Here is a 72,089-nt window from a genome sequence, read left to right on the forward strand (position 1 = left end):
CAATACTGACTTGAACTAGATATACCCCGTTTGTGTAGGAAGCACAGTTCTTTTGTTCTGAGCTAGCTCACTTACGGGCACTATAGGAAACACAGTAGAGGGAAAGAATGCTGTTTTCTCTAAAACAGAGTGTTTTTCTTGCATGGCACACTAGGGTTCAATTAAACTTCCTACACGGAGTTGAAACACGTTGAGATTCAAGTTCTAGCAGCAAGTGTTCATTCAGGCTAAGAACAGCACACTTGTGCTATTCTGGCCATATACAGTGGAAATAGCATTCGCGTCTGTTCCCAGCCAGTGCAGTGTATTGGACTGAAGAGAAGCTCCTGTTTTACTCAGTTTCCAATACTGAGTTGAACTAGATATGCCCCGTTTGTGTTGGAAGCACAGTTCTTTTGTTCTGAGCTAGCTCACATACGGCCCTATAGGAAACACAGTAGAGTGAAAGAATGCTGTTTTCTCTAAAACAGAGTGTTTTTCTTTCATGGCACACTAGGGTTCAATTAAACTTCCTAAACGGAGTTGAAACACATTGAGATTCAAGTTCTAGCAGCAAGTGTGCATTCAGGCTAAGAACAGCACACTTGTGCTATTCTGGCCATATACAGTGCAAATAGCATTCGCGTCTGTTCCCAGCCAGTACAGTGTATTGGACTGATGAGAAGCTCCTGTTTTACTCAGTTTACAATACTGAGTTGAACTAGATATGCCCCGTTTGTGTAGGAAGCACAGTTCTTTTGTTCTGAGCTAGCTCACATACGGGCCCTATAGGAAACACAGTAGAGGGAAAGAATATTGTTTTCTCTAAAACAGAGTGTTTTACTTGCATGGCACACTAGGGTTCAATTAAACTTCCTAAACGGAGTTGAAACACGTTGAGATTAAAGTTCTAGCAGCAAGTGTTCATTCAGGCTAAGAACAGCACACTTGTGCTATTCTGGCCATATACAGTGCAAATAGCATTCGCGTCTGTTCCCAGCCAGTACAGTGTATTGGACTGATGAGAAGCTCCTGTTTTACTCAGTTTCCAATACTGAGAGAAACTAGATATGCCCCGTTTGTGTAGGAAGCACAGTTCTTTTGTTCTGAGCTAGCTCACTTAAGGGCCCTATAGGAAACACAGTAGAGGGAAAGAATGCTGTTTTCTCTAAAACAGAGTGTTTTTCTTTCATGGCACACTAGGGTTCAATTAAACTTCCTAAACGGAGTTGAATCACGTTGAGATTCAAGTTCTAGCAGCAAGTGTTCATTCAGGCTAAGATCAGCACACTTGTGCTTTTCTGGCCAAATACAGTGCAAATAGCTTTCGCGTCTGTTTCCAGCCAGTACAGTGTATTGGACTGAAGAGAAGCTCCTGTTTTACTCAGTTTCCAATACTGAGTTGAACTAGATATGCCCCGTTTGTGTAGGAAGCACAGTTCTTTTGTTCTGATCTAGCTCACTTACGGGCCCTATAGGAAACACAGTAGAGGGAAAGAATTCTGTTTTCTCTAAAACAGAGTGTTTTTCTTGCATGGCCACTAGGGTTAAATTAAACTTCCTAAACGGAGTTGAATCACGTTGAGATTCAAGTTCTAGCAGCAAGTGTTCATTCAGGCTAAGAACAGCACACTTGTGCTATTCTGGCCATATACAGTGCAAATAGCATTCGCGTCTGTTCCCAGCCAGTACAGTGTATTGGACTGAAGAGAAGCTCCTGTTTTACTCAGTTTCCAATACTGAGTTGAACTAGATATGCCCCGTTTGTGTAGGAAGCACACTTCTTTTGTTCTGAGCTAGCTCACTTACGGGCCCTATAGGAAACACAGTAGAGTGAAAGAATGCTGTTTTCTCTAAAACAGAGTGTTTTTCTTTCATGGCACACTAGGGTTCAATTAAACTTCCTAAACGGAGTTGAAACACGTTGAGATTCAAGTTCTAGCAGCAAGTGTGCATTCAGGCTAAAAACAGCACACTTGTGCAATTCTGGCCATATACAGTGCAAATAGCATTCGTGTCTGTTCCCAGCCAGTACAGTGTATTGGACTGAAGAGAAGATCTGTTTTACTCAGTTTCCAATACTGAGTTGAACTAGATATGCCCCGTTTGGTTCGGAAGCACAGTTCTTTTGTTCTGAGCTAGCTCACTGTACATGCCCTATAGGAAACACAGTAGAGTGAATGAATGCTGTTTTCTCTAAACCAGAGTGTTTTTCTTGCATGGCACACTGGGGTTCAATTAAACTTCCTAAACGGAGTTGAATTACGTTGAGATTCAAGTTCTAGCAGCAAGTGTGTATTCAGGCTAAGAACAGAACACTTGTGCTTTTCTTGCCAAATACAGTGCAAATAGCATTCGCGTCTGTTTCCAGCCAGTACAGTGTATTGGACTGAAGAGAAGCTCCTGTTTTACTCAGTTTCCAATACTGAGTTGAACTAGATATGCCCCGTTTGTGTAGGAAGCACAGTTCTTTTGTTCTGAGCTATCTCAATTACGGGCCCTATAGGAAACACAGTAGAGGGAAAGAATGCTGTTTTCTCTAAAACAGAGTGTTTTTCTTGCATGGCACACTAGGGTTCAATTAAACTTCCTAAACGGAGTTGAAAAACGTTGAGATTCAAGTTCTAGCAGCAAGTGTGCATTCAGGCTATGAACAGCACACTTGTGCTATTCTGGCCATATACAGTGCAAATAGCATTCGCGTCTGTTCCCAGGCAGTACAGTGTATTGGACTGATGAGAAGCTCCTGTTTTACTCAGTTTCCAATACTGAGTTGAACTAGATATGCCCCGTTTGTGTAGGAAGCACAGTTCTTATTTCTGAGCAAGCTCACTTACGGGCCCTATAGGAAACACAGTAGAGGGAAAGAATGCTGTTTTCTCTAAAACAGAGTGTTTTTCTTGCATGGCACACTAGGGTTCAATTAAACTTCCTAAACGGAGTTGAAACACGTTGAGATTCAAGTTCTAGCAGCAAGTGTTCATTCAGGCTAAGAACAGCACACTTGTGCTATTCTGGCCATATACAGTGCAAATAGCATTCGCGTCTGTTCCCAGCCAGTACAGTGTATTGGACTGAAGAGAAGCTCCTGTTTTACTCAGTTTCCAATACTGAGTTGAACTAGATATGCCCCGTTTGTGTAGGAAGCACAGTTCTTTGTTCTGAGCTAGCTCACATACGGGCCCTATAGGAAACACAGTAGAGTGAAAGAATATTGTTTTCTCTAAAACAGAGTGTTTTTCTTGCATGGCACACTAGGGTTCAATTAAACTTCCTAAATGGAGTTGAAACACGTTGAGATTCAAGTTCTTGCAGCAAGTGTTCATTCAGGCTAAGAACAGCACACTTGTGCTATTCTGGCCATATACAGTGCAAATAGCATTCGCGTCTGTTCCCAGGCAGTACAGTTTATTGGACTGATGAGAAGCTCCTGTTTTACTCAGTTTCCAATACTGAGTTGAACTAGATATGCCCCGTTTGTGTAGAAAGCACAGTTCTTTTGTTCTGAGCTAGCTCACTGTACGTGCCCTATAGAAACACAGTAGAGTGAAAGAATGCTGTTTTCTCTAAAACAGAGTGTTTTTCTTGCATGGCACAGTAGGGTTCAATTAAACTTCCTAAACGGAGTTGAATCACGTTGAGACAAGTTCTAGCAGCAAGGGTTCATTCAGGCTAAGACCAGCACACTTGTGCTATTCTGGCCATATACAGTGCAAATAGCATTCGCGTCTGTTCCCAGCCAGTACAGTGTATTGGACTGATGAGAAGCTCCTGTTTTACTCAGTTTCCAATACTGAGTTGAACTAGATATGCCCCGTTTGTGTAGGAAGCACAGTTCTTTTGTTGTGAGCTAGCTCACTGTACGTGCCATATAGGAAACACAGTAGAGGGAAAGAATGCTGTTTTCTCTAAAACAGAGTGTTTTTCTTGCATGGCACACTAGGGTTCGATTAAACTTCCTAAACGGAGTTGAAACACGTTGAGGTTCAAGTTCTAGCAGCAAGTGTGCATTCAGGCTAAGAACAGCACACTTGTGCTATTCTGGCCCTAAACAGTGCAAATAGCATTCGCGTCTGTTCCCAGCCAGTACAGTGTATTGGACTGATGAGAAGCTCCTGTTTTACTCAGTTTCCAATACTGAGTTGAACTAGATATGCCCCGTTTGTGTAGGAAGCACAGTTCTTTTGTTCTGAGCTAGCTCACTTAGGGGCCTATAGGAAACACAGCAGAGTGAAAGAATGCTGTTTTCTCTAAAACAGAGTGTTTTTCTTGCAGGGCACACTAGGGTTCAATTAAACTTCCTAAACGGAGTTGAATCACGTTGAGATTCAAGTTCTAGCAGCAAGTGTTCATTCAGGCTAAGAACAGCACACTTGTGCTTCTCTGGCCATATACAGTGCAAATAGCTTTCGCGTCTGTTCCCAGCCAGTACAGTGTATTGGACTGAAGAGAAGCTCCTGTTTTACTCAGTTTCCAATACTGAGTTGAACTAGATATGCCCCGTTTGTGTAGGAAGCACACTTCTTTTGTTCTGAGCTAGCTCACATACGGGCCCTATAGGAAACACAGTAGAGTGAAAGAATGCTGTTTTCTCTAAAACAGAGTGTTTTTCTTTCATGGCACACTAGGGTTCAATTAAACTTCCTAAACGGAGTTGAAACACGTTGAGATTCAAGTTCTAGCAGCAAGTGTGCATTCAGGCTAAGAACAGCACACTTGTGCTATTCTGGCCATATACAGTGCAAATAGCATTCGCGTCTGTTCCCAGCCAGTACAGTGTATTGGACTGAATAGAAGCTCCTGTTTTACTCAGTTTCCAATACTGAGTTGAACTAGATATGCCCCGTTTGTGTAGGAAGCACAGTTCTTTTGTTCTGATCTAGCTCACTTACGGGCCCTATAGGAAACACAGTAGAGGGAAAGAATTCTGTTTTCTCTAAAACAGAGTGTTTTTCTTGCATGGCACACTAGGGTTCAATTAAACTTCCTAAACGGAGTTGAATCACGTTGAGATTCAAGTTCTAGCAGCAAGTGTTCATTCAGGCTAAGAACAGGACACCTGTGCTATTCTGGCCATATACAGTGCAAATAGCATTCGCGTCTGTTGCCAGCCAGTACAGTGTATTGGACTGATGAGAAGCTCCTGTTTTACTCAGTTTCCAATACTGAGTTGAACTAGATATGCCCCGTTTGTGTAGGAAGCACAGTTCTTTTGTTCTGAGCTAGGTCACTTACGGGCCCTATAGGAAACACAGTAGAGGGAAAGAATTCTGTTTTCTCTAAAACAGAGTGTTTTTCTTGCATGGCACACTAGGGTTCAATTAAACTTCCTAAACGGAGTTGAATCACGTTGAGATTCAAGTTCTAGCAGCAAGTGTTCATTCAGGCTAAGAACAGCACACTTGTGCTATTCTGGCCATATACAGTGCAAATAGCATTTGCGTCTGTTCCCAGCCAGTACAGTGTATTGGACTGATGAGAAGCTCCTGTTTTACTCAGTTTCCAATACTGAGTTGAACTAGATATGCCCCGTTTGTGTAGGAAGCACAGTTCTTTTGTTCTGAGCTAGCTCACTTACGGGCCCTATAGGAAACACAGTAGAGGGAAAGAATGCTGTTTTCTCTAAAACAGAGTGTTTTTCTTGCATGGCACACTAGGGTTCAATTAAACTTCCTAAACGGAGTTGAATCACGTTGAGATTCAAGTTCTAGCAGCAAGTGTTCATTCAGGCTAAGAACAGCACACTTGTGCTATTCTGGCCATATACAGTGCAAATAGCATTCGCGTCTGTTCCCAGCCAGTACAGTGTATTGGACTGATGAGAAGCTCCTGTTTTACTCAGTTTCCAATACTGAGTTGAACTAGATATGCCCTGTTTGTGTAGGAAGCACAGTTCTTTTGTTCTGAGCTAGCTCACTTACGGGCCCTATAGGAAACACAGTAGAGGGAAAGAATGCTGTTTTCTCTAAAACAGAGTGTTTTTCTTGCATGGCACACTAGGGTTCAATTAAACTTCCTAAACGGAGTTTAATCACGTTGAGATTCAAGTTCTAGCAGCAAGTGTTCATTCAGGCTAAGAACAGCACACTTGTGCTATTCTGGCCATATACAGTGCAAATAGCATTCGCGTCTGTTCCCAGCCAGTACAGTGTATTGGACTGAAGAGAAGCTCCTGTTTTACTCAGTTTCCAATACTGAGTTGAACTAGATATGCCCCGTTTGTGTAGGAAGCACAGTTCTTTTGTTCTGAGCTAGCTCACTTACGGGCCCTATAGGAAACACAGTAGAGTGAAAGAATGCTGTTTTCTCTAAAACAGAGTGTTTTTCTTTCATGGCACACTAGGGTTCAATTAAACATCCTAAAAGGAGTTGAAAAACATTGAGATTCAAGTTCTAGCAGCAAGTGTGCATTCCGGCTAAGAACAGAACACTTGTGCTATTCTGGCCATATACAGTGCAAATAGCATTCGCATCTGTTCCCAGCCAGTACAGTGTATTGGACTGATGAGAAGCTCCTGTTTTATTCAGTTTCCAATACTGAGTTGAACTAGATATGCCCCGTTTGTGTAGGAAGCACAGTTCTTTTGTTCTGAGCTAGCTCACTTAAGGGCCCTATAGGAAACACAGTAGAGTGAAAGAATGCTGTTTTCTCTAAAACAGAGTGTTTTTCTTGCATGGCACACTAGGGTTCAATTAAACTTCCTAAACGGAGTTGAAACACGTTGAGATTCAAGTTCTAGCAGCAAGTGTTCATTCAGGCTAAGAACAGCACACTTGTGCTATTCTGGCCATATACAGTGCAAATAGCATTCGCGTCTGTTCCCAGCCAGTACAGTGTATTGGACTGAAGAGAAGCTCCTGTTTTACTCAGTTCCAATACTGAGTTGAACTAGATATGCCCCGTTTGTGTAGGAAGCACAGTTCTTTTGTTCTGAGCTAGCTCACTTACGGGCCCTATAGGAAACACAGTAGAGTGAAAGAATGCTGTTTTCTCTAAAACAGAGTGTTTTTCTTTCATGGCACACTAGGGTTCAATTAAACTTCCTAAACGGAGTTGAAACACATTGAGATTCAAGTTCTAGCAGCAAGTGTGCATTCCGGGTAAGAACAGCACACTTGTGCTATTCTGGCCATATACAGTGCAAATAGCATTCGCGTCTGTTCCCAGCCAGTACAGTGTATTGGACTGATGAGAAGCTCCTGTTTTACTCAGTTTCCAATACTGAGTTGAACTAGATATGCCCCGTTTGTGTAGGAAGCACAGTTCTTTTGTTCTGAGCTAGCTCACTGTACGTGCCCTATAGGAAACACAGTAGAGGGAAAGAATGCTGTTTTCTGTAAAACAGAGTGTTTTTCTTTCATGGCACACTAGGGTTCAATTAAACTTCCTAAACGGAGTTGAATCACGTTGAGATTCAAGTTCTAGCAGTAAGTGTTCATTCAGGCTAAGAACAGCACACTTGTGCTTTTCTGGCCAAATACAGTGCAAATAGCATTCGCGTCTGTTTCCAGCCAGTACAGTGTATTGGACTGAAGAGAAGCTCCTGTTTTACTCAGTTTCCAATACTGAGTTGAACTAGATATGCCCCGTTTGTGTAATTAGCACAGTTCATTTGTTCTGATCTAGCTCACTTACGGGCCCTATAGGAAACACAGTAGAGGGAAAGAATTCTGTTTTCTCTAAAACAGAGTGTTTTTCTTGCATGGCACACTAGGGTTCAATTAAACTTCCTAAACGGAGTTGAATCACGTTGAGATTCAAGTTCTAGCAGCAAGTGTTCATTCAGGCTAAGAACAGCACACTTGTGCTATTCTGGCCATATACAGTGCAAATAGCATTCGCGTCTGTTCCCAGCCAGTACAGTGTATTGGACTGAAGAGAAGCTCCTGTTTTACTCAGTTTCCAATACTGAGTTGAACTAGATATGCCCCGTTTGTGTAGGAAGCACAGTTCTTTTGTTCTGAGCTATCTCACTTACGGGCCCTATAGGAAACACAGTAGAGGGAAAGAATGCTGTTTTCTCTAAAACAGAGTGTTTTTCTTGCATGGCACACTAGGGTTCAATTAAACTTCCTAAACGGAGTTGAAACACGTTGAGATTCAAGTTCTAGCAGCAAGTGTGCATTCAGGCTAAAAACAGCACACTTGTGCTATTCTGGCCATATACAGTGCAAATAGCATTCGCGTCTGTTCCCAGCCAGTACAGTGTATTGGACTGATGAGAAGCTCCTGTTTTACTCAGTTTCCAATACTGAGTTGAACTAGATATGCCCCGTTTGTGTAGGAAGCACAGTTCTTTTGTTCTGAGCTAGCTCACATACGGGCCCTATAGGAAACACAGTAGAGGGAAAGAATGCTGTTTTCTCTAAAACACAGTGTTTTTCTTGCATGGCACACTAGGGTTCAATTAAACTTCCTAAACGGAGTTGAAACACGTTGAGATTCAAGTTCTAGCAGCAAGTGTTCATTCAGGCTAAGAACAGCACACTTGTGCTATTCTGGCCATATACAGTGCAAATAGCATTCGCGTCTGTTCCCAGCCAGTACAGTGTATTGGACTGATGAGAAGCTCCTGTTTTACTCAGTTTCCAATACTGAGTTGAACTAGATATGCCCCGTTTGTGTAGGAAGCACAGTTCTTTTGTTCTGAGCTAGCTCACTTAAGGGCCCTATAGGAAACACAGTAGAGTGAAAGAATGCTGTTTTCTCTAAAACAGAGTGTTTTTCTTGCAGGGCACACTAGGGTTCAATTAAACTTCCTAAACGGAGTTGAAACACGTTGAGATTCAAGTTCTAGCAGCAAGTGTTCATTCAGGCTAAGAACAGCACACTTGTGCTATTCTGGCCATATACAGTGCAAATAGCATTCGCGTCTGTTCCCAGCCAGTACAGTGTATTGGACTGAAGAGAAGCTCCTGTTTTACTCAGTTTCCAATACTGAGTTGAACTAGATATGCCCCGTTTGTGTAGGAAGCACAGTTCTTTTGTTCTGAGCTAGCTCACTTACGGGCCCTATAGGAAACACAGTAGAGTGAAAGAATGCTGTTTTCTCTAAAACAGAGTGTTTTTCTTGCATGGCACAGTAGGGTTCAATTAAACTTCCTAAACGGAGTTGAAACACATTGAGATTCAAGTTCTAGCAGCAAGTGTGCATTCAGGCTAAGAACAGCACACTTGTGCTATTCTGGCCATATACAGTGCAAATAGCATTCGCGTCTGTTCCCAGCCAGTACAGTGTATTGGACTGATGAGAAGCTCCTGTTTTACTCAGTTTCCAATACTGAGTTGAACTAGATATGCCCCGTTTGTGTAGGAAGCACAGTTCTTTTGTTCTGAGCTAGCTCACTGTACGTGCCCTATAGGAAACACAGTAGAGGGAAAGAATGCTGTTTTCTGTAAAACAGAGTGTTTTTCTTTCATGGCACACTAGGGTTCAATTAAACTTCCTAAACGGAGTTGAATCACGTTGAGATTCAAGTTCTAGCAGCAAGTGTTCATTCAGGCTAAGAACAGCACACTTGTGCTTTTCTGGCCAAATACAGTGCAAATAGCATTCGCGTCTGTTTCCAGCCAGTACAGTGTATTGGACTGAAGAGAAGCTCCTGTTTTACTCAGTTTCCAATACTGAGTTGAACTAGATATGCCCCGTTTGTGTAATTAGCACAGTTCATTTGTTCTGATCTAGCTCACTTACGGGCCCTATAGGGAACACAGTAGAGGGAAAGAATTCTGTTTTCTCTAAAACAGAGTGTTTTTCTTGCATGGCACACTAGGGTTCAATTAAACTTCCTAAACGGAGTTGAATCACGTTGAGATTCAAGTTCTAGCAGCAAGTGTTCATTCAGGCTAAGAACAGCACACTTGTGCTATTCTGGCCATATACAGTGCAAATAGCATTCGCGTCTGTTCCCAGCCAGTACAGTGTATTGGACTGAAGAGAAGCTCCTGTTTTACTCAGTTTCCAATACTGAGTTGAACTAGATATGCCCCGTTTGTGTAGGAAGCACAGTTCTTTTGTTCTGAGCTATCTCACTTACGGGCCCTATAGGAAACACAGTAGAGGGAAAGAATGCTGTTTTCTCTAAAACAGAGTGTTTTTCTTGCATGGCACACTAGGGTTCAATTAAACTTCCTAAACGGAGTTGAAACACGTTGAGATTCAAGTTCTAGCAGCAAGTGTGCATTCAGGCTAAAAACAGCACACTTGTGCTATTCTGGCCATATACAGTGCAAATAGCATTCGCGTCTGTTCCCAGCCAGTACAGTGTATTGGACTGATGAGAAGCTCCTGTTTTACTCAGTTTCCAATACTGAGTTGAACTAGATATGCCCCGTTTGTGTAGGAAGCACAGTTCTTTTGTTCTGAGCTTGCTCACATACGGGCCCTATAGGAAACACAGTAGAGGGAAAGAATGCTGTTTTCTCTAAAACACAGTGTTTTTCTTGCATGGCACACTAGGGTTCAATTAAACTTCCTAAACGGAGTTGAAACACGTTGAGATTCAAGTTCTAGCAGCAAGTGTTCATTCAGGCTAAGAACAGCACACTTGTGCTATTCTGGCCATATACAGTGCAAATAGCATTCGCGTCTGTTCCCAGCCAGTACAGTGTATTGGACTGATGAGAAGCTCCTGTTTTACTCAGTTTCCAATACTGAGTTGAACTAGATATGCCCCGTTTGTGTAGGAAGCACAGTTCTTTTGTTCTGAGCTAGCTCACTTAAGGGCCCTATAGGAAACACAGTAGAGTGAAAGAATGCTGTTTTCTCTAAAACAGAGTGTTTTTCTTGCAGGGCACACTAGGGTTCAATTAAACTTCCTAAACGGAGTTGAAACACGTTGAGATTCAAGTTCTAGCAGCAAGTGTTCATTCAGGCTAAGAACAGCACACTTGTGCTATTCTGGCCATATACAGTGCAAATAGCATTCGCGTCTGTTCCCAGCCAGTACAGTGTATTGGACTGAAGAGAAGCTCCTGTTTTACTCAGTTTCCAATACTGAGTTGAACTAGATATGCCCCGTTTGTGTAGGAAGCACAGTTCTTTTGTTCTGAGCTAGCTCACTTACGGGCCCTATAGGAAACACAGTAGAGGGAAAGAATGCTGTTTTCTCTAAAACACAGTGTTTTTCTTGCATGGCACACTAGGGTTCAATTAAACTTCCTAAACGGAGTTGAAACACATTGAGATTCAAGTTCTAGCAGCAAGTGTGCATTCCGGGTAAGAACAGCACACTTGTGCTATTCTGGCCATATACAGTGCAAATAGCATTCGCGTCTGTTCCCAGCCAGTACAGTGTATTGGACTGATGAGAAGCTCCTGTTTTACTCAGTTTCCAATACTGAGTTGAACTAGATATGCCCCGTTTGTGTAGGAAGCACAGTTCTTTTGTTCTGAGCTAGCTCACTGTACGTGCCCTATAGGAAACACAGTAGAGGGAAAGAATGCTGTTTTCTGTAAAACAGAGTGTTTTTCTTTCATGGCACACTAGGGTTCAATTAAACTTCCTAAACGGAGTTGAATCACGTTGAGATTCAAGTTCTAGCAGCAAGTGTTCATTCAGGCTAAGAACAGCACACTTGTGCTTTTCTGGCCAAATACAGTGCAAATAGCATTCGCGTCTGTTTCCAGCCAGTACAGTGTATTGGACTGAAGAGAAGCTCCTGTTTTACTCAGTTTCCAATACTGAGTTGAACTAGATATGCCCCGTTTGTGTAATTAGCACAGTTCATTTGTTCTGATCTAGCTCACTTACGGGCCCTATAGGAAACACAGTAGAGGGAAAGAATTCTGTTTTCTCTAAAACAGAGTGTTTTTCTTGCATGGCACACTAGGGTTCAATTAAACTTCCTAAACGGAGTTGAATCACGTTGAGATTCAAGTTCTAGCAGCAAGTGTTCATTCAGGCTAAGAACAGCACACTTGTGCTATTCTGGCCATATACAGTGCAAATAGCATTCGCGTCTGTTCCCAGCCAGTACAGTGTATTGGACTGAAGAGAAGCTCCTGTTTTACTCAGTTTCCAATACTGAGTTGAACTAGATATGCCCCGTTTGTGTAGGAAGCACAGTTCTTTTGTTCTGAGCTATCTCACTTACGGGCCCTATAGGAAACACAGTAGAGGGAAAGAATGCTGTTTTCTCTAAAACAGAGTGTTTTTCTTGCATGGCACACTAGGGTTCAATTAAACTTCCTAAACGGAGTTGAAACACGTTGAGATTCAAGTTCTAGCAGCAAGTGTGCATTCAGGCTAAAAACAGCACACTTGTGCTATTCTGGCCATATACAGTGCAAATAGCATTCGCGTCTGTTCCCAGCCAGTACAGTGTATTGGACTGATGAGAAGCTCCTGTTTTACTCAGTTTCCAATACTGAGTTGAACTAGATATGCCCCGTTTGTGTAGGAAGCACAGTTCTTTTGTTCTGAGCTAGCTCACATACGGGCCCTATAGGAAACACAGTAGAGGGAAAGAATGCTGTTTTCTCTAAAACACAGTGTTTTTCTTGCATGGCACACTAGCGTTCAATTAAACTTCCTAAACGGAGTTGAAACACGTTGAGATTCAAGTTCTAGCAGCAAGTGTTCATTCAGGCTAAGAACAGCACACTTGTGCTATTCTGGCCATATACAGTGCAAATAGCATTCGCGTCTGTTCCCAGCCAGTACAGTGTATTGGACTGAAGAGAAGCTCCTGTTTTACTCAGTTTCCAATACTGAGTTGAACTAGATATGCCCCGTTTGTGTAGGAAGCACAGTTCTTTGTTCTGAGCTAGCTCACATACGGGCCCTATAGGAAACACAGTAGAGTGAAAGAATATTGTTTTCTCTAAAACAGAGTGTTTTTCTTGCATGGCACACTAGGGTTCAATTAAACTTCCTAAATGGAGTTGAAACACGTTGAGATTCAAGTTATAGCAGCATGTGTTCATTCAGGCTAAGAACAGCACACTTGTGCTATTCTGGCCATATACATTGCAAATAGCATTCGCGTCTGTTCCCAGCCAGTACAGTGTATTGGACTGATGAGAAGCTCCTGTTTTACTCAGTTTCCAATACTGAGTTGAACTAGATATGCCCCGTTTGTGTAGGAAGCACAGTTCTTTTGTTCTGAGCTAGCTCACTGTACGTGCCCTATAGAAACACAGTAGAGTGAAAGAATGCTGTTTTCTCTAAAACAGAGTGTTTTTCTTGCATGGCACAGTAGGGTTCAATTAAACTTCCTAAACGGAGTTGAATCACGTTGAGACAAGTTCTAGCAGCAAGGGTTCATTCAGGCTAAGACCAGCACACTTGTGCTATTCTGGCCATATACAGTGCAAATAGCATTCGCGTCTGTTCCCAGCCAGTACAGTGTATTGGACTGATGAGAAGCTCCTGTTTTACTCAGTTTCCAATACTGAGTTGAACTAGATATGCCCCGTTTGTGTAGGAAGCACAGTTCTTTTGTTCTGAGCTAGCTCACTTAAGGGCCCTATAGGAAACACAGTAGAGTGAAAGAATATTGTTTTCTCTAAAACAGAGTGTTTTTCTTGCATGGCACACTAGGGTTCAATTAAACTTCCTAAACGGAGTTGAATCACTTTGAGACAAGTTCTAGCAGCAAGGGTTCATTCAGGCTAAGACCAGCACACTTGTGCTATTCTGGCCATATACAGTGCAAATAGCATTCGCGTCTGTTCCCAGCCAGTACAGTGTATTGGACTGATGAGAAGCTCCTGTTTTACTCAGTTTCCAATACTGAGTTGAACTAGATATGCCCCGTTTGTGTAGGAAGCACAGTTCTTTTGTTCTGAGCTAGCTCACTTAAGGGCCCTATAGGAAACACAGTAGAGTGAAAGAATGCTGTTTTCTCTAAAACAGAGTGTTTTTCTTGCAGGGCACACTAGGGTTCAATTAAACTTCCTAAACGGAGTTGAAACACGTTGAGATTCAAGTTCTAGCAGCAAGTGTTCATTCAGGCTAAGAACAGCACACTTGTGTTATTCTGGCCATATACAGTGCAAATAGCATTCGCGTCTGTTCCCAGCCAGTACAGTGTATTGGACTGAAGCGTAGCTCCTGTTTTACTCAGATTCCAATACTGAGTTGAACTAGATATGCCCCGTTTGTTTAGTTAGCACAGTTCTTTTTTCTGATCTAGCTCACTTACGGGCCCTATAGGAAACACAGTAGAGGGAAAGAATTCTGTTTTCTCTAAAACAGAGTGTTTTTCTTGCATGGCACACTAGGGTTCAATTAAACTTCCTAAACGGAGTTGAATCACGTTGAGATTCAAGTTCTAGCAGCAAGTGTTCATTCAGGCTAAGAACAGCACACTTGTGCTATTCTGGCCATATACAGTGCAAATAGCATTCGCGTCTGTTCCCAGCCAGTACAGTGTATTGGACTGAAGAGAAGCTCCTGTTTTACTCAGTTTCCAATACTGAGTTGAACTAGATATGCCCCGTTTGTGTAGGAAGCACAGTTCTTTTGTTCTGAGCTAGCTCACTTATGGGCCCTATAGGAAACACAGTAGAGGGAAAGAATGCTGTTTTCTCTAAAACAGAGTGTTTTTCTTTCATGGCACACTAGGGTTCAATTAAACTTCCTAAACGGAGTTGAAACACGTTGAGATTCAAGTTCTAGCAGCAAGTGTGCATTCAGGATAAAAACAGCACACTTGTGCTATTCTGGCCATATACAGTGCAAATAGCATTCGCGTCTGTTCCCAGCCAGTACAGTGTATTGGACTCATGAGAAGCTCCTGTTTTACTCAGTTTCCAATACTGAGTTGAACTAGATATGCCCCGTTTGTGTAGGAAGCACAGTTGTTTTGTTCTGAGCTAGCTCACATACGGGCCCTATAGGAAACACAGTAGAGTGAAAGAATATTGTTTTCTCTAAAACAGAGTGTTTTTCTTGCATGGCACACTAGGGTTCAATTAAACTTCCTAAACGGAGTTGAATCACGTTGAGATTCAAGTTCTAGCAGCAAGTGTTCATTCAGGCTAAGAACAGCACACTTGTGCAATTCTGGCCATATACAGTGCAAATAGCATTCGCGTCTGTTCCCAGCCAGTACAGTGTATTGGACTGAAGAGAAGCTCCTGTTTTACTCAGTTTCCAATACTGAGTTGAACTAGATATGCCCCGTTTGTGTAGGAAGCACAGTTCTTTGTTCTGAGCTAGCTCACTGTACGTGCCCTATAGAAACACAGTAGAGTGAAAGAATGCTGTTTTCTCTAAAACAGAGTTTTTTTCTTGCATGGCACACTAGGGTTCAATTAAACTTCCTAAACGGAGTTGAATCACGTTGAGATTCAAGTTCTAGCAGCAAGTGTTCATTCAGGCTAAGAACAGCACACTTGTGCTATTCTGGCCATATACAGTGCAAATAGCATTCACGTCTGTTCCCAGCCAGTACAGTGTATTGGACTGATGAGAAGCTCCTGTTTTACTCAGTTTCCAATACTGAGTTGAACTAGATATGCCCCATTTGTGTAGGAAGCACAGTTCTTTTTTTCTGAGCTAGCTCACTTATGGGCCCTATAGGAAACACAGTAGAGGGAAAGAATGCTGTTTTCTCTAAAACAGAGTGTTTTTCTTGCATGGCACACTAGGGTTCAATTAAACTTCCTAAACGGAGTTGAAACACGTTGAGATTCAAGTTCTAGCAGCAAGTGTTCATTCAGGCTAAGCACAGCACACTTGTGCAATTCTGGCCATATACAGTGCAAATAGCATTCGCGTCTGTTCCCAGCCAGTACAGTGTATTGGACTGAAGAGAAGATTTGTTTTACTCAGTTTCCAATACTGAGTTGAACTAGATAAGCCCCGTTTGGTTCGGAAGCACAGTTCTTTTGTTCTGAGCTAGCTCACTGTAACGTGCCCTATAGGAAACACAGTAGAGTAAATGAATGCTGTTTCTCTAAAACAGAGTGTTTTTCTTTCATGGCACACTAGGGTTCAATTAAACTTCCTAAACGGAGTTGAATCACGTTGAGATTCAAGTTCTAGCAGCAAGTGTGCATTCAGGCTAAGAACAGCACACTTGTGCTTTTCTGGCCAAATACAGTGCAAATAGCATTCGCGTCTGTTTCCAGCCAGTACAGTGTATTGGACTGAAGAGAAGCTCCTGTTTTACTCAGTTTCCAATACTCAGTTGAACTAGATATGCCCCGTTTGTGTAGGAAGCACAGTTCTTTTGTTTGAGCTAGCTCAATTACGGGCCCTATAGGAAACACAGTAGAGGGAAAGAATGCTGTTTTCTCTAAAACAGAGTGTTTTTCTTGCATGGCACACTAGGGTTCAATTAAACTTCCTAAACGGAGTTGAAAATGTTGAGATTCAAGTTCTAGCAGCAAGTGTGCATTCAGGCTAAGAACAGCACACTTGTGCTATTCTGGCCATATACAGTGGAAATAGCATTCGCGTCTGTTCCCAGCCAGTACAGTGTATTGGACTCATGAGAAGCTCCTGTTTTACTCAGTTTCCAATACTGAGTTGAACTAGATATGCCCCGTTTGTGTAGGAAGCACAGTTCTTTTGTTCTGAGCAAGCTCACTTACGGGCCCTATAGGAAACACAGTAGAAGGAAAGAATGCTGTTTTCTCTAAAACAGAGTGTTTTTCTTGCATGGCACACTAGGGTTCAATTAAACTTCCTAAACGGAGTTGAATCACGTTGAGATTCAAGTTCTAGCAGCAAGTGTTCATTCAGGCTAAGAACAGCACACTTGTGCTATTCTGGCCATATACAGTGCAAATAGCATTCGCGTCTGTTCCCAGCCAGTACAGTGTATTGGACGGAAGAGAAGCTCCTGTTTTACTCAGTTTCCAATACTGAGTTGAACTAGATATGCCCCGTTTGTGTAGGAAGCACAGTTCTTTGTTCTGAGCTAGCTCACTGTACGTGCCCTATAGAAACACAGTAGAGTGAAAGAATGCTGTTTTCTCTAAAACAGAGTGTTTTTCTTGCATGGCACACTAGGGTTCAATTAAACTTCCTAAACGGAGTTGAATCACGTTGAGATTCAAGTTCTAGCAGCAAGTGTTCATTCAGGCTAAGAACAGCACACTTGTGCTATTCTGGCCATATACAGTGCAAATAGCATTCGCGTCTGTTCCCAGCCAGTACAGTGTATTGGACTGATGAGAAGCTCCTGTTTTACTCAGTTTCCAATACTGAGTTGAACTGGATATGCCCCGTTTGTGTAGGAAGCACAGTTCTTTGTTCTGAGCTAGCTCACATACGGGCCCTATAGGAAACACAGTAGAGTGAAAGAATATTGTTTTCTCTAAAACAGAGTGTTTTTCTTGCATGGCACACTAGGGTTCAATTAAACTTCCTAAATGGAGTTGAAACACGTTGAGATTCAAGTTCTAGCAGCAAGTGTTCATTCAGGCTAAGAACAGCACACTTGTGCTATTCTGACCATATACAGTGCAAATAGCATTCGCGTCTGTTCCCAGCCAGTACAGTGTATTGGACTGAAGAGAAGCTCCTGTTTTACTCAGTTTCCAATACTGAGTTGAACTAGATATGCCCCGTTTGTGTAGGAAGCACAGTTCTTTGTTCTGAGCTAGCTCACTGTACGTGCCCTATAGAAACACAGTAGAGTGAAAGAATGCTGTTTTCTCTAAAACAGAGTTTTTTTCTTGCATGGCACACTAGGGTTCAATTAAACTTCCTAAACGGAGTTGAATCACGTTGAGATTCAAGTTCTAGCAGCAAGTGTTCATTCAGGCTAAGAACAGCACACTTGTGCTATTCTGGCCATATACAGTGCAAATAGCATTCACGTCTGTTCCCAGCCAGTACAGTGTATTGGACTGATGAGAAGCTCCTGTTTTACTCAGTTTCCAATACTGAGTTGAACTAGATATGCCCCATTTGTGTAGGAAGCACAGTTCTTTTTTTCTGAGCTAGCTCACTTATGGGCCCTATAGGAAACACAGTAGAGGGAAAGAATGCTGTTTTCTCTAAAACAGAGTGTTTTTCTTGCATGGCACACTAGGGTTCAATTAAACTTCCTAAACGGAGTTGAAACACGTTGAGATTCAAGTTCTAGCAGCAAGTGTTCATTCAGGCTAAGCACAGCACACTTGTGCAATTCTGGCCATATACAGTGCAAATAGCATTCGCGTCTGTTCCCAGCCAGTACAGTGTATTGGACTGAAGAGAAGATTTGTTTTACTCAGTTTCCAATACTGAGTTGAACTAGATATGCCCCGTTTGGTTCGGAAGCACAGTTCTTTTGTTCTGAGCTAGCTCACTGTAACGTGCCCTATAGGAAACACAGTAGAGTAAATGAATGCTGTTTCTCTAAAACAGAGTGTTTTTCTTTCATGGCACACTAGGGTTCAATTAAACTTCCTAAACGGAGTTGAATCACGTTGAGATTCAAGTTCTAGCAGCAAGTGTGCATTCAGGCTAAGAACAGCACACTTGTGCTTTTCTGGCCAAATACAGTGCAAATAGCATTCGCGTCTGTTTCCAGCCAGTACAGTGTATTGGACTGAAGAGAAGCTCCTGTTTTACTCAGTTTCCAATACTCAGTTGAACTAGATATGCCCCGTTTGTGTAGGAAGCACAGTTCTTTTGTTTGAGCTAGCTCAATTACGGGCCTTATAGGAAACACAGTAGAGGGAAAGAATGCTGTTTTCTCTAAAACAGAGTGTTTTTCTTGCATGGCACACTAGTGTTCAATTAAACTTCCTAAACGGAGTAGAAACACGTTGAGATTCAAGTTCTAGCAGCAAGTGTTCATTCAGGCTAAGAACAGCACTCTTGTGCTATTCTGGCCATATACAGTGCAAATAGCATTCGCGTCTGTTCCCACCCAGTACAGTGTATTGGACTGAAGAGAAGCTCCTGTTTTACTCAGTTTCCAATACTGAGTTGAACTAGATATGCCCCGTTTGTGTAGGAAGCACAGTTCTTTTGTTCTGAGCTAGCTCACTGTACGTGCCCTATAGAAACACAGTAGAGTGAAAGAATGCTGTTTTCTCTAAAACAGAGTGTTTTTCTTTCATGGCACACTAGGGTTCAATTAAACTTCCTAAACGGAGTTGAAACACGTTGAGATTCAAGTTCTAGCAGCAAGTGTGCATTCAGGATAAAAACAGCACACTTGTGCTATTCTGGCCATATACAGTGCAAATAGCATTCGCGTCTGTTCCCAGCCAGTACAGTGTATTGGACTGATGAGAAGCTCCTGTTTTACTCAGTTTCCAATACTGAGTTGAACTAGATATGCCCCGTTTGTGTAGGAAGCACAGTTCTTTTGTTCTGAGCTAGCTCACATACGGGCCCTATAGGAAACACAGTAGAGTGAAAGAATATTGTTTTCTCTAAAACAGAGTGTTTTTCTTGCATGGCACACTAGGGTTCAATTAAACTTCCTAAACGGAGTTGAATCACGTTGAGATTCAAGTTCTAGCAGCAAGTGTTCATTCAGGCTAAGAACAGCACACTTGTGCAATTCTGGCCATATACAGTGCAAATAGCATTCGCGTCTGTTCCCAGCCAGTACAGTGTATTGGACTGAAGAGAAGCTCCTGTTTTACTCAGTTTCCAATACTGAGTTGAACTAGATATGCCCCGTTTGTGTAGGAAGCACAGTTCTTTGTTCTGAGCTAGCTCACTGTACGTGCCCAATAGAAACACAGTAGAGTGAAAGAATGCTGTTTTCTCTAAAACAGAGTTTTTTTCTTGCATGGCACACTAGGGTTCAATTAAACTTCCTAAACGGAGTTGAATCACGTTGAGATTCAAGTTCTAGCAGCAAGTGTTCATTCAGGCTAAGAACAGCACACTTGTGCTATTCTGGCCATATACAGTGCAAATAGCATTCACGTCTGTTCCCAGCCAGTACAGTGTATTGGACTGATGACAAGCTCCTGTTTTACTCAGTTTCCAATACTGAGTTGAACTAGATATGCCCCATTTGTGTAGGAAGCACAGTTCTTTTTTTCTGAGCTAGCTCACTTATGGGCCCTATAGGAAACACAGTAGAGGGAAAGAATGCTGTTTTCTCTAAAACAGAGTGTTTTTCTTGCATGGCACACTAGGGTTCAATTAAACTTCCTAAACGGAGTTGAAACACGTTGAGATTCAAGTTCTAGCAGCAAGTGTTCATTCAGGCTAAGAACAGCACACTTGTGCAATTCTGGCCATATACAGTGCAAATAGCATTCGCGTCTGTTCCCAGCCAGTACAGTGTATTGGACTGAAGAGAAGATTTGTTTTACTCAGTTTCCAATACTGAGTTGAACTAGATATGCCCCGTTTGGTTCGGAAGCACAGTTCTTTTGTTTTGAGCTAGCTCACTGTAACGTGCCCTATAGGAAACACAGTAGAGTAAATGAATGCTGTTTCTCTAAAACAGAGTGTTTTTCTTTCATGGCACACTCGGGTTCAATTAAACTTCCTAAACGGAGTTGAATCACGTTGAGATTCAAGTTCTAGCAGCAAGTGTGCATTCAGGCTAAGAACAGCACACTTGTGCTTTTCTGGCCAAATACAGTGCAAATAGCATTCGCGTCTGTTTCCAGCCAGTACAGTGTATTGGACTGAAGAGAAGCTCCTGTTTTACTCAGTTTCCAATACTGAGTTGAACTAGATATGCCCCGTTTGTGTAGGAAGCACAGTTCTTTTGTTTGAGCTAGCTCAATTACGGGCCCTATAGGAAACACAGTAGAGGGAAAGAATGCTGTTTTCTCTAAAACAGAGTGTTTTTCTTGCATGGCACACTAGGGTTCAATTAAACTTCCTAAACGGAGTTGAAAATGTTGAGATTCAAGTTCTAGCAGCAAGTGTGCATTCAGGCTAAGAACAGCACACTTGTGCTATTCTGGCCATATACAGTGGAAATAGCATTCGCGTCTGTTCCCAGCCAGTACAGTGTATTGGACTGATGAGAAGCTCCTGTTTTACTCAGTTTCCAATACTGAGTTGAACTAGATATGCCCCGTTTGTGTAGGAAGCACAGTTCTTTTGTTCTGAGCAAGCTCACTTACGGGCCCTATAGGAAACACAGTAGAAGGAAAGAATGCTGTTTTCTCTAAAACAGAGTGTTTTTCTTGCATGGCACACTAGGGTTCAATTAAACTTCCTAAACGGAGTTGAATCACGTTGAGATTCAAGTTCTAGCAGCAAGTGTTCATTCAGGCTAAGAACAGCACACTTGTGCTATTCTGGCCATATACAGTGCAAATAGCATTCGCGTCTGTTCCCAGCCAGTACAGTGTATTGGACTGAAGAGAAGCTCCTGTTTTACTCAGTTTCCAATACTGAGTTGAACTAGATATGCCCCGTTTGTGTAGGAAGCACAGTTCTTTGTTCTGAGCTAGCTCACTGTACGTGCCCTATAGAAACACAGTAGAGTGAAAGAATGCTGTTTTCTCTAAAACAGAGTGTTTTTCTTGCATGGCACACTAGGGTTCAATTAAACTTCCTAAACGGAGTTGAATCACGTTGAGATTCAAGTTCTAGCAGCAAGTGTTCATTCAGGCTAAGAACAGCACACTTGTGCTATTCTGGCCATATACAGTGCAAATAGCATTCGCGTCTGTTCCCAGCCAGTACAGTGTATTGGACTGATGAGAAGCTCCTGTTTTACTCAGTTTCCAATACTGAGTTGAACTGGATATGCCCCGTTTGTGTAGGAAGCACAGTTCTTTGTTCTGAGCTAGCTCACATACGGGCCCTATAGGAAACACAGTAGAGTGAAAGAATATTGTTTTCTCTAAAACAGAGTGTTTTTCTTGCATGGCACACTAGGGTTCAATTAAACTTCCTAAATGGAGTTGAAACACGTTGAGATTCAAGTTCTAGCAGCAAGTGTTCATTCAGGCTAAGAACAGCCCACTTGTGCTATTCTGACCATATACAGTGCAAATAGCATTCGCGTCTGTTCCCAGCCAGTACAGTGTATTGGACTGATGAGAAGCTCCTGTTTTACTCAGTTTGCAATACTGAGTTGAACTAGATATGCCCCGTTTGGTTCGGAAGCACAGTTCTTTTTTTCTGAGCTAGCTCACTGTACGTGCCTATAGGAAACACAGTAGAGTGAATGAATGCTGTTTTCTCTAAAACACAGTGTTTTTCTTTCATGGCACACTAGAGTTCAATTAAACTTCCTAAACGGAGTTGAATCACGTTGAGATTCAAGTCCTAGCAGCAAGTGTGCATTCAGGCTAAGAACAGCACACTTGTGCATTTCTGGCCAAATACAGTGCAAATAGCATTCACGTCTGTTTCCATCCAGTACAGTGTATTGGACTGAAGAGAAGCTCCTGTTTTACTCAGTTTCCAATACTGAGTTGAACTAGATATGCCCCGTTTGTGTAGGAAGCACAGTTCTTTTTTTCTGAGCTAGCTCAATTACGGGTCCTATAGGAAACACAGTAGAGGGAAAGAATGCTGTTTTCTCTAAAACAGAGTGTTTTTCTTGCATGGCACACTAGGGTTCAATTAATCTTCCTAAACGGAGTTGAATCACGTTGAGATTCAAGTTCTAGCAGCAATTGTGCATTCAGGCTAAGAACAGCACACTTGTGCTATTCTGGCCATATACAGTGCAAATAACATTCGCGTCTGTTCCCAGCCAGTACAGTGTATTGGACTGATGATGAGCTCCTGTTTTACTCAGTTTCCAATACTGAGTTGAAGTAGATATGCCCCGTTTGTGTAGGAAGCACAGTTCTTTTGTTCTGAGCAAGCTCAGTTACGGTCCCTATAGGAAACACAGTAGAGGGAAAGAATGCTGTTTTCTCTAAAACAGAGTGTTTTTCTTGCATGGCACACTAGGGTTCAATTAAACTTCCTAAACGGAGTTGAATCACGTTGAGATTCAAGTTCTAGCAGCAAGTGTTCCTTCAGGCTAAGAACAGGACACCTGTGCTATTCTGGCCATATACAGTGCAAATAGCATTCGCGTCTGTTGCCAGCCAGTACAGTGTATTGGACTGATGAGAAGCTCCTGTTTTACTCAGTTTCCAATACTGAGTTGAACTAGATATGCCCCGTTTGTGTAGGAAGCACAGTTCTTTTGTTCTGAGCTAGGTCACTTACGGGCCCTATAGCAAACACAGTAGAGGGAAAGAATTCTGTTTTCTCTAAAACAGAGTGTTTTTCTTGCATGGCACACTAGGGTTCAATTAAACTTCCTAAACGGAGTTGAATCACGTTGAGATTCAAGTTCTAGCAGCAAGTGTTCATTCAGGCTAAGAACAGCACACTTGTGCTATTCTGGCCATATACAGTGCAAATAGCATTCGCGTCTGTTCCCAGCCAGTACAGTGTATTGGACTGATGAGAAGCTCCTGTTTTACTCAGTTTCCAATACTGAGTTGAACTAGATATGCCCCGTTTGTGTAGGAAGCACAGTTCTTTTGTTCTGAGCTAGCTCACTTACAGGCCCTATAGGAAACACAGTAGAGGGAAAGAATGCTGTTTTCTCTAAAACAGAGTGTTTTTCTTGCATGGCACACTAGGGTTCAATTAAACTTCCAAAAAGGAGTTGAATCACGTTGAGATTCAAGTTCTAGCAGCAAGTGTTCATTCAGGCTAAGAACAGCACACTTGTGCTATTCTGGCCATATACAGTGCAAATAGCATTCGCGTCTGTTCCCAGCCAGTACAGTGTATTGGACTGAAGAGAAGCTCCTGTTTTACTCAGTTTCCAATACTGAGTTGAACTAGATATGCCCCGTTTGTGTAGGAAGCACAGTTCTTTTGTTCTGATCTAGCTCACTTACGGGCCCTATAGGAAACACAGTAGAGGGAAAGAATTCTGTTTTCTCTAAAACAGAGTGTTTTTCTTGCATGGCACACTAGGGTTCAATTAAACTTCCTAAACGGAGTTGAATCACGTTGAGATTCAAGTTCTAGCAGCAAGTGTTCATTCAGGCTAAGAACAGCACACTTGTGCTATTCTGGCCATATACAGTGCAAATAGCATTCGCGTCTGTTCCCAGCCAGTACAGTGTATTGGACTGAAGAGTAGCTCCTGTTTTACTCAGTTTCCAATACTGAGTTGAACTAGATATGCCCCGTTTGTGTAGGAAGCACAGTTCTTTTGTTCTGAGCTAGCTCACTTACGGGCCCTATAGGAAACACAGTAGAGTGAAAGAATGCTGTTTTCTCTAAAACAGAGTGTTTTTCTTTCATGGCACACTAGGGTTCAATTAAACTTCCTAAACGGAGTTGAAACACATTGAGATTCAAGTTCTAGCAGCAAGTGTGCATTCCGGCTAAGAACAGCACACTTGTGCTATTCTGGCCATATACAGTGCAAATAGCATTCGCGTCTGTTCCCAGCCAGTACAGTGTATTGGACTGATGAGAAGCTCCTGTTTTACTCAGTTTCCAATACTGAGTTGAACTAGATATGCCCCGTTTGTGTAGGAAGCACAGTTCTTTTGTTCTGAGCTAGCTCACATACGGGCCCTATAGGAAACACAGTAGAGTGAAAGAATATTGTTTTCTCTAAAACAGAGTGTTTTTCTTGCATGGCACACTAGGGTTCAATTAAACTTCCTAAACGGAGTTGAAACACGTTGAGATTCAAGTTCTAGCAGCAAGTGTTCATTCAGGCTAAGAACAGCACACTTGTGCTATTCTGGCCATATACAGTGCAAATAGCATTCGCGTCTGTTCCCAGCCAGTACAGTGTATTGGACTGATGAGAAGCTGCTGTTTTACTCAGTTTCCAATACTGAGTTGAACTAGATATGCCCCGTTTGTGTAGGAAGCACAGTTCTTTTGTTCTGAGCTAGCTCACTGTACGTGCCCTATAGGAAACACAGTAGAGTGAAAGAATGCTGTTTTCTCTAAAACAGAGTGTTTTTCTTTCATGGCACACGAGGGTTCAATTAAACTTCCTAAACGGAGTTGAATCACGTTGAGATTCAAGTTCTAGCAGCAAGTGTTCATTCAGGCTAAGAACAGCACACTTGTGCTATTCTGGCCATATACAGTGCAAATAGCATTCGCATCTGTTCCCAGCCAGTACAGTGTATTGGACTGATGAGAAGCTCCTGTTTTACTCAGTTTCCAATACTGAGTTGAACTAGATATGCCCCGTTTGTGTAGGAAGCACAGTTCTTTTGTTCTGAGCTAGCTCACTTAAGGGCCCTATAGGAAACACAGTAGAGTGAAAGAATGATGTTTTCTCTAAAACAGAGTGTTTTTCTTGCATGGCACACTAGGGTTCAATTAAACTTCCTAAACGGAGTTGAAACACGTTGAGATTCAAGTTCTATCAGCAAGTGTTCATTCAGGCTAAGAACAGCACACTTGTGCTATTCTGGCCATATACAGTGCAAATAGCATTCGCGTCTGTTCCCAGCCAGTACAGTGTATTGGACTGAAGAGAAGCTCCTGTTTTACTCAGTTTCCAATACTGAGTTGAACTAGATACGCCCTGTTTGTGTAGGAAGCACAGTTATTTTTTTCTGAGCTAGCTCACTGTACGTGCCCTATAGGAAACACAGTAGAGGGAAAGAATTCTGTTTTCTGTAAAACAGAGTGTTTTTCTTTCATGGCACACTAGGGTTCATTTAAACTTCCTAAACGGAGTTGAATCACGTTGAGATTCAAGTTCTAGCAGCAAGTGTTCATTCAGGCTAAGAACAGCACACTTGTGCTTTTCTGGCCAAATACAGTGCAAATAGCATTCGCGTCTGTTTCCAGCCAGTACAGTGTATTGGACTGAAGAGAAGCTCCTGTTTTACTCAGTTTCCAATACTGAGTTGAACTAGATATGCCCTGTTTGTGTAATTAGCACAGTTCATTTGTTCTGATCTAGCTCACTTACGGGCCCTATAGGAAACACAGTAGAGGGAAAGAATTCTGTTTTCTCTAAAACAGAGTGTTTTTCTTGCATGGCACACTAGGGTTCAATTAAACTTCCTAAACGGAGTTGAATCACGTTGAGATTCAAGTTCTAGCAGCAAGTGTTCATTCAGGCTAAGAACAGCACACTTGTGCTATTCTGGCCATATACAGTGCAAATAGCATTCGCGTCTGTTCCCAGCCAGTACAGTGTATTGGACTGAAGAGAAGCTCCTGTTTTACTCAGTTTCCAATACTGAGTTGAACTAGATATGCCCCGTTTGTGTAGGAAGCACAGTTCTTTTGTTCTGAGCTAGCTCACTTACGGGCCCTATAGGAAACACAGTAGAGGGAAAGAATGCTGTTTTCTCTAAAACAGAGTGTTTTTCTTGCATGGAACACTAGGGTTCAATTAAACTTCCTAAACGGAGTTGAAACACGTTGAGATTCAAGTTCTAGCAGCAAGTGTGCATTCAGGATAAAAACAGCACACTTGTGCTATTCTGGCCATATACAGTGCAAATAGCATTCGCGTCTGTTCCCAGCCAGTACAGTGTATTGGACTGATGAGAAGCTCCTGTTTTACTCAGTTTCCAATACTGAGTTGAACTAGATATGCCCTGTTTGTGTAGGAAGCACAGTTCTTTTGTTCTGAGCTAGCTCACATACGGGCCCTATAGGAAACACAGTAGAGGGAAAGAATGCTGTTTTCTCTAAAACAGAGTGTTTTTCTTGCATGGCACACTAGGGTTCAATTAAACTTCCTAAACGGAGTTGAAACACGTTGAGATTCAAGTTCTAGCAGCAAGTGTTCATTCAGGCTAAGAACAGCACACTTGTGCTATTCTGGCCATATACAGTGCAAATAGCATTCGCGTCTGTTCCCAGCCAGTACAGTGTATTGGACTGAAGAGAAGCTCCTGTTTTACTCAGTTTCCAATACTGAGTTGAATTAGATATGCCCCGTTTGTGTAGGAAGCACAGTTCTTTGTTCTGAGCTAGCTCACATACGGGCCCTATAGGAAACACAGTAGAGTGAAAGAATATTGTTTTCTCTAAAACAGAGTGTTTTTCTTGCATGGCACACTAGGGTTCAATTAAACTTCCTAAATGGAGTTGAAACACGTTGAGATTCAAGTTATAGCAGCAAGTGTTCATTCAGGCTAAGAACAGCACACTTGTGGTATTCTGGCCATATACAGTGCAAATAGCATTCGCGTCTGTTCCCAGCCAGTACAGTGTATTGGACTGATGAGAAGCTCCTGTTTTACTCAGTCTCCAATACTGAGTTGAACTAGATATGCCCCGTTTGTGTAGGAAGCACAGTTCTTTTGTTCTGAGCTAGCTCACTGTACGTGCCTTATAGAAACACAGTAGAGTGAAAGAATGCTGTTTTCTCTAAAACAGAGTGTTTTTCTTGCATGGCACAGTAGGGTTCAATTAAACTTCCTAAACGGAGTTGAATCACTTTGAGACAAGTTCTAGCAGCAAGGGTTCATTCAGGCTAAGACCAGCACACTTGTGCTATTCTGGCCATATACAGTGCAAATAGCATTCGCGTCTGTTCCCAGCCAGTACAGTGTATTGGACTGATGAGAAGCTCCTGTTTTACTCAGTTTCCAATACTGAGTTGAACTAGATATGCCCCGTTTGTGTAGGAAGCACAGTTCTTTTGTTCTGAGCTAGCTCACTTAAGGGCCCTATAGGAAACACAGTAGAGTGAAAGAATGCTGTTTTCTCTAAAACAGAGTGTTTTTCTTGCAGGGCACACTAGGGTTCAATTAAACTTCCTAAACTGAGTTGAAACACGTTGAGATTCAAGTTCTAGCAGCAAGTGTTCATTCAGGCTAAGAACAGCACACTTGTGTTATTCTGGCCATATACAGTGCAAATAGCATTCGCGTCTGTTCCCAGCCAGTACAGTGTATTGGACTGAAGAGAAGCTCCTGTTTTACTCAGTTTCCAATACTGAGTTGAGCTAGATATGCCCCGTTTGTGTAGGAAGCACAGTTCTTTTGTTCTGAGCTAGGTCACTTACGGGCCCTATAGCAAACACAGTAGAGGGAAAGAATTCTGTTTTCTCTAAAACAGAGTGTTTTTCTTGCATGGCACACTAGGGTTCAATTAAACTTCCTCAACGGAGTTGAATCACGTTGAGATTCAAGTTCTAGCAGCAAGTGTTCATTCAGGCTAAGAACAGCACACTTGTGCTATTCTGGCCATATACAGTGCAAATAGCATTCGCGTCTGTTCCCAGCCAGTACAGTGTATTGGACTGATGAGAAGCTCCTGTTTTACTCAGTTTCCAATACTGAGTTGAACTAGATATGCCCCGTTTGTGTAGGAAGCACAGTTCTTTTGTTCTGAGCTAGCTCACTTACGGGCCCTATAGGAAACACAGTAGAGGGAAAGAATGCTGTTTTCTCTAAAACAGAGTGTTTTTCTTGCATGGCACACTAGGGTTCAATTAAACTTCCTAAACGGAGTTGAATCACGTTGAGATTCAAGTTCTAGCATTAAGTGTTCATTCAGGCTAAGAACAGCACACTTGTGCTATTCTGGCCATATACAGTGCAAATAGCATTCGCGTCTGTTCCCAGCCAGTACAGTGTATTGGACTGATGAGAAGCTCCTGTTTTACTCAGTTTCCAATACTGAGTTGAACTAGATATGCCCCGTTTGTGTAGGAAGCACAGTTCTTTTGTTCTGAGCTAGCTCACTTACGGGCCCTATAGGAAACACAGTAGAGGGAAAGAATGCTGTTTTCTCTAAAACAGAGTGTTTTTCTTGCATGGAACACTAGGGTTCAATTAAACTTCCTAAACGGAGTTGAAACACGTTGAGATTCAAGTTCTAGCAGCAAGTGTGCATTCAAGCTAAAAACAGCACACTTGTGCTATTCTGGCCATATACAGTGCAAATAGCATTCGCGTCTGTTCCCAGCCAGTACAGTGTATTGGACTGATGAGAAGCTCCTGTTTTACTCAGTTTCCAATACTGAGTTGAACTAGATATGCCCTGTTTGTGTAGGAAGCACAGTTCTTTTGTTCTGAGCTAGCTCACATACGGGCCCTATAGGAAACACAGTAGAGGGAAAGAATGCTGTTTTCTCTAAAACAGAGTGTTTTTCTTGCATGGCACACTAGGGTTCAATTAAACTTCCTAAACGGAGTTGAAACACGTTGAGATTCAAGTTCTAGCAGCAAGTGTTCATTCAGGCTAAGAACAGCACACTTGTGCTATTCTGGCCATATACAGTGCAAATAGCATTCGCGTCTGTTCCCAGCCAGTACAGTGTATTGGACTGAAGAGAAGCTCCTGTTTTACTCAGTTTCCAATACTGAGTTGAACTAGATATGCCCCGTTTGTGTAGGAAGCACAGTTCTTTGTTCTGAGCTAGCTCACATACGGGCCCTATAGGAAACACAGTAGAGTGAAAGAATATTGTTTTCTCTAAAACAGAGTGTTTTTCTTGCATGGCACACTAGGGTTCAATTAAACTTCCTAAATGGAGTTGAAACACGTTGAGATTCAAGTTATAGCAGCAAGTGTTCATTCAGGCTAAGAACAGCACACTTGTGGTATTCTGGCCATATACAGTGCAAATAGCATTCGCGTCTGTTCCCAGCCAGTACAGTGTATTGGACTGATGAGAAGCTCCTGTTTTACTCAGTCTCCAATACTGAGTTGAACTAGATATGCCCCGTTTGTGTAGGAAGCACAGTTCTTTTGTTCTGAGCTAGCTCACTGTACGTGCCTTATAGAAACACAGTAGAGTGAAAGAATGCTGTTTTCTCTAAAACAGAGTGTTTTTCTTGCATGGCACAGTAGCGTTCAATTAAACTTCCTAAACGGAGTTGAATCACTTTGAGACAAGTTCTAGCAGCAAGGGTTCATTCAGGCTAAGACCAGCACACTTGTGCTATTCTGGCCATATACAGTGCAAATAGCATTCGCGTCTGTTCCCAGCCAGTACAGTGTATTGGACTGATGAGAAGCTCCTGTTTTACTCAGTTTCCAATACTGAGTTGAACTAGATATGCCCCGTTTGTGTAGGAAGCACAGTTCTTTTGTTCTGAGCTAGCTCACTTAAGGGCCCTATAGGAAACACAGTAGAGTGAAAGAATGCTGTTTTCTCTAAAACAGAGTGTTTTTCTTGCAGGGCACACTAGGGTTCAATTAAACTTCCTAAACTGAGTTGAAACACGTTGAGATTCAAGTTCTAGCAGCAAGTGTTCATTCAGGCTAAGAACAGCACACTTGTGTTATTCTGGCCATATACAGTGCAAATAGCATTCGCGTCTGTTCCCAGCCAGTACAGTGTATTGGACTGAAGAGAAGCTCCTGTTTTACTCAGTTTCCAATACTGAGTTGAGCTAGATATGCCCCGTTTGTGTAGGAAGCACAGTTCTTTTGTTCTGAGCTAGGTCACTTACGGGCCCTATAGCAAACACAGTAGAGGGAAAGAATTCTGTTTTCTCTAAAACAGAGTGTTTTTCTTGCATGGCACACTAGGGTTCAATTAAACTTCCTCAACGGAGTTGAATCACGTTGAGATTCAAGTTCTAGCAGCAAGTGTTCATTCAGGCTAAGAACAGCACACTTGTGCTATTCTGGCCATATACAGTGCAAATAGCATTCGCGTCTGTTCCCAGCCAGTACAGTGTATTGGACTGATGAGAAGCTCCTGTTTTACTCAGTTTCCAATACTGAGTTGAACTAGATATGCCCCGTTTGTGTAGGAAGCACAGTTCTTTTGTTCTGAGCTAGCTCACTTACGGGCCCTATAGGAAACACAGTAGAGGGAAAGAATGCTGTTTTCTCTAAAACAGAGTGTTTTTCTTGCATGGCACACTAGGGTTCAATTAAACTTCCTAAACGGAGTTGAATCACGTTGAGATTCAAGTTCTAGCATTAAGTGTTCATTCAGGCTAAGAACAGCACACTTGTGCTATTCTGGCCATATACAGTGCAAATAGCATTCGCGTCTGTTCCCAGCCAGTACAGTGTATTGGACTGATGAGAAGCTCCTGTTTTACTCAGTTTCCAATACTGAGTTGAACTAGATATGCCCCGTTTGTGTAGGAAGCACAGTTCTTTTGTTCTGAGCTAGCTCACTGTACGTGCCCTATAGGAAACACAGTAGAGGGAAAGAATGCTGTTTTCTCTAAAACAGAGTGTTTTTCTTTCATGGCACACTAGGGTTCAATTAAACTTCCTAAACGGAGTTGAAACACATTGAGATTCAAGTTCTAGCAGCAAGTGTGCATTCCGGCTAAGAACAGCACACTTGTGCTATTCTGGCCATATACAGTGCAAATAGCATTCGCGTCTGTTCCCAGCCAGTACAGTGTATTGGACTGATGAGAAGCTCCTGTTTTACTCAGTTTCCAATACTGAGTTGAACTAGATATGCCCCGTTTGTGTAGGAAGCACAGTTCTTTTGTTCTGAGCTAGCTCACATACGGGCCCTATAGGAAACACAGTAGAGTGAAAGAATATTGTTTTCTCTAAAACAGAGTGTTTTTCTTGCATGGCACACTAGGGTTCAATTAAACTTCCTAAACGGAGTTGAAACACGTTGAGATTCAAGTTCTAGCAGCAAGTGTTCATTCAGGCTAAGAACAGCACACTTGTGCTATTCTGGCCATATACAGTGCAAATAGCATTCGCGTCTGTTCCCAGCCAGTACAGTGTATTGGACTGATGAGAAGCTGCTGTTTTACTCAGTTTCCAATACTGAGTTGAACTAGATATGCCCCGTTTGTGTAGGAAGCACAGTTCTTTTGTTCTGAGCTAGCTCACTGTACGTGCCCTATAGGAAACACAGTAGAGTGAAAGAATGCTGTTTTCTCTAAAACAGAGTGTTTTTCTTTCATGGCACACGAGGGTTCAATTAAACTTCCTAAACGGAGTTGAATCACGTTGAGATTCAAGTTCTAGCAGCAAGTGTTCATTCAGGCTAAGAACAGCACACTTGTGCTATTCTGGCCATATACAGTGCAAATAGCATTCGCATCTGTTCCCAGCCAGTACAGTGTATTGGACTGATGAGAAGCTCCTGTTTTACTCAGTTTCCAATACTGAGTTGAACTAGATATGCCCCGTTTGTGTAGGAAGCACAGTTCTTTTGTTCTGAGCTAGCTCATTTAAGGGCCCTATAGGAAACACAGTAGAGTGAAAGAATGATGTTTTCTCTAAAACAGAGTGTTTTTCTTGCATGGCACACTAGGGTTCAATTAAACTTCCTAAACGGAGTTGAAACACGTTGAGATTCAAGTTCTATCAGCAAGTGTTCATTCAGGCTAAGAACAGCACACTTGTGCTATTCTGGCCATATACAGTGCAAATAGCATTCGCGTCTGTTCCCAGCCAGTACAGTGTATTGGACTGAAGAGAAGCTCCTGTTTTACTCAGTTTCCAATACTGAGTTGAACTAGATACGCCCTGTTTGTGTAGGAAGCACAGTTATTTTGTTCTGAGCTAGCTCACTGTACGTGCCCTATAGGAAACACAGTAGAGGGAAAGAATGCTGTTTTCTGTAAAACAGAGTGTTTTTCTTTCATGGCACACTAGGGTTCAATTAAACTTCCTAAACGGAGTTGAATCACGTTGAGATTCAAGTTCTAGCAGCAAGTGTTCATTCAGGCTAAGAACAGCACACTTGTGCTTTTCTGGCCAAATACAGTGCAAATAGCATTCGCGTCTGTTTCCAGCCAGTACAGTGTATTGGACTGAAGAGAAGCTCCTGTTTTACTCAGTTTCCAATACTGAGTTGAACTAGATATGCCCTGTTTGTGTAATTAGCACAGTTCATTTGTTCTGATCTAGCTCACTTACGGGCCCTATAGGAAACACAGTAGAGGGAAAGAATTCTGTTTTCTCTAAAACAGAGTGTTTTTCTTGCATGGCACACTAGGGTTCAATTAAACTTCCTAAACGGAGTTGAATCACGTTGAGATTCAAGTTCTAGCAGCAAGTGTTCATTCAGGCTAAGAACAGCACACTTGTGCTATTCTGGCCATATACAGTGCAAATAGCATTCGCGTCTGTTCCCAGCCAGTACAGTGTATTGGACTGAAGAGAAGCTCCTGTTTTACTCAGTTTCCAATACTGAGTTGAACTAGATATGCCCCGTTTGTGTAGGAAGCACAGTTCTTTTGTTCTGAGCTAGCTCACTTACGGGCCCTATAGGAAACACAGTAGAGGGAAAGAATGCTGTTTTCTCTAAAACAGAGTGTTTTTCTTGCATGGAACACTAGGGTTCAATTAAACTTCCTAAACGGAGTTGAAACACGTTGAGATTCAAGTTCTAGCAGCAAGTGTGCATTCAGGCTAAAAATAGCACACTTGTGCTATTCTGGCCATATACAGTGCAAATAGCATTCGCGTCTGTTCCCAGCCAGTACAGTGTATTGGACTGATGAGAAGCTCCTGTTTTACTCAGTTTCCAATACTGAGTTGAACTAGATATGCCCTGTTTGTGTAGGAAGCACAGTTCTTTTGTTCTGAGCTAGCTCACATACGGGCCCTATAGGAAACACAGTAGAGGGAAAGAATGCTGTTTTCTCTAAAACAGAGTGTTTTTCTTGCATGGCACACTAGGGTTCAATTAAACTTCCTAAACGGAGTTGAAACACGTTGAGATTCAAGTTCTAGCAGCAAGTGTTCATTCAGGCTAAGAACAGCACACTTGTGCTATTCTGGCCATATACAGTGCAAATAGCATTCGCGTCTGTTCCCAGCCAGTACAGTGTATTGGACTGAAGAGAAGCTCCTGTTTTACTCAGTTTCCAATACTGAGTTGAACTAGATATGCCCCGTTTGTGTAGGAAGCACAGTTCTTTGTTCTGAGCTAGCTCACATACGGGCCCTATAGGAAACACAGTAGAGTGAAAGAATATTGTTTTCTCTAAAACAGAGTGTTTTTCTTGCATGGCACACTAGGGTTCAATTAAACTTCCTAAATGGAGTTGAAACACGTTGAGATTCAAGTTATAGCAGCAAGTGTTCATTCAGGCTAAGAACAGCACACTTGTGGTATTCTGGCCATATACAGTGCAAATAGCATTCGCGTCTGTTCCCAGCCAGTACAGTGTATTGGACTGATGAGAAGCTCCTGTTTTACTCAGTCTCCAATACTGAGTTGAACTAGATATGCCCCGTTTGTGTAGGAAGCACAGTTCTTTTGTTCTGAGCTAGCTCACTGTACGTGCCTTATAGAAACACAGTAGAGTGAAAGAATGCTGTTTTCTCTAAAACAGAGTGTTTTTCTTGCATGGCACAGTAGGGTTCAATTAAACTTCCTAAACGGAGTTGAATCACTTTGAGACAAGTTCTAGCAGCAAGGGTTCATTCAGGCTAAGACCAGCACACTTGTGCTATTCTGGCCATATACAGTGCAAATAGCATTCGCGTCTGTTCCCAGCCAGTACAGTGTATTGGACTGATGAGAAGCTCCTGTTTTACTCAGTTTCCAATACTGAGTTGAACTAGATATGCCCCGTTTGTGTAGGAAGCACAGTTCTTTTGTTCAGAGCTAGCTCACTTACGGGCCCTATAGGAAACACAGTAGAGGGAAAGAATGCTGTTTTCTCTAAAACAGAGTGTTTTTCTTGCATGGCACACTAGGGTTCAATTAAACTTCCTAAACGGAGTTGAATCACGTTGAGATTCAAGTTCTAGCAGCAAGTGTTCATTCAGGCTAAGAACAGCACACTTGTGCTATTCTGGCCATATACAGTGCAAATAGCATTCGCGTCTGTTCCCAGCCAGTACAGTGTATTGGACTGATGAGAAGCTCCTGTTTTACTCAGTTTCCAATACTGAGTTGAACTAGATATGCCCCGTTTGTGTAGGAAGCACAGTTCTTTTGTTCTGAGCTAGCTCACTGTACGTGCCCTATAGGAAACACAGTAGAGGGAAAGAATGCTGTTTTCTCTAAAACAGAGTGTTTTTCTTTCATGGCACACTAGGGTTCAATTAAACTTCCTAAACGGAGTTGAATCACGTTGAGATTCAAGTTCTAGCAGCAAGTGTTCATTCCGGCTAAGAACAGCACACTTGTGCTTTTCTGGCCAAATACAGTGCAAATAGCATTCGCGTCTGTTCCCAGCCAGTACAGTGTATTGGACTGAAGCGTAGCTCCTGTTTTACTCAGATTCCAATACTGAGTTGAACTAGATATGCCCCGTTTGTTTAGTTAGCACAGTTCTTTTTTCTGATCTAGCTCACTTACGGGCCCTATAGGAAACACAGTAGAGGGAAAGAATTCTGTTTTCTCTAAATCAGAGTGTTTTTCTTGCATGGCACACTAGGGTTCAATTAAACTTCCTAAACGGAGTTGAATCACGTTGAGATTCAAGTTCTAGCAGCAAGTGTTCATTCAGGCTAAGAACAGCACACTTGTGCTATTCTGGCCATATACAGTGCAAATAGCATTCGCGTCTGTTCCCAGCCAGTACAGTGTATTGGACTGAAGAGAAGCTCCTGTTTTACTCAGTTTCCAATACTGAGTTGAACTAGATATGCCCCGTTTGTGTAGGAAGCACAGTTCTTTTGTTCTGAGCTAGCTCACTTATGGGCCCTATAGGAAACACAGTAGAGGGAAAGAATGCTGTTTTCTCTAAAACAGAGTGTTTTTCTTTCATGGCACACTAGGGTTCAATTAAACTTCCTAAACGGAGTTGAAACACGTTGAGATTCAAGTTCTAGCAGCAAGTGTGCATTCAGGATAAAAACAGCACACTTGTGCTATTCTGGCCATATACAGTGCAAATAGCATTCGCGTCTGTTCCCAGCCAGTACAGTGTATTGGACTGATGAGAAGCTCCTGTTTTACTCAGTTTCCAATACTGAGTTGAACTAGATATGCCCCGTTTGTTTAGGAAGCACAGTTCTTTTGTTCTGAGCTAGCTCATATACAGGCCCTATAGGAAACACAGTAGAGTGAAAGAATATTGTTTTCTCTAAAACAGAGTGTTTTTCTTGCATGGCACACTAGGGTTCAATTAAACTTCCTAAACGGAGTTGAATCACGTTGAGATTCAAGTTCTAGCAGCAAGTGTTCATTCAGGCTAAGAACAGCACACTTGTGCAATTCTGGCCATATACAGTGCAAATAGCATTCGCGTCTGTTCCCAGCCAGTACAGTGTATTGGACTGAAGAGAAGCTCCTGTTTTACTCAGTTTCCAATACTGAGTTGAACTAGATATGCCCCGTTTGTGTAGGAAGCACAGTTCTTTGTTCTGAGCTAGCTCACTGTACGTGCCCTATAGAAACACAGTAGAGTGAAAGAATGCTGTTTTCTCTAAAACAGAGTTTTTTTCTTGCATGGCACACTAGGGTTCAATTAAACTTCCTAAACGGAGTTGAATCACGTTGAGATTCAAGTTCTAGCAGCAAGTGTTCATTCAGGCTAAGAACAGCACACTTGTGCTATTCTGGCCATATACAGTGCAAATAGCATTCACGTCTGTTCCCAGCCAGTACAGTGTATTGGACTGATGAGAAGCTCCTGTTTTACTCAGTTTCCAATACTGAGTTGAACTAGATATGCCCCATTTGTGTAGGAAGCACAGTTCTTTTTTTCTGAGCTAGCTCACTTATGGGCCCTATAGGAAACACAGTAGAGGGAAAGAATGCTGTTTTCTCTAAAACAGAGTGTTTTTCTTGCATGGCACACTAGGGTTCAATTAAACTTCCTAAACGGAGTTGAAACACGTTGAGATTCAAGTTCTAGCAGCAAGTGTTCATTCAGGCTAAGAACAGCACACTTGTGCAATTCTGGCCATATACAGTGCAAATAGCATTCGCGTCTGTTCCCAGCCAGTACAGTGTATTGGACTGAAGAGAAGATTTGTTTTACTCAGTTTCCAATACTGAGTTGAACTAGATATGCCCCGTTTGGTTCGGAAGCACAGTTCTTTTGTTCTGAGCTAGCTCACTGTAACGTGCCCTATAGGAAACACAGTAGAGTAAATGAATGCTGTTTCTCTAAAACAGAGTGTTTTTCTTTCATGGCACACTAGGGTTCAATTAAACTTCCTAAACGGAGTTGAATCACGTTGAGATTCAAGTTCTAGCAGCAAGTGTGCATTCAGGCTAAGAACAGCACACTTGTGCTTTTCTGGCCAAATACAGTGCAAATAGCATTCGCGTCTGTTTCCAGCCAGTACAGTGTATTGGACTGAAGAGAAGCTCCTGTTTTACTCAGTTTCCAATACTGAGTTGAACTAGATATGCCCCGTTTGTGTAGGAAGCACAGTTCTTTTGTTTGAGCTAGCTCAATTACGGGCCCTATAGGAAACACAGTAGAGGGAAAGAATGCTGTTTTCTCTAAAACAGAGTGTTTTTCTTGCATGGCACACTAGGGTTCAATTAAACTTCCTAAACGGAGTTGAAAATGTTGAGATTCAAGTTCTAGCAGCAAGTGTGCATTCAGGCTAAGAACAGCACACTTGTGCTATTCTGGCCATATACAGTGGAAATAGCATTCGCGTCTGTTCCCAGCCAGTACAGTGTATTGGACTGATGAGAAGCTCCTGTTTTACTCAGTTTCCAATACTGAGTTGAACTAGATATGCCCCGTTTGTGTAGGAAGCACAGTTCTTTTGTTCTGAGCAAGCTCACTTACGGGCCCTATAGGAAACACAGTAGAAGGAAAGAATGCTGTTTTCTCTAAAACAGAGTGTTTTTCTTGCATGGCACACTAGGGTTCAATTAAACTTCCTAAACGGAGTTGAATCACGTTGAGATTCAAGTTCTAGCAGCAAGTGTTCATTCAGGCTAAGAACAGCACACTTGTGCTATTCTGGCCATATACAGTGCAAATAGCATTCGCGTCTGTTCCCAGCCAGTACAGTGTATTGGACTGAAGAGAAGCTCCTGTTTTACTCAGTTTCCAATACTGAGTTGAACTAGATATGCCCCGTTTGTGTAGGAAGCACAGTTCTTTGTTCTGAGCTAGCTCACTGTACGTGCCCTATAGAAACACAGTAGAGTGAAAGAATGCTGTTTTCTCTAAAACAGAGTGTTTTTCTTGCATGGCACACTAGGGTTCAATTAAACTTCCTAAACGGAGTTGAATCACGTTGAGATTCAAGTTCTAGCAGCAAGTGTTCATTCAGGCTAAGAACAGCACACTTGTGCTATTCTGGCCATATACAGTGCAAATAGCATTCGCGTCTGTTCCCAGCCAGTACAGTGTATTGGACTGATGAGAAGCTCCTGTTTTACTCAGTTTCCAATACTGAGTTGAACTGGATATGCCCCGTTTGTGTAGGAAGCACAGTTCTTTGTTCTGAGCTAGCTCACATACGGGCCCTATAGGAAACACAGTAGAGTGAAAGAATATTGTTTTCTCTAAAACAGAGTGTATTTCTTGCATGGCACACTAGGGTTCAATTAAACTTCCTAAATGGAGTTGAAACACGTTGAGATTCAAGTTCTAGCAGCAAGTGTTCATTCAGGCTAAGAACAGCACACTTGTGCTATTCTGACCATATACAGTGCAAATAGCATTCGCGTCTGTTCCCAGCCAGTACAGTGTATTGGACTGATGAGAAGCTCCTGTTTTACTCAGTTTGCAATACTGAGTTGAACTAGATATGCCCCGTTTGGTTCGGAAGCACAGTTCTTTTTTTCTGAGCTAGCTCACTGTACGTGCCCTATAGGAAACACAGTAGAGTGAATGAATGCTGTTTTCTCTAAAACAGAGTGTTTTTCTTTCATGGCACACTAGGGTTCAATTAAACTTCCTAAACGGAGTTGAATCATGTTGAGATTCAAGTCCTAGCAGCAAGTGTGCATTCAGGCTAAGAACAGCACACTTGTGCATTTCTGGCCAAATACAGTGCAAATAGCATTCACGTCTGTTTCCATCCAGTACAGTGTATTGGACTGAAGAGAAGCTCCTGTTTTACTCAGTTTCCAATACTGAGTTGAACTAGATATGCCCCGTTTGTGTAGGAAGCACAGTTCTTTTTTTCTGAGCTAGCTCAATTACGGGCCCTATAGGAAACACAGTAGAGGGAAAGAATGCTGTTTTCTCTAAAACAGAGTGTTTTTCTTGCATGGCACACTAGGGTTCAATTAATCTTCCTAAACGGAGTTGAATCACGTTGAGATTCAAGTTCTAGCAGCAATTGTGCATTCAGGCTAAGAACAGCACACTTGTGCTATTCTGGCCATATACAGTGCAAATAACATTCGCGTCTGTTCCCAGCCAGTACAGTGTATTGGACTGATGATGAGCTCCTGTTTTACTCAGTTTCCAATACTGAGTTGAAGTAGATATGCCCCGTTTGTGTAGGAAGCACAGTTCTTTTGTTCTGAGCAAGCTCACATACGGGCCCTATAGGAAACACAGTAGAGGGAAAGAATGCTGTTTTCTCTAAAACAGAGTGTTTTTCTTGCATGGCACACTAGTGTTCAATTAAACTTCCTAAACGGAGTAGAAACACGTTGAGATTCAAGTTCTAGCAGCAAGTGTTCATTCAGGCTAAGAACAGCACTCTTGTGCTATTCTGGCCATATACAGTGCAAATAGCATTCGCGTCTGTTCCCACCCAGTACAGTGTATTGGACTGAAGAGAAGCTCCTGTTTTACTCAGTTTCCAATACTGAGTTGAACTAGATATGCCCCGTTTGTGTAGGAAGCACAGTTCTTTTGTTCTGAGCTAGCTCACTGTACGTGCCCTATAGAAACACAGTAGAGTGAAAGAATGCTGTTTTCTCTAAAACAGAGTGTTTTTCTTGCATGGCACACTAGGGTTCAATTAAACTTCCTAAACGGAGTTGAATCACGTTGAGATTCAAGTTCTAGCAGCAAGTGTTCATTCAGGCTAAGAACAGCACACTTGTGCTATTCTGGCCATATACAGTGCAAATAGCATTCGCGTCTGTTCCCAGCCTGTACAGTGTATTGGACTGATGAGAAGCTCCGGTTTTACTCAGTTTCCAATACTGAGTTGAACTAGATATGCCCCGTTTGGGTAGGAAGCACAGTTCTTTTTTTCTGAGCTAGCTCACTTATGGGCCCTATAGGAAACACAGTAGAGGGAAAGAATGCTGTTTTCTCTAAAACAGAGTGTTTTTCTTGCATGGCACACTAGGGTTCAATTAAACTTCCTAAACGGAGTTGAATCACGTTGAGATTCAAGTTCTAGCAGCAAGTGTTCATTCAGGCTAAGAACAGCACACTTGTGCTATTCTGGCCATATACAGTGCAAATAGCATTCGCGTCTGTTCCCAGCCAGTACAGTGTATTGGACTGAAGAGAAGCTCCTGTTTTACTCAGTTTCCAATACTGAGTTGAACTAGATATGCCCCGTTTGTGTAGGAAGCACAGTTCTTTGTTCTGAGCTAGCTCACATACGGGCCCTATAGGAAACACAGTAGAGTGAAAGAATATTGTTTTCTCTAAAACAGAGTGTTTTTCTTGCATGGCACACTAGGGTTCAATTAAACTTCCTAAATGGAGTTGAAACACGTTGAGATTCAAGTTCTAGCAGCAAGTGTTCATTCAGGCTAAGAACAGCACACTTGTGCAATTCTGGCCATATACAGTGCAAATAGCATTCGCGTCTGTTCCCAGCCAGTACAGTGTATTGGACTGAAGAGAAGCTCCTGTTTTACTCAGTTTCCAATACTGAGTTGAACTAGATATGCCCCGTTTGGTTCGGAAGCACAGTTCTTTTGTTCTGAGCTAGCTCACTGTACGTGCCCTATAGGAAACACAGTAGAGTAAATGAATGCTGTTTTCTCTAAAACAGAGTGTTTTTCTTTCATGGCACACTAGGGTTCAATTAAACTTCCTAAACGGAGTTGAAAAACGTTGAGATTCAAGTTGTAGCAGCAAGTGTGCATTCAGGCTAAGAACAGCACACTTGTGCTATTCTGGCCATATACAGTGCAAATAGCATTCGCGTCTGTTCCCAGCCAGTACAGTGTATTGGACTGATGAGAAGCTCCTGTTTTACTCAGTTTCCAATACTGAGTTGAACTAGATATGCCCCGTTTGGTTCGGAAGCACAGTTCTTTTTTTCTGAGCTAGCTCACTGTACGTGCCCTATAGGAAACACAGTAGAGTGAATGAATGCTGTTTTCTCTAAAACAGAGTGTTTTTCTTTCATGGCACACTAGGGTTCAATTAAACTTCCTAAACGGAGTTGAATCACGTTGAGATTCAAGTCCTAGCAGCAAGTGTGCATTCAGGCTAAGAACAGCACACTTGTGCTTTTCTGGCCAAATACAGTGCAAATAGCATTCGCGTCTGTTTCCAGCCAGTACAGTGTATTGGACTGAAGAGAAGCTCCTGTTTTACTCAGTTTCCAATACTGAGTTGAACTAGATATGCCCCGTTTGGTTCGGAAGCACAGTTCTTTTGTTCTGAGCTAGCTCAATTACGGGCCCTATAGGAAACACAGTAGAGGGAAATAATGCTGTTTTCTCTAAAACAGAGTGTTTTTTTTGCATGGCACACTAGGGTTCAATTAAACTTCCTAAACGGAGTTGAATCACGTTGAGATTCAAGTTCTAGCAGCAAGTGTGCATTCAGGCTAAGAACAGCACACTTGTGCTATTCTGGCCATATACAGTGCAAATAGCATTCGCGTCTGTTCCCAGCCAGTACAGTGTATTGGACTGATGAGAAGCTCCTATTTTACTCAGTTTCCAATACTGAGTTGAACTAGATATGCCCCGTTTGTGTAGGAAGCACAGTTCTTTTGTTCTGAGCAAGCTCACATACGGGCCCTATAGGAAACACAGTAGAGGGAAAGAATGCTGTTTTCTCTAAAACAGAGTGTTTTTCTTGCATGGCACACTAGGGTTCAATTAAACTTCCTAAACGGAGTTGAAACACGTTGAGATTCAAGTTCTAGCAGCAAGTGTTCATTCAGGCTAAGAACAGCACACTTGTGCTATTCTGGCCATATACAGTGCAAATAGCATTCGCGTCTGTTCCCAGCCAGTACAGTGTATTGGACTGAAGAGAAGCTCCTGTTTTACTCAGTTTCCAATACTGAGTTGAACTATATATGCCCCGTTTGTGTAGGAAGCACAGTTCTTTTGTTCTGAGCTAGCTCACTGTACGTGCCCTATAGAAACACAGTAGAGTGAAAGAATGCTGTTTTCTCTAAAACAGAGTGTTTTTCTTGCATGGCACACTAGGGTTCAATTAAACTTCCTAAACGGAGTTGAATCACGTTGAGATTCAAGTTCTAGCAGCAAGTGTTCATTCAGGCTAAGAACAGCACACTTGTGCTATTCTGGCCATATACAGTGCAAATAGCATTCGCGTCTGTTCCCAGCCAGTACAGTGTATTGGACTGATGAGAAGCTCCTGTTTTACTCAGTTTCCAATACTGAGTTGAACTAGATATGCCCCGTTTGTGTAGGACGCACAGTTCTTTTGTTCTGAGCTAGCTCACTTAAGGGCCCTATAGGAAACACAGTAGAGTGAAAGAATGCTGTTTTCTCTAAAACAGAGTGTTTTTCTTGCATGGCACAGTAGGGTTCAATTAAACTTCCTAAACGGAGTTGAATCACGTTGAGATTCAAGTTCTAGCAGCAAGGGTTCATTCAGGCTAAGACCAGCACACTTGTGCTATTCTGGCCATATACAGTGCAAATAGCATTCGCGTCTGTTCCCAGGCAGTACAGTGTATTGGACTGATGAGAAGCTCCTGTTTTACTCAGTTTCCAATACTGAGTTGAACTAGATATGCCCCGTTTGTGTAGGAAGCACAGTTCTTTTGTTGTGAGCTAGCTCACTGTACGTGCCATATAGGAAACACAGTAGAGGGAAAGAATGCTGTTTTCTCTAAAACAGAGTGTTTTTCTTGCATGGCACACTAGGGTTCAATTAAACTTCCTAAACGGAGTTGAAACACGTTGAGGTTCAAGTTCTAGCAGCAAGTGTGCATTCAGGCTAAAAACAGCACACTTGTGCTATTCTGGCCATATACAGTGCAAATAGCATTCGCGTCTGTTCCCAGCCAATACAGTGTATTGGACTGATGAGAAGCTCCTGTTTTACTCAGTTTCCAATACTGAGTTGAACTAGATATGCCCCATTTGTGTAGGAAGCACAGTTCTTTTGTTCTGAGCTAGCTCACTTAAGGGCCCTATAGGAAACACAGTAGAGGGAAAGAATGCTGTTTTCTCTAAAACAGAGTGTTTTTCTTGCAGGGCACACTAGGGTTCAATTAAACTTCCTAAACGGAGTTGAATCACGTTGAGATTCAAGTTCTAGCAGCAAGTGTTCATTCAGGCTAAGAACAGAACCCTTGTGCTTTTCTGGCCATATACAGTGCAAATAGCATTCGTGTCTCTCCCAGCCAGTACAGTGTATTGGACTGAAGAGAAGCTCCTGTTTTACTCAGTTTCCAATACTGAGTTGAACTAGATATGCCCCGTTTGTGTAGGAAGCACAGTTCTTTTTTTCTGAGCTAGCTCACTTATGGGCCCTATAGGAAACACAGTAGAGTGAAAGAATATTGTTTTCTCTAAAACAGAGTGTTTTTCTTGCATGGCACACTAGGGTTCAATTAAACTTCCTTAACAGAGTTGAAACACGTTGAGATTCAAGTTCTAGCAGCAAGTGTGCATTCAGGCTAAGAACAGCACACTTGTGCTATTCTGGCCATATACAGTGCAAATAGCATTCGCGTCTGTTCCCAGCCAGTACAGTGTTTTGGACTGATGAGAAGCTCCTGTTTTACTCAGTTTCCAATACTGAGTTGAACTAGATATGCCCCGTTTGTGTAGGAAGCACAGTTCTTTTGTTCTGAGCAAGCTCACTTACGGGCCCTATAGGAAACACACTAGAGGGAAAGAATGCTGTTTTCTCTAAAACCCAGTGTTTTTCTTGCATGGCACACTAGGGTTCAATTAAACTTCCTAAACGGAGTTGAAACACGTTGAGATTCAAGTTCTAGCAGCAAGTGTTCATTCAGGCTAAGAACAGCACACTTGTGATATTCTGGCCATATACAGTGCAAATAGCATTCGCGTCTGTTCCCAGCCAGTACAGTGTATTGGACTGATGAGAAGCTCCTGTTTTACTCAGTTTCCAATACTGAGTTGAACTAGATATGCCCCGTTTGTGTAGGAAGCACAGTTCTTTTTTTCTGAGCTAGCTCACTTATGGGCCCTATAGGAAACACAGTAGAGGGAAAGAATGCTGTTTTCTCTAAAACAGAGTGTTTTTCTTGCATGGCACACTAGGGTTCAATTAAACTTCCTAAACGGAGTTGAATCACGTTGAGATTCAAGTTCTAGCAGCAAGTGTTCATTCAGGCTAAGAACAGCACACTTGTGCTATTCTGGCCATATACAGTGCAAATAGCATTCGCGTCTGTTCCCAGCCAGTACAGTGTATTGGACTGAAGAGAAGCTCCTGTTTTACTCAATTTCCAATACTGAGTTGAACTAGATATGCCCCGTTTGTGTAGGAAGCACAGTTCTTTGTTCTGAGCTAGCTCACATACGGGCCCTATAGGAAACACAGTAGAGTGAAAGAATATTGTTTTCTCTAAAACAGAGTGTTTTTCTTGCATGGCACACTAGGGTTCAATTAAACTTCCTAAATGGAGTTGAAACACGTTGAGATTCAAGTTCTAGCAGCAAGTGTTCATTCAGGCTAAGAACAGCACACTTGTGCTATTCTGGCCATATACAGTGCAAATAGCATTCGCGTCTGTTCCCAGCCAGTACAGTGTATTGGACTGATGAGAAGCTCCTGTTTTACTCAGTTTACAATACTGAGTTGAACTAGATATGCCCCGTTTGTGTAGGAAGCACAGTTCTTTTGTTCTGAGCTAGCTCACTGTACGTGCCCTATAGAAACACAGTAGAGTGAAAGAATGCTGTTTTCTCTAAAACAGAGTGTTTTTCTTGCATGGCACAGTAGGGTTCAATTAAACTTCCTAAACGGAGTTGAATCACGTTGAGATTCAAGTTCTAGCAGCAAGGGTTCATTCAGGCTAAGACCAGCACACTTGTGCTATTCTGGCCATATACAGTACAAATAGCATTCGCGTCTGTTCCCAGCCAGTACAGTGTATTGGACTGATGAGAAGCTCCTGTTTTACTCAGTTTCCAATACTGAGTTGAACTAGATATGCCCCGTTTGTGTAGGAAGCACAGTTCTTTTGTTGTGAGCTAGCTCACTGTACGTGCCATATAGGAAACACAGTAGAGTGAAAGAATGCTGTTTTCTCTAAAACAGAGTGTTTTTCTTGCATGGCACACTAGGGTTCAATTAAACTTCCTAAACGGAGTTGAAACACGTTGAGGTTCAAGTTCTAGCAGCAAGTGTGCATTCAGGCTAAGAACAGCACACTTGTGCTATTCTGGCCCTAAACAGTGCAAATAGCATTCGCGTCTGTTCCCAGCCAGTACAGTGTATTGGACTGATGAGAAGCTCCTGTTTTACTCAGTTTCCAATACTGAGTTGAACTAGATATGCCCCGTTTGTGTAGGAAGCACAGTTCTTTTGTTCTGATCTAGCTCACTTACGGGCCCTATAGGAAACACAGTAGAGTGAAAGAATGCTGTTTTCTCTAAAACAGAGTGTTTTTCTTGCATGGCACACTAGGGTTCAATTAAACTTCCTAAACGGAGTTGAATCACGTTGAGATTCAAGTTCTAGCAGCAAGTGTTCATTCAGGCTAAGAACAGCACACTTGTGCTATTCTGGCCATATACAGTGCAAATAGCATTCGCATCTGTTCCCAGCCAGTACAGTGTATTGGACTGAAGAGAAGCTCCTGTTTTACTCAGTTTCCAATACTGAGTTGAACTAGATATGCCCCGTTTGTGTAGGAAGCACAGTTCTTTTGTTCTGAGCTAGCTCACTTACGGGCCCTATAGGAAACACAGTAGAGTGAAAGAATGCTGTTTTCTCTAAAACAGAGTGTTTTTCTTTCATGGCACACTAGGGTTCAATTAAACTTCCTAAACGGAGTTGAATCACGTTCAGATTCAAGTTCTAGCAGCAAGTGTTCATTCAGGCTAAGAACAGCACACTTGTGCTATTCTGGCCATATACAGTACAAATAGCATTCGCGTCTGTTCCCAGCCAGTACAGTGTATTGGTCTGAAGAGAAGCTCCTGTTTTACTCAGTTTCCAATACTGAGTTGAACTAGATATGCCCCGTTTGTGTAGGAAGCACATTTCTTTGTTCTGAGCTAGCTCACATACGGGCCCTATAGGAAACACAGTAGAGTGAAAGAATATTGTTTTCTCTAAAACAGAGTGTTTTTCTTGCATGGCACACTAGGGTTCAATTAAACTTCCTAAATGGAGTTGAAACACGTTTAGATTCAAGTTCTAGCAGCAAGTGTTCATTCAGGCTAAGAACAGCACACTTGTGCTATTCTGGCCATATACAGTGCAAATAGCATTCGCGTCTGTTCCCAGCCAGTACAGTGTATTGGACTGATGAGAAGCTCCTGTTTTACTCAGTTTCCAATACTGAGTTGAACTAGATATGCCCCGTTTGTGTAGGAAGCACAGTTCTTTTGTTCTGAGCTAGCTCACTGTACGTGCCCTATAGAAACACAGTAGAGTGAAAGAATGCTGTTTTCTCTAAAACAGAGTGTTTTTCTTGCATGGCACAGTAGGCTTCAATTAAACTTCCTAAACGGAGTTGAATCACATTGAGATTCAAGTTCTAGCAGCAAGGGTTCATTCAGGCTAAGACCAGCACACTTGTGCTATTCTTGCCATATACAGTGCAAATAGCATTCACGTCTGTTCCCAGCCAGTATAGTGTATTGGACTGATGAGAAGCTCTTGTTTTACTCAGTTTCCAATACTGACTTTAACTAGATATGCCCCGTTTGTGTAGGAAGCACAGTTCTTTTGTTCTGAGCTAGCTCACTTAAGGGCCCTATAGGAATCACAGTAGAGTGAAAGAATGCTGTTTTCTCTAAAACAGAGTGTTTTTCTTTCATGGCACACTAGGGTTCAATTAAACTTCCTAAACGGAGTTGAATCACGTTGAGATTCAAGTTCTAGCAGCAAGTGTTCATTCAGGCTAAGAACAGCACACTTGTGCTATTCTGGCCATATACAGTGCAAATAGCATTCGCGTCTGTTCCCAGCCAGTACAGTGTATTGGACTGATGAGAAGCTCCTGTTTTACTCAGTTTCCAATACTGAGTTGAACTAGATATGCCCCGTTTGTGTAGGAAGCACAGTTCTTTTGTTCTGAGCTAGCTCACTTAAGGGCCCTATAGGAAACACAGTAGAGGGAAAGAATGCTGTTTTCTCTAAAACAGAGTGTTTTTCTTGCATGGCACACTAGGGTTCAATTAAACTTCCTAAACGGAGTTGAATCACGTTGAGATTCAAGTTCTAGCAGCAAGTGTTCATTCAGGCTAAGAACAGCACACTTGTGCTATTCTGGCCATATACAGTGCAAATAGCATTCGCGTCTGTTCCCAGCCAGTACAGTGTATTGGACTGAAGAGAAGCTCCTGTTTTACTCAGTTTCCAATACTGAGTTGAACTAGATATGCCCCGTTTGTGTAGGAAGCACATTTCTTTGTTCTGAGCTAGCTCACATACGGGCCCTATAGGAAACACAGTAGAGTGAAAGAATATTGTTTTCTCTAAAACAGAGTGTTTTTCTTGCATGGCACACTAGGGTTCAATTAAACTTCCTAAATGGAGTTGAAACACGTTTAGATTCAAGTTCTAGCAGCAAGTGTTCATTCAGGCTAAGAACAGCACACTTGTGCTATTCTGGCCATATACAGTGCAAATAGCATTCGCGTCTGTTCCCAGCCAGTACAGTGTATTGGACTGATGAGAAGCTCCTGTTTTACTCAGTTTCCAATACTGAGTTGAACTAGATATGCCCCGTTTGTGTAGGAAGCACAGTTCTTTTGTTCTGAGCTAGCTCACTGTACGTGCCCTATAGAAACACAGTAGAGTGAAAGAATGCTGTTTTCTCTAAAACAGAGTGTTTTTCTTGCATGGCACAGTAGGCTTCAATTAAACTTCCTAAACGGAGTTGAATCACATTGAGATTCAAGTTCTAGCAGCAAGGGTTCATTCAGGCTAAGACCAGCACACTTGTGCTATTCTTGCCATATACAGTGCAAATAGCATTCACGTCTGTTCCCAGCCAGTATAGTGTATTGGACTGATGAGAAGCTCTTGTTTTACTCAGTTTCCAATACTGACTTTAACTAGATATGCCCCGTTTGTGTAGGAAGCACAGTTCTTTTGTTCTGAGCTAGCTCACTTAAGGGCCCTATAGGAATCACAGTAGAGTGAAAGAATGCTGTTTTCTCTAAAACAGAGTGTTTTTCTTTCATGGCACACTAGGGTTCAATTAAACTTCCTAAACGGAGTTGAATCACGTTGAGATTCAAGTTCTAGCAGCAAGTGTTCATTCAGGCTAAGAACAGCACACTTGTGCTATTCTGGCCATATACAGTGCAAATAGCATTCGCGTCTGTTCCCAGCCAGTACAGTGTATTGGACTGATGAGAAGCTCCTGTTTTACTCAGTTTCCAATACTGAGTTGAACTAGATATGCCCCGTTTGTGTAGGAAGCACAGTTCTTTTGTTCTGAGCTAGCTCACTTAAGGGCCCTATAGGAAACACAGTAGAGGGAAAGAATGCTGTTTTCTCTAAAACAGAGTGTTTTTCTTGCATGGCACACTAGGGTTCAATTAAACTTCCTAAACGGAGTTGAATCACGTTGAGATTCAAGTTCTAGCAGCAAGTGTTCATTCAGGCTAAGAACAGCACACTTGTGCTATTCTGGCCATATACAGTGCAAATAGCATTCGCGTCTGTTCCCAGCCAGTACAGTGTATTGGACTGAAGAGAAGCTCCTGTTTTACTCAGTTTCCAATACTGAGTTGAACTAGATATGCCCCGTTTGTGTAGGAAGCACAGTTCTTTTGTTCTGAGCTAGCTCACATACGGGCCCTATAGGAAACACAGTAGAGGGAAAGAATGCTGTTTTCTCTAAAACAGAGTGTTTTTCTTTCATGGCACACTAGGGTTCAATTAAACTTCCTACACGGAGTTGAATCACGTTGAGATTCAAGTTCTAGCAGCAAGTGTTCATTCAGGCTAAGAACAGCACACTTGTGCTATTCTGGCCATATACAGTGCAAATAGCATTCGCGTCTGTTCCCAGCCAGTACAGTGTATTGGACTGAAGAGAAGCTCCTGTTTTACTCAGTTTCCAATACTGAGTTCAACTAGATATGCCCCGTTTGGTTCGGAAGCACAGTTCTTTTGTTCTGAGCTAGCTCACTGTACGTGCCCTATAGGAAACACAGTAGAGTGAATGAATGCTGTTTTCTCTAAAACAGAGTGTTTTTCTTTCATGGCACACTAGGGTTCAATTAAACTTCCTAAACGGAGTTGAATCACGTTGAGATTCAAGTTCTAGCAGCAAGTGTTCATTCAGGCTAAGAACAGCATACTTGTGCTTTTCTGGCCAAATACAGTGCAAATAGCATTCGCGTCTGTTTCCAGCCAGTACAGTGTATTGGAGTGAAGAGAAGCTCCTGTTTTACTCAGTTTCCAATACTGAGTTGAACTAGATATGCCCCGTTTGTGTAGGAAGCACAGTTCTTTTGTTCTGAGCTAGCTCACTTACGGGCCCTATAGGAAACACAGTAGAGTGAAAGAATGCTGTTTTCTCTAAAATAGAGTGTTTTTCTTGCATGGCACACTAGGGTTCAATTAAACTTCCTAAACGGAGTTGAATCACGTTGAGATTCAAGTTCTAGCAGCAAGTGTTCATTCAGGCTAAGAACAGCACACTTGTGCTATTCTGGCCATATACAGTGCAAATAGCATTCGCGTCTGTTCCTAGCCAGTACAGTGTATTGGACTGAAGAGAAGCTCCTGTTTTACTCAGTTTCCAATACTGAGTTTAACTAGATATGCCCCGTTTGTGTAGGAAGCACAGTTCTTTTGTTCTGAGCTAGCTCACTTAAGGGCCATATAGGAATCACAGTAGAGTGAAAGAATGCTGTTTTCTCTAAAACAGAGTGTTTTTCTTTCATGGCACACTAGGGTTCAATTAAACTTCCTAAACGGAGTTGAATCACGTTGAGATTCAAGTTCTAGCAGCAAGTGTGCATTCAGGCTAAGAACAGCACACTTGTGCTATTCTGGCCATATACAGTGCAAATAGCATTCGCGTCTGTTCCCAGCCAGTACAGTGTATTGGACTGATGAGAAGCTCCTGTTTTACTCAGTTTCCAATACTGAGTTGAACTAGATATGCCCCGTTTGTGTAGGAAGCACAGTTCTTTTGTTCTGAGCTAGCTCACTTACGGGCCCTATAGGAAACACAGTAGAGTGAAAGAATGCTGTTTTCTCTAAAACAGAGTGTTTTTCTTTCATGGCACACTAGGGTTCAATTAAACTTCCTAAACGGAGTTGAATCACGTTCAGATTCAAGTTCTAGCAGCAAGTGTTCATTCAGGCTAAGAACAGCACACTTGTGCTATTCTGGCCATATACAGTGCAAATAGCATTCGCGTCTGTTCCCAGCCAGTACAGTGTATTGGACTGAAGAGAAGCTCCTGTTTTACTCAGTTTCCAATACTGAGTTGAACTAGATATGCCCCGTTTGTGTAGGAAGCACATTTCTTTGTTCTGAGCTAGCTCACATACGGGCCCTATAGGAAACACAGTAGAGTGAAAGAATATTGTTTTCTCTAAAACAGAGTGTTTTTCTTGCATGGCACACTAGGGTTCAATTAAACTTCCTAAATGGAGTTGAAACACGTTGAGATTCAAGTTCTAGCAGCAAGTGTTCATTCAGGCTAAGAACAGCACACTTGTGCTATTCTGGCCATATACAGTGCAAATAGCATTCGCGTCTGTTCCCAGCCAGTACAGTGTATTGGACTGATGAGAAGCTCCTGTTTTACTCAGTTTCCAATACTGAGTTGAACTAGATATGCCCCGTTTGTGTAGGAAGCACAGTTCTTTTGTTCTGAGCTAGCTCACTGTATGTGCCCTATAGAAACACAGTAGAGTGAAAGAATGCTGTTTTCTCTAAAACAGAGTGTTTTTCTTGCATGGCACAGTAGGCTTCAATTAAACTTCCTAAACGGAGTTGAATCACGTTGAGATTCAAGTTCTAGCAGCAAGGGTTCATTCAGGCTAAGACCAGCACACTTGTGCTATTCTGGCCATATACAGTGCAAAAGGCATTCGCGTCTGTTCCCAGCCAGTATAGTGTATTGGACTGATAAGAAGCTCTTGTTTTACTCAGTTTCCAATACTGACTTTAACTAGATATGCCCCGTTTGTGTAGGAAGCACAGTTCTTTTGTTCTGAGCTAGCTCACTTAAGGGCCCTATAGGAATCACAGTAGAGTGAAAGAATGCTGTTTTCTCTAAAACAGAGTGTTTTTCTTTCATGGCACACTAGGGTTCAATTAAACTTCCTAAACGGAGTTGAATCACATTGAGATTCAAGTTCTAGCAGCAAGTGTTCATTCAGGCTAAGAACAGCACACTTGTGCTATTCTGGCCATATACAGTGCAAATAGCATTCGCGTCTGTTCCCAGCCAGTACAGTGTATTGGACTGATGAGAAGCTCCTGTTTTACTCAGTTTCCAATAATGAGTTGAACTAGATATGCCCCGTTTGTGTAGGAAGCACAGTTCTTTTGTTCTGAGCTAGCTCACTTAAGGGCCCTATAGGAAACACAGTAGAGGGAAAGAATGCTGTTTTCTCTAAAACAGAGTGTTTTTCTTGCATGGCACACTAGGGTTCAATTAAACTTCCTAAACGGAGTTGAATCACGTTGAGATTCAAGTTCTAGCAGCAAGTGTTCATTCAGGCTAAGAACAGCACACTTGTGCTATTCTGGCCATATACAGTGCAAATAGCATTCGCGTCTGTTCCCAGCCAGTACAGTGTATTGGACTGAAGAGAAGCTCCTGTTTTACTCAGTTTCCAATACTGAGTTGAACTAGATATGCCCCGTTTGTGTAGGAAGCACAGTTCTTTTGTTCTGAGCTAGCTCACATACGGGCCCTATAGGAAACACAGTAGAGTGAAAGAATGCTGTTTTCTCCAAAACAGAGTGTTTTTCTTGCATGGCACAGTAGGGTTCAATTAAACTTCTTAAACGGAGTTGAATCACGTTGAGATTCAAGTTCTAGCAGCAAGGGTTCATTCAGGCTAAGACCAGCACACTTGTGCTATTCTGGCCATATACAGTACAAATAGCATTCGCGTCTGTTCCCAGCCAGTACAGTGTATTGGACTGATGAGAAGCTCCTGTTTTACTCAGTTTCCAATACTGAGTTGAACTAGATATGCCCCGTTTGTGTAGGAAGCACAGTTCTTTTGTTGTGAGCTAGCTCACTGTACGTGCCATATAGGAAACACAGTAGAGTGAAAGAATGCTGTTTTCTCTAAAACAGAGTGTTTTTCTTGCATGGCACACTAGGGTTCAATTAAACTTCCTAAACGGAGTTGAAACACGTTGAGGTTCAAGTTCTAGCAGCAAGTGTGCATTCAGGCTAAGAACAGCACACTTGTGCTCTTCTGGCCCTAAACAGTGCAAATAGCATTCGCGTCTGTTCCCAGCCAGTACAGTGTATTGGACTGATGAGAAGCTCCTGTTTTACTCAGTTTCCAATACTGAGTTGAACTAGATATGCCCCGTTTGTGTAGGAAGCACAGTTCTTTTGTTCTGATCTAGCTCACTTACGGGCCCTATAGGAAACACAGTAGAGTGAAAGAATGCTGTTTTCTCTAAAACAGAGTGTTTTTCTTGCATGGCACACTAGGGTTCAATTAAACTTCCTAAACGGAGTTGAATCACGTTGAGATTCAAGTTCTAGCAGCAAGTGTTCATTCAGGCTAAGAACAGCACACTTGTGCTATTCTGGCCATATACAGTGCAAATAGCATTCGCATCTGTTCCCAGCCAGTACAGTGTATTGGACTGAAGAGAAGCTCCTGTTTTACTCAGTTTCCAATACTGAGTTGAACTAGATATGCCCCGTTTGTGTAGGAAGCACAGTTCTTTTGTTCTGAGCTAGCTCACTTACGGGCCCTATAGGAAACACAGTAGAGTGAAAGAATGCTGTTTTCTCTAAAACAGAGTGTTTTTCTTTCATGGCACACTAGGGTTCAATTAAACTTCCTAAACGGAGTTGAATCACGTTCAGATTCAAGTTCTAGCAGCAAGTGTTCATTCAGGCTAAGAACAGCACACTTGTGCTATTCTGGCCATATACAGTGCAAATAGCATTCGCGTCTGTTCCCAGCCAGTACAGTGTATTGGACTGAAGAGAAGCTCCTGTTTTACTCAGTTTCCAATACTGAGTTGAACTAGATATGCCCCGTTTGTGTAGGAAGCACATTTCTTTGTTCTGAGCTAGCTCACATACGGGCCCTATAGGAAACACAGTAGAGTGAAAGAATATTGTTTTCTCTAAAACAGAGTGTTTTTCTTGCATGGCACACTAGGGTTCAATTAAACTTCCTAAATGGAGTTGAAACACGTTGAGATTCAAGTTCTAGCAGCAAGTGTTCATTCAGGCTAAGAACAGCACACTTGTGCTATTCTGGCCATATACAGTGCAAATAGCATTCGCGTCTGTTCCCAGCCAGTACAGTGTATTGGACTGAAGAGAAGCTCCTGTTTTACTCAGTTTCCAATACTGAGTTGAACTAGATATGCCCCGTTTGTGTAGGAAGCACAGTTCTTTTGTTCTGAGCTAGCTCACTGTACGTGCCCTATAGAAACACAGTAGAGTGAAAGAATGCTGTTTTCCTAAAACAGAGTGTTTTTCTTGCATGGCACAGTAGGCTTCAATTAAACTTCCTAAACGGAGTTGAATCACGTTGAGATTCAAGTTCTAGCAGCAAGGGTTCATTCAGGCTAAGACCAGCACTCTTGTGCTATTCTGGCCATATACAGTGCAAATAGCATTCGCGTCTGTTCCCAGCCAGTATAGTGTATTGGACTGATGAGAAGCTCTTGTTTTACTCAGTTTCCAATACTGACTTTAACTAGATATGCCCCGTTTGTGTAGGAAGCACAGTTCTTTTGTTCTGAGCTAGCTCACTTAAGGGCCATATAGGAATCACAGTAGAGTGAAAGAATGCTGTTTTCTCTAAAACAGAGTGTTTTTCTTTCATGGCACACTAGGGTTCAATTAAACTTCCTAAACGGAGTTGAATCACGTTGAGATTCAAGTTCTAGCAGCAAGTGTTCATTCAGGCTAAGAACAGCACACTTGTGCTATTCTGGCCATATACAGTGCAAATAGCATTCGCGTCTGTTCCCAGCCAGTACAGTGTATTGGACTGATGAGAAGCTCCTGTTTTACACAGTTTCCAATACTGAGTTGAACTAGATATGCCCCGTTTGTGTAGGAAGCACAGTTCTTTTGTTCTGAGCTAGCTCACTTAAGGGCCCTATAGGAAACACAGTAGAGGGAAAGAATGCTGTTTTCTCTAAAACAGAGTGTTTTTCTTGCATGGCACACTAGGGTTCAATTAAACTTCCTAAACGGAGTTGAATCACGTTGAGATTCAAGTTCTAGCAGCAAGTGTTCATTCAGGCTAAGAACAGCACACTTGTGCTATTCTGACCATATACAGTGCAAATAGCATTCGCGTCTGTTCCCAGCCAGTACAGTGTATTGGACTGAAGAGAAGCTCCTGTTTTACTCAGTTTCCAATACTGAGTTGAACTAGATATGCCCCGTTTGTGTAGGAAGCACAGTTCTTTTGTTCTGAGCTAGCTCACATACGGGCCCTATAGGAAACACAGTAGAGGGAAAGAATGCTGTTTTCTCTAAAACAGAGTGTTTTTCTTTCATGGCACACTAGGGTTCAATTAAACATCCTACACGGAGTTGAATCACGTTGAGATTCAAGTTCTAGCAGCAAGTGTTCATTCAGGCTAAGAACAGCACACTTGTGCTATTCTGGCCATATACAGTGCAAATAGCATTCGCGTCTGTTCCCAGCCAGTACAGTGTATTGGACTGAAGAGAAGCTCCTGTTTTACTCAGTTTCCAATACTGAGTTCAACTAGATATGCCCCGTTTGGTTCGGAAGCACAGTTCTTTTGTTCTGAGCTAGCTCACTGTACGTGCCCTATTGGAAACACAGTAGAGTGAATGAATGCTGTTTTCTCTAAAACAGAGTGTTTTTCGTTCATGGCACACTAGGGTTCAATTAAACTTCCTAAACGGAGTTGAATCACGTTGAGATTCAAGTTCTAGCAGCAAGTGTTCATTCAGGCTAAGAACAGCACACTTGTGCTTTTCTGGCCAAATACAGTGCAAATAGCATTCGCGTCTGTTTCCAGCCAGTACAGTGTATTGGAATGAAGAGAAGCTCCTGTTTTACTCAGTTTCCAATACTGAGTTGAACTAGATATGCCCCGTTTGTGTAGGAAGCACAGTTCTTTTGTTCTGAGCTAGCTCAATTACGGGCCCTATAGGAAACACAGTAGAGTGAAAGAATGCTGTTTTCTCTAAAATAGAGTGTTTTTCTTGCATGGCACACTAGGGTTCAATTAAACTTCCTAAACGGAGTTGAATCACGTTGAGATTCATGTTCTAGCAGCAAGTGTTCATTCAGGCTAAGAACAGCACACTTGTGCTATTCTGGCCATATACAGTGCAAATAGCATTCGCGTCTGTTCCTAGCCAGTACAGTGTATTGGACTGAAGAGAAGCTCCTGTTTTACTCAGTTTCCAATACTGAGTTGAACTAGATATGCCCCGTTTGTGTAGGAAGCACAGTTCTTTTGTTCTGAGCTAGCTCACTGTACGTGCCCTATAGGAAACACAGTAGAGTGAAAGAATGCTGTTTTCTCTAAAACAGAGTGTTTTTCTTTCATGGCACACTAGGGTTCAATTAAACTTCCTAAACGGAGTTGAATCACGTTGAGATTCAAGTTCTAGCAGCAAGTGTTCATTCAGGCTAAGAACAGCACACTTGTGCTATTATGGCCATATACAGTGCAAATAGCATTCGCATCTGTTCCCAGCCAGTACAGTGTATTGGACTGATGAGAAGCTCCTGTTTTACTCAGTTTCCAATACTGAGTTGAACTAGATATGCCCCGTTTGTGTAGGAAGCACAGTTCTTTTGTTCTGAGCTAGCTCACTTAAGGGCCCTATAGGAAACACAGTAGACGGAAAGAATTCTGTTTTCTCTAAAACAGAGTGTTTTTCTTTCATGGCACACTAGGGTTCAATTAAACTTCCTAAACGGAGTTGAAACACGTTGAGATTCAAGTTCTAGCAGCAAGTGTGCATTCAGGCTAAGAACAGCACACTTGTGCTATTCTGGCCATATACAGTGCAAATAGCATTCGCGTCTGTTCCCAGCCAGTACAGTGTATTGGACTGATGAGAAGCTCCTGTTTTACTCAGTTTCCAATACTGAGTTGAACTAGATATGCCCCGTTTGTGTAGGAAGCACAGTTCTTTTGTTCTGAGCTAGCTAATATACGGGCCCTATAGGAAACACAGTAGAGGGAAAGAATGCTGTTTTCTCTAAAACAGAGTGTTTTTCTTGCATGGCACACTAGGGTTCAATTAAACTTCCTACACGGAGTTGAATCACGTTGAGATTCAAGTTCTAGCAGCAAGTGTTCATTCAGGCTAAGAACAGCAGACTTGTGCTATTCTGGCCATATACAGTGCAAATAGCATTCGCGTCTGTTCCTAGCCAGTACAGTGTATTGGACTGAAGAGAAGCTCCTGTTTTACTCAGTTTCCAATACTGAGTTTAACTAGATATGCCCCGTTTGTGTAGGAAGCACAGTTCTTTTGTTCTGAGCTCGCTCACTTAAGGGCCCTATAGGAATCACAGTAGAGTGCAAGAATGCTGTTTTCTCTAAAACAGAGTGTTTTTCTTTCATGGCACACTAGGGTTCAATTAAACTTCCTAAACGGAGTTGAATCACGTTGAGATTCAACTTCTAGCAGCAAGTGTTCATTCAGGCTAAGAACAGCACACTTGTGCTATTCTGGCCATATACAGTGCAAATAGCATTCGCGTCTGTTCCCAGCCAGTAAAGTGTATTGGACTGATGAGAAGCTCCTGTTTTACTCAGTTTCCAATACTGAGTTGAACTAGATATGCCCCGTTTGTGTAGGAAGCACAGTTCTTTTGTTCTGAGCTAGCTCACTTAAGGGCCCTATAGGAAACACAGTAGAGGGAAAGAATGCTGTTTTCTCTAAAACAGAGTGTTTTTCTTGCATGGCACACTAGGGTTCAATTAAACTTCCTAAACAGAGTTGAATCACGTTGAGATTCAAGTTCTAGCAGCAAGTGTTCATTCAGGCTAAGAACAGCACACTTGTGATATTCTGGCCATATACAGTGCAAATAGCATTCGCATCTGTTCCCAGCCAGTACAGTGTATTGGACTGATGAGAAGCTCCTGTTTTACTCAGTTTCCAATACTGAGTTGAACTAGATATGCCCCGTTTGTGTAGGAAGCACAGTTCTTTTGTTCTGAGCTAGCTCACTTAAGGGCCCTATAGGAAACACAGTAGACGGAAAGAATTCTGTTTTCTCTAAAACAGAGTGTTTTTCTTTCATGGCACACTAGGGTTCAATTAAACTTCCTAAACGGAGTTGAATCACGTTGAGATTCAAGTTCTAGCAGCAAGTGTTCATTCAGGCTAAGAACAGCACACTTGTGCTATTCTGGCCATATACAGTGCAAATAGCATTCGCGTCTGTTCCCAGCCAGTACAGTGTATTGGAATGAAGAGAAGCTCCTGTTTTACTCAGTTTCCAATACTGAGTTGAACTAGATATGCCCCGTTTGTGTAGGAAGCACAGTTCTTTTGTTCTGAGCTAGCTCACTTACGGGCCCTATAGGAAACACAGTAGAGTGAAAGAATGCTGTTTTCTCTAAAACAGAGTGTTTTTCTTTCATGGCACACTAGGGTTCAATTAAACTTCCTAAACGAGGTTGAAACACGTTGAGATTCAAGTTCTAGCAGCAAGTGTGCATTCAGGCTAAGAACAGCACACTTGTGCTATTCTGGCCATATACAGTGCAAATAGCATTCGCGTCTGTTCCCAGCCAGTACAGTGTATTGGACTGATGAGAAGCTCCTGTTTTACTCAGTTTCCAATACTGAGTTGAACTTCATATGCCCCGTTTGTGTAGGAAGCACAGTTCTTTTGTTCTGAGCTAGCTCACATACGGGCCCTATAGGAAACACAGTAGAGGGAAAGAATGCTGTTTTCTCTAAAACAGAGTGTTTTTCTTTCATGGCACACTAGGGTTCAATTAAACTTCCTACACGGAGTTGAATCACGTTGAGATTCAAGTTCTAGCAGCAAGTGTTCATTCAGGCTAAGAACAGCACACTTGTGCTATTCTGGCCATATACAGTGCAAATAGCATTCGCGTCTGTTCCCAGCCAGTACAGTGTATTGGACTGAAGAAAAGCTCGTGTTTTACTCAGTTTCCAATACTGAGTTGAACTAGATATGCCCCGTTTGTGTAGGAAGCACAGTTCTTTTGTTCTGAGCTAGCTCACTGTACGTGCCCTATAGGAAACACAGTAGAGTGAATGAATGCTGTTTTCTCTAAAACAGAGTGTTTTTCTTTCATGGCACACTAGGGTTCAATTAAACTTCCTAAACGGAGTTGAATCACGTTGAGATTCAAGTTCTAGCAGCAAGTGTTCATTCAGGCTAAGAACAGCACACTTGTGCTTTTCTGGCCAAATACAGTGCAAATAGCATTCGCGTCTGTTTCCAGCCAGTACAGTGTATTGGAGTGAAGAGAAGCTCCTGTTTTACTCAGTTTCCAATACTGAGTTGAACTAGATATGCCCCGTTTGTGTAGGAAGCACAGTTCTTTTGTTCTGAGCTAGCTCAATTACGGGCCCTATAGGAAACACAGTAGAGTGAAAGAATGCTGTTTTCTCTAAAATAGAGTGTTTTTCTTGCATGGCACACTAGGGTTCAATTAAACTTCATAAACGGAGTTGAATCAAGTTGAGATTCAAGTTCTACCAGCAAGTGTGCATTCAGGCTAAGAACAGCAGACTTGTGCTATTCTGGCCATATACAGTGCAAATAGCATTCGCGTCTGTTCCTAGCCAGTACAGTGTATTGGACTGAAGAGAAGCTCCTGTTTTACTCAGTTTCCAATACTGAGTTTAACTAGATATGCCCCGTTTGTGTAGGAAGCACAGTTCTTTTGTTCTGAGCTAGCTCACTTAAGGGCCCTATAGGAATCACAGTAGAGTGCAAGAATGCTGTTTTCTCTAAAACAGAGTGTTTTTCTTTCATGGCACTCTAGGGTTCAATTAAACTTCATAAACGGAGTTGAATCACGTTGAGATTCAAGTTCTAGCAGCAAGTGTTCATTCAGGCTAAGAACAGCACACTTGTGCTATTCTGGCCATATACAGTGCAAATAGCATTCGCGTCTGTTCCCAGCCAGTACAGTGTATTGGACTGAAGAGAAGCTCCTGTTTTACTCAGTTTCCAATACTGAGTTGAACTAGATATGCCCCGTTTGTGTAGGAAGCAAAGTTCTTTTGTTCTGAGCTAGCTCACTTACGGGCCCTATAGGAAACACAGTAGAGTGAAAGAATGCTGTTTTCTCTAAAACAGAGTGTTTTTCTTTCATGGCACACTAGGGTTCAATTAAACTTCCTAAACGGAGTTGAAACACGTTGAGATTCAAGTTCTAGCAGCAAGTGTGCATTCAGGCTAAGAACAGCACACTTGTGCTATTCTGGCCATATACAGTGCAAATAGCATTCGCGTCTGTTCCCAGCCAGTACAGTGTATGGGACTGAAGATAAGCTTCTGTTTTACTCAGTTTCCAATACTGAGTTGAACTAGATATGCCCCGTTTAGTTCGGAAGCACAGTTCTTTTGTTCTGAGCTAGCTCACTCTACGTGCCCTATAGGAAACACAGTAGAGTGAATGAATGCTGTTTTCTCTAAAACAGAGTGTTTTTCTTGCATGGCACACTAGGGTTCAATTAAACTTCCTAAACGGAGTTGAAACACGTTGAGATTCAAGTTGTAGCAGCAAGTGTGCATTCAGGCTAAGAACAGAACACTTGTGCTATTCTGGCCATATACAGTGCAAATAGCATTCGCGTCTGTTCCCAGCCAGTACAGTGTATTGGACTGATGAGAAGCTCCTGTTTTACTCAGTTCCCAATACTGAGTTGAACTAGATATGCCCGTTTGGTTAGGTAGCACAGTTCTTTTGTTCTGAGCTAGCTCACCGTACGTTCCCTATAGGAAACACAGTAGAGGGAAAGAATGCTGTTTTCTCTAAAACAGAGTGTTTTTCTTTCATGGCACACTAGGGTTCAATTAAACTTCCTACACGGAGTTGAATCACGTTGAGATTCAAGTTCTAGCAGCAAGTGTTCATTCAGGCTAAGAACAGCACACTTGTGCTATTCTGGCCATATACAGTGCAAATAGCATTCGCGTCTGTTCCCAGCCAGTACAGTGTCTTGGACTGAAGAGAAGCTCCTGTTTTACTCAGTTTCCAATACTGAGTTGAACTAGATATTCCCCGTTTGGTTAGGTAGCACAGTTCTTTTGTTCTGAGCTAGCTCACCGTACGTTCCCTATAGGAAACACAGTAGAGGGAAAGAATGCTGTTTCCTCTAAAACAGAGTGTTTTTCTTTCATGGCACACTAGGGTTCAATTAAACTTCCTACACGGAGTTGAATCACGTTGAGATTCAAGTTCTAGCAGCAAGTGTTCATTCAGGCTAAGAACAGCACACTTGTGCTTTTCTGGCCATATACAGTGCAAATAGCATTCGCGTCTGTTCCAGCCAGTACAGTGTATTGGACTGAAGAGAAGCTCCTGTTTTACTCAGTTTCCAATACTGAGTTGAACTATATATGCCCCATTTGTGTAGGAAGCACAGTTCTTTTGTTCTGAGCTAGCTCACTTACGGGCCCTATAGGAAACACAGTAGAGGGAAGGAATGCTGTTTTCTCTAAAACAGAGTGTTTTTCTTGCATGGCACACTAGGGTTCAATTAAACTTCCTAAACGGAGTTGAAACACGTTGAGATTCAAGTTCTAGCAGCAAGTGTGCATTCAGGCTAAGAACAGCACACTTGTGCTTTTCTGGCCATATACAGTGCAAATAGCATTCGCGTCTGTTCCAGCCAGTACAGTATATTGGACTGATGAGAAGCTCCTGTTTTACTCAGTTTCCAATACTGAGTTGAACTAGAAATGCCCCGTTTGTGTAGGAAGCACAGTTCTTTTGTTCTGAGCTAGCTCACTTACGGTCCCTATAGGAAACACAGTAGAGTGAAAGAATGCTGTTTTCTCTAAAACAGAGTGTTTTTCTTGCATGGCACACTAGGGTTCAATTAAACTTCCTACACGGAGTTGAATCACGTTGAGATTCAAGTTCTAGCAGCAAGTGTTCATTCAGGCTAAGAACAGCACACTTGTGCTATTCTGGCCATATACAGTGCAAATAGCATTCGCGTCTGTTCCCAGCCAGTACAGTGTATTGGACTGAAGAGAAGCTCCTGTTTTACTCAGTTTCCAATACTGAGTTGAACTAGATATGCCCTGTTTGTGTAGGAAGCACAGTTCTTTTGTTCTGAGCTAGCTCACTTACGGGCCCTATAGGAAACACAGTAGAGGGAAGGAATGCTGTTTTCTCTAAAACAGAGTGTTTTTCTTGCATGGCACACTAGGGTTCAATTAAACTTCCTAAACGGAGTTGAAACACATTGAGATTCAAGTTCTAGCAGCAAGTGTGCATTCAGGCTAAGAACAGCACAATTGTGCGATTCTGGCCATATACAGTGCAAATAGCATTCGCGACTGTTCCAGCCAGTACAGTGTATTGGACTGATGAGAAGCTCCTGTTTTACTCAGTTTCCAATACTGAGTTGAGCTAGATATGCCCCGTTTGTGTAGGAAGCACAGTTCTTTTGTTCTGAGCTAGCTCACTTACGGGCCCTATAGGAAATACAATAGAGGGAAAGAATGCTGTTTTCTCTAAAACAGAGTGTTTTTCTTGCATGGCACACTAGGGTTCAATTAAACTTCCTAAACGGAGTTGAAACACGTTGAGATTCAACTTCTAGCAGCAAGTGTTCATTCAGGCTAAGAACAGCACACTTGTGCTATTCTGGCCATATACAGTGCAAATAGCATTCGCGTCTGTTCCCAGCCAGTACAGTGTATTGGACTGAAGAGAAGCTCCCGTTTTACTCAGTTTCCAATACTGAGTTGAACTAGATATGCCCCGTTTGTGTAGGAAGCACAGTTCTTTTGTTCTGAGCTTGCTCACTTACAGGCCCTATAGGAAACACAGTAGAGGGAAAGAATGCTGTTTTCTCTAAAACAGAGTGTTTTTTTTGCATGGCACACTCGGGTTCAATTAAACTTCCTAAACGGAGTTGAAACACGTTGAGATTCAATTTCTAGCCACAAGTGTTCATTCAGGCTAAGAACAGCACACTTGTGCTATTCTGGCCATATACAGTGCAAATAGCATTCGCGTCTGTTCCCAGCCAGTACAGTGTATTGGACTGATGAGAAGCTCCTGTTTTACTCAGTTCCCAATACTGAGTTGAACTAGATATGCCCCGTTTGTGTAGGAAGCACATTTCTTTTGTTGTGAGCTAGCTCAATTACGGGCCCTTTAGGAAACAAGGTAGAGGGAAAGAATGTTGTTTTCTCAAAAACATAGTGTTTTTCTTGCATGGCACACTAGGGTTCAATTAAACTTCCTAAACGGAGTTGAATCACGTTGAGATTCAAGTTCTAGCAGCAAGTGTTCATTCAGGCTTAGAACAGCACACTTGTGCTTTTCTGGCCATATACAGTGCAAATGGCATTCGCGTATGTTCCCTACCAGTACAGTGTATTGGACTGAAGAGAAGATCCTGTTTTACTCAGTTTCCAATACTGAGACGAAGTAGATATGCCGCGTTTGTGTAGGAAGCACAGTTCTTTTGTTCTGAGCTAGCTCACTTACGGGCACTATAGGAAACACAGTAGAGGGAAAGAATGCTGTTTTCTCTAAAACAGAGTGTTTTTCTTGCATGGCACACTAGGGTTCAATTAAACTTCCTAAACGGAGTTGAATCACGTTGAGATTCAAGTTCTAGCAGCAAGTGTTCATTCAGGCTAAGAACAGCACTCTTGTGCTATTCCGGCCATATACAGTGCAAATAGCATTCGCGTCTGTTTCCAGCCAGTAGAGTGTATTGGACTGAAGAGAAGATCCTGTTTTACTCAGTTTCCAATACTGAGTTGAACTAGATATGCCCCGTTTGTGTAGGAAGCACAGTTCTTTTGTTCTGAGCTAGCTCACTTACGGGCCCTATAGGAAACACAGTAGAGTGAAAGAATGCTGTTTTCTCTAAAACAGAGTGTTTTTCTTGCATGGCACATGAGGGTTCAATTAAACTTCCTAAACGGAGTTGAAACACGTTGAGATTCAAGTTCTAGCAGCAAGTGTTCATTCAGGCTAAGAACAGCACACTTGTGCTATTCTGGCCATATACAGTGCAAATAGCATTCGCGTCTGTTCCCAGCCAGTACAGTGTATTGGACTGAAGAGAAGCTCCTGTTTTACTCAGTTTCCAATACTGAGTTGAACTAGATATGCCCCGTTTGTGTAGGAAGCACAGTTCTTTTGTTCTGAGCTAGCTCACTTACGGGCCCTATAGGAAACACAGTAGAGGGAAAGAATGCTGTTTTCTCTAAAAGAGAGTGTTTTTCTTGCATGGCACACTAGGGTTCAATTAAACTTCCTAAACGGAGTTGAATCACGTTGAGTTTCATGTTCTAGCAGCAAGTGTTCATTCAGGCTAAGAACAGCACACTTGTGCTCTTCTGGCCATATACAGTGCAAATAGCATTCGCGTCTGTTCCAGCCAGTACAGTGTATTGGACTGATGAGAAGCTCCAGTTTTACTAAGTTTCCAATACTAGTTGAACTAGACATGCCCCGTTTGTGTAGGAAGCACAGTTCTTTTGTTCTGAGCTAGCTCACTTACAGGCCCTATAGGAAACACAGTAGAGGGAAAGAATGCTGTTTTCTCTAAAACAGAGTGTTTTTTTGCATGGCACACTCGTGTTCAATTAAACTTCCTAAACGGAGTTGAAACACGTTGAGATTCAAGTTCTAGCCACAAGTGTTCATTCAGGCTAAGAACAGCACACTTGTGCTATTGTGGCCATATACAGTGCAAATAGCATTCGCGTCTGTTCCCAGCCAGTACAGTGTATTGGACTGAAGAGAAGCTCCTGTTTTACTCAGTTTCCAATACTGAGTTGAATTAGATATGCCCCGTTTGTGTAGGAAGCACAGTTCTTTTGTTCTGAGCTAGCTCACTTACGGGCCCTATAGGAAACACAGTAGAGGGAAAGAATGCTGTTTTCTCTAAAACAGAGTGTTTTTCTTGCATGGCACACTAGGGTTCAATTAAACTTCCTAAACGGAGTTGAATCACGTTGAGATTCAAGTTCTAGCAGCAAGTGTTCATTCAGGCTAAGAACAGAACTCTTGTGCTATTCTGGCCATATACAGTGCAAATAGCATTCGCGTCTGTTTCCAGCCAGTAGAGTGTATTGGACTGAAGAGAAGATCCTGTTTTACTCAGTTTCCAATACTGAGTTGAACTAGATATGCCCCGTTTGTGTAGGAAGCACAGTTCTTTTGTGCTGAGCTAGCTCACTGTTCGTGCCATATAGGAAACACAGTAGAGTGAAAGAATGCTGTTTTCTCTAAAACAGAGTGTTTTTCTTGCATGGCACACTAGGGTTCAATTAAACTTCCTAAACGGAGTTGAATCACGTTGAGATTCAAGTTCTAGCAGCAAGTGTTCATTCAGGCTAAGAATAGCACACTTGTGCTATTCTGGCCATATACAGTGCAAATAGCATTCGCGTCTGCTCCCAGCCAGTACAGTGTATTGGACTGAAGAGAAGCTCAAGTTTTACTCAGTTTCCAATACTGAGTTAAACTAGATATGCCCCGTCTGTGTAAGAAGCACAGTTCTTTTGTTCTGAGCTAGCTCACTGTACGTGCCCTATAGGAAACACAGCGGAGTGAAAGAATGCTGTTTTCTCTAAAACAGAGTGTTTTTCTTGCATGGCACACTAGGGTTCAATTAAACTTCCTAAACGGAGTTGAATCACGTTGAGATTCAAGTTCTAGCAGCAAGAGTTCATTCAGGCTAAGAACAGCACACTTGTGCTTTTCTGGCCATAAACAGTACAAATAGCATTCGCGTCACTCTCAGGCAGTACAGTGTATTGGACTGAAGAGAAGCTCCTGTTTTACTCAGTTTCCAATACTGAGTTGAGCTAGATATGCCCCGTTTGTGTAGGAAGCACAGTCCTTTAGTTCTGAGCTTGCTCACTGTACGTGCCCTATAGGAAACACAGTAGAGGGAAAGAATGCTGTTTTCTCTAAAACAGAGTGTTTTTCTTGCATGGCACACTAGGGTTCAATTAAACTTCCTAAACGGAGTTGAATCACGTTGAGAATCATGTTCTAGTAGCAAGTGTTCTTTCAGGCTAAGAACAGCACACTTGTGCTATTCTGGCCATATACAGTGCAAATAGCATTCGCGTCTGTTACAGCCAGTACAGTGTATTGGACTGATGAGAAGCTCCTGTTTTACTAAGTTTCCAATACTGAGTTGAACTAGATATGCCCCGTTTGTGTAGGAAGCACAGTTCTTTTGTTCTGAGCTAGCTCACTTACAGGCCCTATTGGAAACACAGTAGAGGGAAAGAATGCTGTTTTCTCTAAAACAGAGTGTTTTTCTTGCATGGCACACTCGGGTTCAATTAAACTTCCTAAACGGAGTTGAAACACGTTGAGATTCAAGTTCTAGCAGCAAGTGTTCATTCAGGCTAAGAACAGCACACTTGTGCTATTCTGGCCATATACAGTGCAAATAGCATTCGCGTCTGTTCCCAGCCAGTACAGTGTATTGGACTGAAGAGAAGCCCTGTTTTACTCAGTTTCCAATACTGAGTTGAACTAGATATGCCCCGTTTGTGTAGGAAGCACAGTTCTTTTGTGCTGAGCTAGCTCACTTACGGGCCCTATAGGAAACACAGTAGAGGGAATGAATGCTGTTTTCTCTAAAACAGAGTGTTTTTCTTGCATGGCACACTAGGGTTCAAATAAAATTCCTAAACGGAGTTGAATCACGTTGAGATTCATGTTCTAGCAGCAAGTGTTCGTTCAGGCTAAGAACAGCACACTTGTGCTTTTCTGGCCATATACAGTGCAAATGGCATTCGCCTCTGTTCCCTACCAGTACAGTGTATTGGTCTGAAGAGAAGATCCTGTTTTACTCAGTTTCCAATACTGAGTTGAAGTAGATATGCCGTGTTTGTGTAGGAAGCACAGTTCTTTTGTTCTGAGCTAGCTCACTCACGGGCCCTATAGGAAACACAGTAGAGGGAAAGAATGCTGTTTTCTCTAAAACAGAGTGTTTTTCTTGCATGGCACACTATGGTTCAATTAAACTTCCTAAACGGAGTTGAATCACGTTGAGATTCAAGTTCTAGCAGCAAGTGTTCATTCAGGCTAAGAACAGCACTCTTGTGCTATTCTGGCCATATACAGTGCAAATAGCATTCGCGTCTGTTTCCAGCCAGTAGAGTGTATTGGACTGAAGAGAAGCTCCTGTTTTACTCAATTTCCAATACTGAGTTGTACAAGATATGCCCCGTTTGTGTAGGAAGCACAGTTCTTTTGTGCTGAGCTAGCTCACTTACGGGCCCTAATGGAAACACTGTAGAGGGAAAGAATGCTGTTTTCTCTAAAACAGAGTGTTTTTCTTGCATGGCACACTATGGTTCAATTAAACTTCCTAAACGGAGTTGAAACAGGTTGAGATTCAAGTTCTAGCAGCAAGTGTTCATTCAGGCTAAGAACAGCACACTTGTGCTATTCTGGCCATATACAGTGCAAATAGCATTCGCGTCTGTTCCCAGCCAGTACAGTGTATTGGACTGAAGAGAAGCTCCTGTTTTACTCAGTTTCCAATACTGAGTTGAACTAGATATGCCCCGTTTGTGTAGGAAGCACATTTCTTTGTTCTGAGCTTGCTCACTTACGGGCCCTATAGGAAACACAGTAGAGGGAAAGAATGCTGTTTTCTCTAAAACAGAGTGTTTTTCTTGCATGGCACACAAGGGTTCAATTAAACTTCCTAAACGGAGTTGAATCACGTTGAGATTCAAGTTCTAGCAGCAAGTGTTCATTCAGGCTAAGAACAGCACTCTTGTGCTTTTCTGGCCATATACAGTGCTAATAGCATTCGCGTCTGTTCCCAGCCAGTACAGTGTATGGGACTGAAGAGAAGCTCCTGTTTTACTCAGTTTCCAATACTGAGTTGAGCTAGATATGCCCCGTTTGTGTAGGAAGCACAGTTCTTTTGTTCTGAGCTTGCTCACTGTACGTGCCCTATAGGAAACACAGTAGAGTGAAAGAATGATGTTTTCTCTAAAACACAGCGTTTTTCTTGCATGGCACACCAGGGTTCAATTAAACTTCCTAAACGGAGTTGAATTACGTTGAGATTCAAGTTCTAGCAGCAAGTGTTCATTCAGGCTAAGAACAGCACACTTGTGCTTTTCTGGCCATATACAGTGCAAATAGCATTCGCGTCTGTTCCCAGCCAGTACAGTGTATTGGACTGAAGAGAAGCTCCTGTTTTACTCAGTTTCCAATACTGAGTTGACCTAGATATGCCCCGTTTGTGTAGGAAGCACAGTTCTTTTGTTCTGAGCTAGCTCACTGTTCGTGCCATATAGGAAACACAGTAGAGTGAAAGAATGCTGTTTTTTCTAAAACAGAGTGTTTTTCTTGCATGGCACACTAGGGTTCAATTAAACTTCCTAAACGGAGTTGAAACACGTTGAGATTCAAGTTCTAGCAGCAAGTGTTCATTCAGGCTAAGAACAGCACACTTGTGCTATTCTGGCCATATACAGTGCAAATAGCATTCGCGTCTGTTCCCAGCCAGTACAGTGTATTGGACTGAAGAGAAGCTCCTGTTTTACTGAGTTTCCAATACTGAGTTGAACTAGATATGCCCCGTTTGTGTAGGAAGCACATTTCTTTGTTCTGAGCTTGCTCACTTACGGGCCCTATAGGAAACACAGTAGAGGGAAAGAATGCTGTTTTCTCTAAAATAGAGTGTTTTTCTTGCATGGCACACTAGGGTTCAATTAAACTTCCTAAACGGAGTTGAATCACGTTGAGATTCAAGTTCTAGCACCAAGTGTTCATTCAGGCTAAGAACAGCACTCCTGTGCTTTTCTGGCCATATACAGTGCTAATAGCATTCGCGTCTGTTCCCAGCCAGTACAGTGTATGGGACTGAAGAGAAGCTCCTGTTTTACTCAGTTTCCAATACTGAGTTGAGCTAGATATGCCCCGTTTGTGTAGGAAGCACAGTTCTTTTGTTCTGAGCTTGCTCACTTACGGGCCCTATAGGAAAAACTGTAGAGGGAAAGAATGCTGTTTTCTCTAAAACAGAGTGTTTTTCTTGCATGGCACACTAGGGTTCAATTAAATATCCTAAACGGAGTTGAATCACGTTGAGATTCAAGTTCTAGCAGCAAGTGTTCATTCAGGCTAAGAACAGCACTCTTGTGCTTTTCTGGCCATATACAGTGCAAATAGCATTCGCGTCTGTTCCCAACCAGTTCAGTGTATTGGACTGAAGAGAAGCTCCTGTTTTACTCAGTTTCCAATACTGAGTTGAACTAGATATGCCCCGTTTGTGTAGGAAGCACAGTTCTTTTGTTCTGAGCTAGCTCACTTACGGGCCCTATAGGAAACACAATAGAGGGAAAGAATGCTGTTTTCTCTATAACAGAGTGTTTTTCTTGCATGGCACACTAGGGTTCAATTAAAATTCCTAAACGGAGTTGAATCACGTTGAGATTCAAGTTCTAGCAGCAAGTGTTCATTCAGGCTAAGAACAGCACACTTGTGCTATTCTGGCCATATACAGTGCAAATAGCATTCGCGTCTGTTCCCAGCCAGTAAAGTGTATAGGCCTGAAGAGAAGCTCCTGTTTTACTCAGTTTCCCATACTGAGTTGAACTAGATATGTCCCGTTTTTGTAAGAAGCACAGTTCTTTTGTACTGCCTAGTTCACTGTACGTGCCCTATAGGAAACACAGCGGAGTGAAAGAAGGCTGTTTTCTCTAAAACAGAGTGTTTTTCTTGCATGGCACACTAGGGTTCAATTAAACTTCCTAAACGGAGTTGAATCACGTTGAGATTCAAGTTCTAGCAGCAAGTGTTCATTCAGGCTAAGAACAGCACACTTGTGCTTTTCTGGCCATAAACAGTACAAATAGCATTCGCGTCTGTTCCCAACCAATACAGTGTATTGGACTGATGAGAAGCTCCTGTTTTACTCAGTTTCCAATACTGAGTTGAGCAAGATATGCCCCGTTTGTGTAGGAAGCACAGTTCTTTTGTTCTGAGCTTGCTCACTGTACGTGCCCTATAGGAAACACAGTAGAGTGAAAGAATGCTGTTTTCTCTAAAACAGAGCGTTTTTCTTGCATGGCACACCAGGGTTCAATTAAACTTCCTAAACGGATTTGAATCACGTTTAGATTCAAGTTCTAGCAGCAAGTGTTCATTCAGGCTAAGAACAGCACACTTTTGCTTTTCTGGCCATATACAGGGCAAATAGCATTCGCGTCTGTTCCCAGCCAGTACAGTGTATTGGACTGATGAGAAGTTCCTGTTTTACTCAGTTTCCAATACTGAGTTGAACTAGATATGCCACGTTTGTGTAGGAAGCACTGTTCTTTTGTTCTGGGCTAGCTCACTTACGGGCCCTATAGGAAACACAGTAGAGGGAAAGAATGCTGTTTTCTCTAAAACAGAGTGTTTTTCTTGCATGGCACACTAGGGTTCAATTAAACTTCCTAAACGGAGTTGAATCACGTTGAGATTCAAGTTCTAGCAGCAAGTGTTCATTCGGGCTAAGAACAGCACACTTGTGCTATTCTGGCCATATACAGTGCAAATAGCATTCGCGTCTGTTCCCAGCCAGTACAGTGTATTGGCCTGAAGAGAAGCTCCTGTTTTACTCAGTTTCCAATACTGAGTTGAACTAGATATGCCCTGTTTGTGTAGGAAGCACAGTTTTTTGTTCTGAGCTAGCTCACTGTTCGTGACATATAGGAAACATAGTAGAGTGAAAGAATGCTGTTTTCTCTAAAACAGAGTGTTTTTCTTGCATGGCACACTAGGGTTCAATTAAACTTCCTAAACGGAGTTGAATCACGTTGAGATTCAAGTTCTAGCAGCAAGTGTTCATTCAGGCTAAGAACAGCACACTTGTGCTATTCTGGCCATATACAGGGCAAATAGCATTCGCGTCTGTTCCCAGCCAGTACAGTGTATTGGACTGATGAGAAGTTCCTGTTTTACTCAGTTTCCAATACTGAGTTGAACTAGATATGCCACGTTTGTGTAGGAAGCACTGTTCTTTTGTTCTGAGCTAGCTCACTTACGGGCCCTATAGGAAACACAGTAGAGGGAAAGAATGCTGTTTTCTCTAAAACAGAGTGTTTTTCTTGCATGGCACACTAGGGTTCAATTAAACTTCCTAAACGGAGTTGAATCACGTTGAGATTCAAGTTCTAGCAGCAAGTGTTCATTCAGGCTAAGAACAGCACACTTGTGCTATTCTGGCCATATACAGTGCAAATAGCATTCGCGTCTGTTCCCAGCCAGTACAGTGTATTGGCCTGAAGAGAAGCTCCTGTTTTACTCAGTTTCCAATACTGAGTTGAACTAGATATGCCCCGTTTGTGTAGGAAGCACAGTTTTTTGTTCTGAGCTAGCTCACTGTTCGTGACATATAGGAAACATAGTAGAGTGAAAGAATGCTGTTTTCTCTAAAACAGAGTGTTTTTCTTGCATGGCACACTAGGGTTCAATTAAACTTCCTAAACGGAGTTGAATCACGTTGAGATTCAAGTTCTAGCAGCAAGTGTTCATTCAGGCTAAGAACAGCACACTTGTGCTATTCTGGCCATATACAGTGCAAATAGCATTCGCGTCTGTTCCCAGCCAGTACAGTGTATTGGACTGAAGAGAAGCTCCTGTTTTACTCAGTTTCCAATACTGAGTTGAACTAGATATGCCCCGTTTTTATAAGAAGCACAGTTCTTTTGTTCTGAGCTAGCTCACTGTACGTGCCCTATAGGAAACACAGCGGAGTGAAAGAAGGCTGTTTTCTCTAAAACAGAGTGTTTTTCTTTCATGGCACACTAGGGTTCAATTAAACTTCCTAAACGGAGTTGAATCACGTTGAGATTCTAGTTCTAGCTGCAAGTGTTCATTCAGGCTATGAACAGCACACTTGTGCTTTTCTGGCCATAAACAGTACAAATAGCATTCGCGTCTGTTCCCAACCAGTACAGTGTATTGAAATGAAGAGAAGCTCCTGTTTTACTCAGTTTCCAATACTGAGTTGAGCTAGATATGCCCCGTTTGTGTAGGAAGCACAGTTCTTTTGTTCTGAGCTTGCTCACTGTACGTGCCCTATAGGAAACACAGTAGAGTGAAAGAATGCTGTTTTCTCTAAAACAGAGCGTTTTTCTTGCATGGCACACCAGGGTTCAATTAATCTTCCTAAACGGATTTGAATCACGTTGAGATTCAAGTTCTAGCAGCAAGTGTTCATTCAGGCTAAGAACAGCACACTTTTGCTTTTCTGGCCATATACAGGGCAAATAGCATTCGCGTCTGTTCCCAGCCAGTACAGTGTATTGGACTGATGAGAAGCTCCTGTTTTACTCAGTTTCCAATACTGAGTTGAACTAGATATGACCCGTTTGTGTAGGAAGCACAGTTTTTTTGTTCTGAGCTAGCTCACTGTTCGTGCCATATAGGAAACACAGTAGAGTGAAAGAATGCTGTTTTTTCTAAAACAGAGTGTTTTTCTTGCATGGCACACTAGGGTTCAATTAAACTTCCTAAACGGAGTTGAAACACGTTGAGATTCAAGTTCTAGCAGCAAGTGTTCATTCAGGCTAAGAACAGCACACTTGTGCTATTCTGTCCATATACAGTGCAAATAGCATTCGCGTCTGTTCCCAGCCAGTACAGTGTATTGGACTGAAGAGAAGCTCCTGTTTTACTCAGTTTCCAATACTGAGTTGAACTAGATATGCCCCGTTTGTGTAGGAAGCACATTTCTTTGTTCTGAGCTTGCTCACTTACGGGCCCTATAGGAA

Source organism: Peromyscus maniculatus, chromosome 11 (assembly GCF_049852395.1).
Source record: "Peromyscus maniculatus bairdii isolate BWxNUB_F1_BW_parent chromosome 11, HU_Pman_BW_mat_3.1, whole genome shotgun sequence".
Classification (NCBI taxonomy): domain Eukaryota; kingdom Metazoa; phylum Chordata; class Mammalia; order Rodentia; family Cricetidae; genus Peromyscus; species Peromyscus maniculatus.